Genomic DNA, 66,450 nt, shown 5'->3' with positions numbered 1-66,450 from the left:
ACTAGCTAAAATCCTATGCCTGCTTGTCTTGATGCTCTAGGAATTCTCACTCTCTAAAGAACTCTCTAAAGATGCACCCATCCCACCCCCTCCGTCTAGGAAGCTGGATACAGATTGCCTGGCCTGAGCTTGCCTGGCCTCCATAGGCTCACAGGGAGTGATACTTTCAGGAAGTATGGCCTTCTTGGAGGAAGTACGTCACTGGGGGTTGAGCTCTGAGGGCTCAGATGTTCAAACCCGAGCGTGTCATTGCCTTTTCCTGCTGCCTGTAGATCCAGACACAGTGCTCTCAGCTACCTCTCCAGTTCCATGTCTGCCTGTGTGCCACCATGCTTCTCACCATGATGATGATGATGGACTAAAGCTCTGAACTGTAAGCCAGCCCAATGAAACCTCTTCCTTTTTAGGAAATGCTGAGGGCATGGTGTCTCTTCACAGCAATAGAAACCCTAACTAAGACATCCATCTTCTCCCAGAAGCTCACTTGTTTAGTCCTCAAACTCCAATAAAATTTCTTTTGAGTTTTCCTTTTAAGCCCATCTTTAAATTCTGGTCTCTATGAGACCAGAAGCCTGCCAAATGGGCCCTTTTAATCCTCTGGTAGGTGTTATAGAATAGAATGTTACTTTATGTAAAAGCATGTTGCATTTGTTTATGTTGCAGAATGTTACTTTAACTATGTAAAGATGTGATACATTTGTTTTTTACTGCATTTGTCTAATTATGTAGCAGATGTGTTGCTTGTGTTGCTTGTGTTGCTTGTGTTGCCTTGCCTACTTAAGGCACCCCATTGGTCTAATAAAAGCAGACCCACCAATAGCTAGGCAGTAGAGAGGTAAGTGGGGCTGGCCCGCAGGGAGAATAAGTAAGAGGAGGAATCTAGGCTCAAGAGAGACAAGAATGAGTGAGAAAGAAGAGGAGATGCCTGGGGCCAGCCAGGCAGCCACCAGCTAGCCAGATGCAGAGGGAGCAGGGAAACAGGACACACAAAATGAAAGAAAGGTAAAAAGTCTCCAAGGCAAAATGTAGGTGAAGAGAAACAGATTAAATTAAATTATAAGAATTAGTGGAACAAACATAAGATAATGCCAAGCATTCATAATTAATAGTAAGTCTCCACATCTTTATTTGGGAAGTGGTTATTGGCCCCAAAGAAAGCCTGTTACAGGTAGATACACTCTTTCCTGGAAACACTATCATGAGCATACGACAAAATCATGCTTTACCAAATCCCCCAGCATTGTGTGGCCTAGTGAGGTCAATACATGGTAACTAGAAGATATGGAGTTTTGTTTTTTTTTTTAATTAAAAGGTTAATAGGCAGTTATTGTCCTCATTGCTTCTCAGGAGACCCAGCAGCATTCACAGAGCCTATGAAAGAATCTGAGCTGGTATATAAGCAGGTATCCTTTCTTCCTTCTTTGTGGTCATGTGGGGCCTTCTCTGGCCCTATCACTGAACCTGAATTCTCCACTGCCTTTCTGCTCACTGAATTCTCTCCTTCCTGAGTGCAGTGGTCATCTTTGATGTCAGCTATCACTGTGTGTCCCATTTAAACCTCTCTAGAAAGGCTAATGTAATCTAACGTAGATCTAGTCTAACGTAGACACCAGTGAGTCAAGGTAGGAACTCCGTCCCTCACAGGTGGCATGGGACTCATTCTGAAAAATAACACTTGAACTGACAAAGCTAAGCTTGGAGGTGAAGTTCACATCTGAAGGTGGTTGCTTAGCACGGCCAAGGCCCTGGGTTTATCCCCAGGACTACAACACAGATGAAAACTAAACAACTGACATGAGCAGGCAACAATTACAATAGTGACTGGTGTGGATTTGGCGCCCTGCCAGCCTTGCTTTCAGCAACTGTTGCCCGAAGCAGCTAACATCAGCACCCGCCAACTCCCAGAGAAGCATATTTGCATCACTAGGAGTTTTGTGGACTGAACCACGCGAGCCCCCCACGCGAGCCCCCTGAAAGGCCCTGCCCCTTTTGTCCTCTCTGTCTCCTGGTCTTTCAGCCGTCTGTCTTTCTCATGTCCCCCTCTAAGAGGGTTGCTCTCCCCCTTCCCCATCTTGTATTAGACCTGTTGTACATAACATGGTGATCTCTTAATGACTCACCTTGGCGGGACTCACCAAATGTACCTTTTCAACTCTTTATCCTAACAGTAATCCCTTCAGTGGAAGTCCATTACACATGACATGGCAGGCACAGGCTCAATGCTACCCTTCAAACAAACAAGAAAACCTTATTTTTTTGAGATTATAATTACATGATTTCCCATTCCCTTTCCTCCCTCGAAACTCTTCCATGCCCCATTGCCCCCCACCCCCAACCATCCTTTTGTTCTTTTGCAAATTCATGGCTTTAAGTTTTACCAGTTTAGGAGACCAAACCCAGGCCTTCATGCTTGCTAGGTTATTATCACAGATCCGGGGCTACATTATAGTTTAAATGTGAAGTGTTCCCTGTAGATTAGTGTGTTTGAGCACTTGATCCCCATCTGGGATGGAGCCATGAGGCAGAGTCTAGTTGGAGGAAGTTAGTCACTGAAGGCGGGCTTTGCATTTTGATAGTTGAACCCTTTGTGCTCCCTGCTTCCTGAAAACTGGTGCAATGTGGCCCGTTGCCTTACGCTACTGCCAGCATGCCTTCCCAGCCACGATAGAGAATACCCTCAAACTAAGTTGCTTCTTTGCCGGGTGGTTAATCACAGCAATGAGGAAGTTAACTGAAATACTGTCTTCTGTCCCACAGACCCTGTGGTCTCTCATACTTTAGTTTTTTACCTTAACTTTCCTTGCATATGGATGGTGACTATTTTCCAAGGGCAAACATGGACAGCTCTTAAAGTGGAGATCAAATGGCATATTTTGAGTTGGTTATTCAAATAAACTATAAATACAGGAATGACTGTGGAAAACTATCTTTTATAAAAATTGCATATATAGCTGTGCTAGTATAATGGCTGAGGCTTTTCCCTCCAACAACCCCTTATCAGCTTAGGAAAGATCTCACTAGGCAAAGCTACTAAGGGTCTGATCCCTGGCTCAGAAAGAGGTGACCTCAGGGCATCTCCTCTATACTAGGACAAGCTTTGTTACCTTTTTTCAGGCATTTTTTCAGTTCCCTTGTAGCTTGCCACCCCCTTCCCCAAGCATCTAACAAACCGCTGATCCTATAGCCCAGAACATTCATTAGGAGTGGGCAATATGGTTCAGTGGTGCTTGCCTAGTATAAGTGAGACCCTGAGTTCAAATCCCTAGTACTGCCTGATATGTCTCATGCAGTCTGTGTGTCCAGAAATGACAGTCATGGCATATCTCAAGGTGGAGTACAGAGGGATTTCTGGCAGTTAGGTAATAGGCAGCATTTCCAAGGAACTTGTGAAATTAGTTCCCATTTGCCAAAAAAGATTAATTTCCCTTGCCTCTGGCAGAAGGGACATATGGCTTTCCAGTGACACACACCCATGGTTTCATATCAAAGCCCATGCTAGGCTCTTATAGATCCTCGGTTAAGAAATGGACAATGCTCCTCTTCAAGGATGGGCTCATGATGATCTTGCAGATGCTTCTCGTGTGAGAATGCATCTATACATGATTATCTGGTATAAAGTAGCTCCATTATGGGGTGAGGATGGAGTAATGACCCTTCTCACTGCTGTGTCAGAATGCCCAACAGAAACAAACTTATGGTCTGTCCATCATGGCAGCAAGGCCACCCCAGAAGGAACAGCACTGTCTGTGGGAACAGGAGAGAAAGGTGGTGGTTGATCACATGGCAGCAGGCAAGAAGCAGCTCAGATCAGAACCACGGTGTGTGTCACCTCCAAAGGACCTTCTGGCCTTGCTTCTTCTAGCTAGGTTCCACGTTTGAAACTCTCTGTTGATGGGAGATGTCATTCTGTAAATATGTTTCTCATACTGGTTAATGAATAAAGCACTGTTGGCCAATAGGAAAACAAGATAGGCGGGACTAGGAGACAAGGAGGAATCGAGGAAGTAGTAAGGAGGGTCAAGATGGAAGACGGGGAGAGCAGAACGCCGGCGGCCTCTCTCTCTAGGGTAAGATAAGACCACGTGGAAGTACTTAGAATAATAGAAATGGATTAATAATTTAGACAGAGCTAGCTTATAAGAAACTAGTACCTGGCCAACAGCATTATATCAAATGCAGAGTCTTGGTGTGTTAATTGGGGCTGGCACAGTGACGGGACAAGACCAGTGGCTGCCAGAAAAACTACTCCTTACACTCTGTAGCCTTTAAAACAGCACTACTAGTTGGGGGCTGAGTATTTAAGATTATGAGCCTGCCCTAGTATGGTGGTGTACTGCTATAATCTCAGCTACTGGGAGGTAGAGGCAGAAAGATCATGAGTTCAAGGCCAGTGTTTGTTACATAGAGAGTTCAAAGTCATCCTAGGCTGAGACCATTATCTCAGAAAGCAACATAAACATAGGCCACTGGAAGCCATTTCAGATTCAGATCACAACAGGTAGTTATAGGTCAGAGAAAACTATCACAAAGATGTATGATGTAAGCCCCGGGAAAGCTCTGTGAACCAATGTCACTCAGGATAGGGATGTTTATGGCTCTAAATGACCGACTTCCTCATCTCTACTCACTTGAATATGTTTGCTGCTGAGCATTTTATTTCATTTCTTCCTGGGCTGATTTGATGAACTAGCCACAAAGTCATGACTTCCTCATTTTTGTGGGATGCAGACCGTATATTGAGAAATAATCTGGAAAGCTAACTTCATGGAATTGCACAGCAGTATTTGCCCCCGGACCTTCGATTCTTCTGCTAAACTAAACGTTTAGCTTTAAGCATTTCACTTCTTGTTTAGAATAGCATACAACATGCCTTAATTTAATATTTTTACTTATGTAACTATAATTAAGTGTGTTGACCTTCTCTTCATGAGAGAAGGAATGTTTTGACTTTTGGTTTGTATACACTGCGATAATCTTATGAATGTCATTTTCCAAGGCAGCTATGGAAAAACCAAGTACCTTAGCCCAAAATGGAGCCAGGAAATACTCAGTTGGGTAGGACATCTGACATCTTTCCCTTTTCTGATAAAACTGAAGTCAAGTAAACTAAAAGTCACTCAGCAAGAGGATGGGAAGCTAATTTTTAATTACTATTCCTGAGAATTCTGTTTCATGTGGCTCTTCGAAAGGAAGTAAGTGATTATTGTGGGTTGGGTCTACATCAGTGGCTTCCCTGGACTTCCTAAAAGGAAGGCTTTGGACAATGGGGTCATGAACTGTTATTTCAGTATGATTGTAAGTGGGTGGGTCCAGACACATCCCCAATGGACTTCCATACCAGTTGAGCAGAACATCTCTCTTACACTTCCCCATCAGGCTCTCAATAAACTCACAAGAAGAAGGTCTACATACTTAACTATAAAAGCAGTACTAGGGCTGGCTGATGTTTGCACTTGGCTGCATAAAGCTTAACTTTGAAGAAGATGATTAATCATTTTTATTTAAAAATAAGTATTCATATTGACTCTTATAGTCAAGTATGAGCTACAGAAGAAATACTGGACATGCACGTTCCAACTTCAACACATACTCAGGAAAGGTTGGCTAACTAATAATGTTCTGTACTTCCCAAAGCTGAGGATTCTTTCTACAGCTAATAAATAAACAGCTTGTAGTATAGGTGTTCTGCTGCATCAGAATCTGTAGCTGACTTAGCTTTCCCCTGTATTGGCCTTTCACACTCTTTATTGACTGATTTTTCAAGCCTAGAACATTCCAGGAGCTAGAGTGCTGTAAACCAGAACCCTAGAAACATAGTGATACAGACCTTCCCCTCTAGAGATAGCTATCTTGGAGTAGTTTGTAGTAATGTGCCCGGTGCAGTATTGTGAGTATGACTTGGCAGGAGCTGCAGAAGCCAGGGAAGGGTTTTGGAGGAAGGAATACTTAATGCTGACTCTCTGAGAAAGAGCTGAATCCCTCAAGAGCAAAGTGGAGGTGGGGATCAGACAAAGGCATTGAAGAAGGGATAACCAGTGAATGGTTAAAGGGACACAGCTTGTTAGAGAAGCTGCAAACAGATGCTTCAAGATGGAGGCTGGCTTTCTTTCAAGCCAGAGTGAAAGTCAGGTAGAAAATTGATCAGGGGTGTATGACAGGGCCCCTGGGTGTCCAGACAGGGAATTGGGTGGATTCCACAGAGTTCTGGTGGGTTTCAGCATCCGTGACTCACATGGTAATGGTTGTGGTGGGTGAAGAAGAGACTGAGGGGCCTGAAACAGAGTCACAGAAACAGATATGGTACTGGGTGAAAGCTGGGCACCAGAGACAAGCCCCTTAAGTTATCGGCATATCCATTTCTTTATCTTACCACAGTGATAGCAGCATGGCCCATCATATAACACCATGGGTGCTTCAATAATTGAATGATATACAACAGTGTTCAGCCCATACAAAAAAGCCTTATTATAGAAAGCAGCTACGTGAACAAATGTGAACTCCGAGAGTGTTCTAATGGCCCAGGTGAGAACGGTTTAGGGGACAGGCCAGTGAGGTCACCAGATGAGGAGCCAGGCTTGTTCTTAATTGTTGACACCAATAGGTCCTTATGAGTCCTTTGTAGATCCCAAAGGACACAAGTCACCTGTGTTAGCTTCCTGTGTCCTTTCTGTGACAAAAGCAACTTAAGGGAGGAAGGGCTGATTTTGGCTCAGTTTGAGGGTATGGTCAGCCAAGCAAGGATGTGGCAGGCGCATCAGGCAGCTGGCTATATTTATTTACAACCAGGAACCCGAGAGAGGAATTTGGGCATTCAGCTTGTTTTCTCCTTTTTTATTCAATCCAGGACCCCAGCTCCAAGACTGGTGCCATCCAAATTTAGGGTACAGCCTCTCATTTAACTTAGATGATCGCTCACAAATTTCAGAGGGCTTGTTTCCACGGTCCTTCTAAATCCCTCCAAGTTGAAAATCATCTATCACAGGACCTTAAGCCTTATTTTCCATGGAAGAGGTCCTACTCCAAATACAGCCACACTGGGCCTTAGAGCTTTGGAGTATCAACTTTGAGAGCAGACAAACAGACATGCAGCCCTCTGCACCCATCAAACTGGCTTGCATGCTGGACCCCCACCAAGCTTGGCAGAGCCCGAGATTGCTGGTAGAATTCACATAGTGTATCTTGATTGTTTTCTGCACACCCCATTAGGACAGGGCCTAATTGTTTTCCAGGAAAATCCCAAGCCTGTGTCTCCTGCCATATTCCAGGGATACTCTCTCTGGTTTCCACTTTACTTCAGTCTGAAATGGGTTTGAGTCAGGCCCATGAGGGCTCCTCCCAAGAAGTGTGTTGTAAACAAAGGTGCGACCTCCTGGCTGCAGTGCTCTTGCGTCAGGAATGACCTGGAAGCATGGATACCCACAGACAGCTCTGTCCTACATCTCCTGCATATTTTCTCCTCCACTGTTTTTGGGAAAAGTTTTAGAATTAAGCTCTGATTTCTTGAGATTTCAGTGGGAAAAAAACCTAGAGGAGTTAAGTCAGTTTAAAGTCCCTTACCTGTGAAAGGCTTTGAACATTGACCTGTGATGATCTTTGAACAGATACCTGTGCTGCAGCTGGTCCCATGGTGCTTCAGGAATTTGGGGCACAAGTTAAAGAGATGAAAGGACCTAGTGTCAAAGACCTAGAAAATCTAGTGTGTGGCTTGAAAACAGGATTTCAAGCTCTGTGAATTCCACCTTCACAGCTGAGTGTCCTGTCAGATCCACCACCACCAGGGTAAACACCTTCGAGAGATAAGCACTGGCATTTAAGAAACAAAGTTTAAACCAGAGAACAAGAGCATGCTTGAAGTGCTAAGGGGATGGTAAGTTTTCAAGAAGGTAGTTGTTTTTTATTAATGTTTTGAAGCAGAGGCTTATGCCTAGAGCCCAGACCAACCTCAACTCACTATGTAGTCAAGGCTGGCCTTGAACTCTTGATCCCCCTGATTTCACCTCTTAAGTGCTGGGATTCCAGCATGTGCCAAGCTTGGTTTACATGGATCTGGGTTTTATGCCACTCCAGCTGAGCTATAAACCCCCCCCTCCCGGTGGTCTCATCCATCTGTGTCTTAATTCTTAATTTAAAAATTCTGTTAGCTGAACACAGGGAAGAATCAGTCCCAGACCTTGTTATGGTGAAGTATAGGTAACAACAGGTAAACAGTATGTGTTGTGTGTGTGTGTGCAGTGTGTGTGTACTGTGTGTGTGTGTGTGTGTATGGCATGTACATATAGTATATGTATGTTGTATTGTGAATATATGATGTGCATGATATGTGCATGTCGTGTGTGGGTGAAGTATGTGGGAATATAATATGTGAATGTGTATAGTATGTATGTATAATATGTGCTTGATATGAATATGTGCTGTCTGTAAAATGCGTGTGTGCTTGATGTAAAGTATGCATGCAGTGTGTATGTGTGTATTGTGAGACTACTGTTGTTTGATGTGTATGCTTGTAGTGTGTGCTGTGCATGTGTACATACACTTGGTATATATGGTCTGAATATATGTGGCATGTGTGTGCTGTGTGATTATGTGTGGTGCATATGTTTCCTGTGAGTATATGTATATGCTGTGTATATGGTATATTTTTTTAGTGTGAATGTATTGTTTCATATGTGTATGTTGTGTGCATGTCTGTGAGTATGTTCTGTGTGCATGCATATATGTGTTTGGTGTGAGTGTGTCTGATCTGTGGTATTAATCTTTGGTCTATGTTTTTTTTTTGTGTGTGGTATATGTGTTTAATATGAGTGATGTGTTTTGTGTGTATGTGTGTGGTATGTACATGTATGCATGTGTGTGAGTCTGTTGTATATGTCTGGTATGAGTATGTGTGATGTGCACATGCCGAGAGCATGTGTGAGTGTGTGGTGTGAGCATGTGTGTATGTGTGGGCACAGACAGGGAGCACTATTACAGCTCATCATAACTGGTAGAGCAGGTAGGCCTGTGTGTCCTCAGAGGTCGGAAGTTTCTTTTCAGTTCTGAGAGCCTCTGTGTGACTAATCAGGAGTCCTGTATCTCCTGGCTGAAGCTTGGCCCAAGGTGCCTGTCTCTAAAATCAGTTGCTCGAGGGCTTGAACTGCCCATGTAGGTGGCATCAGGAGTGATCCGGCTTGCCTTTGCAGACGTGCCTGGGTGTTCACTAACTGCCAAACAAGTGGACTATTATTTCTAAGACTTTTCACTTTTTTTCTAATAATGGTTGCTGGTACTGTGACTGGACCATGTGTAGGAATTCTGAGGGTCTCTGTAAAAACAAAGATAAAGGGTGGCAGGAAGTAAATCCTTTCAGTGAGAATGTGGTGCTAAGGAGGGCGTGAGACCCCAGACCAGAAAAACAACCCCATCAATGACATATAGACCCCCCTGCCCCACCCACACTGGCACCAGCTACCCCACACTGAAGGCTATTTGTCATAAGAGCAATTGGGCTAATGGCAGAAGATCCCCAAGCTTGCCTCCTGGCTCCCATCCTGGTGACAGGTCCCATCCTGGTGACAGGTTGTCATGACAATCCTGCAGTGTGAAGGCTTTTTAGTTCACAGAGAATCTAACACAAGCCTCATGAATCAGCCCTGCCTTTACCTTGTAAATGCCAAGTGTCACAGCTGTCTTTAAATGGACACAAAGAGGGAGGGAGTGCTGGCACTCTGAGAAACTGCAGGAAACCCAGGCAGTACCTGTAGCAAAAGCGTGGCTGCCTAAGAGCCAGTGGCTCCAGCCCTGGGTGTGGCTCAGCTCTCACCACTTTGCAAGCACTCATAAAGTACTTACGATAAACTCAGGTACAAACCAGGTCTGACCATCTGACCATCCGCCATCTGCCAGCCACCTGGGGTCAAACCTGAAGTTTATCACCTTAGTATTCTTTGGCCTGTATGTGTATGTTTGTGTGTGGGTGGTGGTGGTGGTAAATTTGGAGGCCAGAGGTCAGATGTCTTTAGTGCTTTCTACTTTCTTTTTGTGATAGAGTCTCTCACTGAACCTGGATAGCCTGGCTGGCCACTGAGCCTCAGGGCCCTCCTGTCTCCACCTTCCCAGTGCTGGAATTATAGACACATGTCACCACACTTGACCCAGACATTGCCATATCTGGTCCTTGGACATCAAACCAGACTCAGGTTGCTGGCTTGACCCCGGGCTTCTTCATGGCACTGGGTGGTACCTGGAGCCACATATGTCAATATGGACCCTGGTCACTATGGGGCCACCGACCCAAACATGGCCCTCGGCATCAGCCTAAGCCTGCATGACAACATGGTCCCGGGTAGTAGCACAGGCCACCCATATCTGTATGGACCCTGCTGTGGTGTACACCTCTGTCCCCCAATTCTACCCAAGCCTCAGGCTCTGGCCCAGATCCTGTATGGGCCCTAGTGGAAACCTGTGCCACAGAGTTCAACACAGACCCCAGCTGGCCTCCAACATCTGCCTGCCTAACCCTCTACATCTACCTTTCTTCCTTTATGTGTCTTTCCATGGTTTATGAACTATTCTCCTTCTCTAACTCTCCAAATTGTCTACCCATTGTTTACTTAAAATGAGGGGACCCCTGGCTGTCTTTCCCGCAGCCTGGGCCCAGGGACCTGAGCTGCTTCCCGTCTGCTTGCTGGGAAGATTCCAGCTTGGCCCCCATCCCATTATTTATTTATTTATTTATTTATTTTACACTCTGGTCCCAGTTTCCCCTCCCTCCTCTCAGACCCCTCCCTCCTCCTCTGTTCCCATCCCCTAATCCACTCCTCCTCTGTCTCTGTTTAGGAAAGGACAGGTCTCCTGTGAGTATTAATAGAACATACTATATCAAGTTACAGTAAGACCAAACACCTCCCCTTGTGTTAAGGCTGGGCAAGGTGACCCAGTATGAGGGATAGGGTCCCAAAAGCCAGTGAAAGAGCTCCAGTAGCACAGACACTGAGATTGGCAATTAATAAATGGGACCTCCTCAAACTTAGAAGCTTCTGTAAGGCAAAGGACACAATGGACAAGACCAAATGGCAGCCCATAGACTGGGGTAGGAGACAACCCCTGTTCATACAGTTAGGGGTCCCAGAGGAGGACCAAGCTACACAACTGTAACATATATGCAGAGGGTTTAGTCTGTCTCATGCAGGCTTCCTGGTTGTAGGTTTGGTCTCTGAGCTCAGGTTAGTTGTTTCTGTGTTTGCCTGCGGTGTCCTTGACCCCTCTGGTTCCTACAATCCTCCTTCCCCCTCTTTTGCAGAATCCCCCATACTCCCCCTAATGTTTGGCTGCAGTTCTGCATCCCTGTTTCCATCAGTTGCTGGATGAAGCCTCTCTGATGACAATTGGGCTGGGCACCCAGCCCAGCGCAGGGCAGTGTGTAGATCAAAGCTTAGGAGGCTGGCTTGGTGTCCTCCTCCTTCCGCTTGAAGTCTTGCCTGGTCCCAGGAGATGACCAGTTCGGGTTATGTGTCTGCCATTGCTACTGGTCTTAGCTGGGGTCATCCTTTTGATTTCCTGGGAGATTCTCTTCAGCCAGGTTTTTAGCTACTTGAAATGCCCCTCTCACTTTCCAGTAGTCTCTTTCAGGACTCTCCCCCCTCCATCAGCTCTGCTTGGTTTAAAAAAAAGAGAGAGCAAGTAGAGTTATACAATAGTACTGAAAGAAAATTGAAAATTCAACACACACATGTTGCCTGCACTAAAGAAAGAAATTTGATCCTGTACTCTCTGTTCTCAGGAATCAGGGACAATGGGATCAGGAATTCAAGGTCATCTTTAGCTATATAGTGAAAGGCCAGCCTGGGCTACTTGAGACTCCCATCTGAATAACGTCAACCAATCAGTCAATCGATGAATAATAAAAGAACTGAGGTGTTTTGCCTAGGCCCATTGCCAGGAACTTGTCGATCCATGCTTGCACTAACAACACAGTGACACAGGAGAAAGTTGGATGGTGGCCCACTTGGGGACACGGAAGCACCTTGATCTTGTATACAACACAGCAGGGATTCCAACTCAGGTCCTCTTTTATGTTGACGATCTTCCCAGTGTTCAAAAATCAACTTTCAAAATTGTGTATTTGAGCAATAGTATTGTTTGTATTTACACCGGGTCCCTTGCGATCTGTCTCCACTTTTCTCGTTCGTGATCCTAAGGGATTGATAGATTTAGAAAGCTTTTGAAGCTGATGCATATTTAAAGAAAGGCTCAGCATGCCAAGCAGCCACAGAAACCACAGCTTCAATTCGTGTCTTATAAAAGTTCGTTTATGAAAGTCAGTAGAGCAAGATTCCTGCTTGTACTTTTTTTTTTAATGTAGTGGTGTGAATGTGTAGGGTTATTTCCCCCTTTCTTCTTTCTGTTTTTGCCATGTGGTTGGCACAGCCCTGGCCTTTTGAAGCAGCTGGGATATAAATATAAAATAGAAATGGAGGCTTATTAGCAAAGAACAGCTGGCTGAGCACGCTGCAGCTCTGGGCTCTGCAGGGCCAACCAACTAGCCCAGGCATGCTGGTTTCGGTCCGACTGACTCTGGCTTTTCTGCTGAGCAGGCTTTAATGATTTAAAGGTTGGCAGAGCAAGCCAGGTCTCTTGTCATGCACCCATCCATCTCTATTTGTAACCTACACAGTAATTAAAGCCAGACTTTTTGTTGGAACCTCAACGTTGGCAGCATTTGAAATGTGGTATTCTATTATCTGCCTATTTCTAGACTTTTTAAAAGGTGCACATTATACGCTAGTAAAATCTTTGAATTTTTTTTTCATGGTTCAAAGTTAGTTAGCATCATCCCAACCAGTATAGATGTGTTATTTTGTGAATGCAAGCCCTTACATTGGAAAGATTTTTTTTTTTTTTTTTTTTTTTTTTTTTTTTTTTTGCCTAAAAGTAGGGTGAGTTCTCTAGCATTGGCTAGAGAGTCTGGAAGAACGTTTGTTTGGTATGTTTTTGGAGGAGTTGTTCCTTACATTTCTAATGAAGGAAAATTGGTTTTCTCTCTCTCTCTCTCTCTCTCTCTCTCTCTCTCTGTGTGTGTGATAGTTCATGTATAACTCAAACTTGACAAATAGCACTAAAAAATCAGGAAGTTAAAACTCATATGTAAGTATAAAGTAAAAGCCTTTCCATATATATTCAGCTGATTGCATCCTGTCACATACGTTTGAAGTGCCCGCTAGACGCTATGTTTTGTGGTTGTGATCTTGGCTCCTGAAGAAGTGATAGCTATTTTCTTCAGTTCCTGCACCTCCAATCTTTCTGTAGAATATATGTATGCATTTCTATGACATTGCCTAAATATCATTATCATTTTGGCTTTAAATACACAGACATCATATGACTAAAATCTCAGTGCCTCCATTTTCCCCTTCTGTTCCTCAGTTTTCTCATCTGTAAAGTGGGGATGATGAGAGCACCTACATCAGAAGGTTGTTACAAGGATTAATGTGAATCAGTGTTTAAAGCAGCTCTTATCTTTGAGCTAGTAATTGTCTAGATTTGCTAGTGATTTCTGAGTCATGCAATTTTCCCAGAGGCTTGTTCACCAAAAGCCTTCCCATCACACCCCAGCCAAGAGTGCTCTTCATGTAGAATTTCCCATGTGCTGGGTGTGGTGGTGGTACATGCCATTAATCCCAGCACTTGGGAGGCAGAGGCAGAGATAGAGGCAGGTGGGTGCCTGTGAGTTCACAGCTAGCCTGGGCTACATACTGAGCTCCAGGACAGCCAGGACTACATAAAACAGTGGTTTTCAACATGTAGGTCACGACCCCTAGGAAATCGAATGACCGTGTCACAGGGATCGAATATCAGATATCCTGCATAGCAGATGTTTACATTACAATTCATAACAGTAGCAAAATTGTAGTTATGAAGTAGGAACGAGAATAGCTTTATGGTTGGGGGTCACCACAACAGGAGGAACTGTATTGAATGTTGGAGCATTTGGAAGGTTGAAAATCACTGACATAAAGAGACCCCACTAAAAACAAACCAACAAATCTCTGTTTGTCTCTGTTTCTGTCTCTCTCTGTGTGTGTACACAGAGAGGAGGCATCTTACTGTGTAGCCCTGAAACTTGCTATGTGGCTCAAAGAGATCCATCTGCCTGTCTCTGTCTCCTGAGTGCTAGGATTAAAGGCATGCACTCCCACACTGGCTGCTACTTTATATTTAATTGTGTGAGTGATTAATATTTGCCTCTCCCATCACAGTATAAGCTCTTGAGACCAGGGCAGTTCCTTTTTCAAACAATTCATCATGATATTCCTGTTATCTAGTTCTGTTGTTAAATTACAGTGTAGATATGTAAAGGACACATGCTGAAGGAATAGATTTGAAAGTCTGTATTCATGTGTTGCTTGAATTAATCCATGTATCACTTATCATTTAATTATAAGAGTCATATATAGTGTTTGCAATAAGTATCAAGAATCCAGAGATACATAGTAAACAAATCTGCCCCTGTATGCCCATCTCATCTTCCAGAGATATCCACTACTTATTTTTTTTTGGGGGGGGTTATGCCCTGGCAAATATTTTCTCCTCTATGTTTAGTAATAATGTACACATACACATTCACATATGTAGTTTCTGTCAGAAACCTAAATTGTATGATAAATATATGTATATATGTATGACATATATATATATGACATATGTTAAATATTTAACTGTACTAGAATTATATTTCTAGGTCTATAGAAAGTAGACCTTAGTCTTTAAAGTAATTATAAAATACTTTGTGAAAGTCTAAAATGATAACCTGAGGACCTGAGAGCTTCATATCCAGTTTGGTAAAGATTTTCAGTATGATGGTCACACTCTACACTCCTGAGCTAACCTCCATCTTGAATTTGGGGTTTCCCTTTCTCATAATTGTAATATTTTACATTGTCTTATGCATCCACTCTACTACTGAGCTGTATCTCCAGCCCTCTTTATTTTTAAGTACTGAAATTCATATCTATAATCATTAGAAAGTCTTGGCATACTTCCAAAATGTTATGCTAATGGTAGAATTCTGAGTTGGTGCATGTGGAGAAATACTGGGAGCAGAATGGACATGGCCAGGGCCGGGGAAGCAGGAAGAGAACTAATGGGTGTGTGGGAAGCCTGTGAACTGTAGCAACCTGGAGCCAGCATGGTGGAGGAGTGGGAAGGGCCAGGATGCTATCACCGGCTCTGAGATATTTAACAAGTGTGAGCCTGGAGGCTGGCAAGGAGTCTGATATGTTGGTGGGTACCACAGGTATAAGCCAATATAGAGCGGTGAGTCCCTTCTTCCTGAGGCAAGGAAAATGGCTCCTTTTGGCTGGTGGGAACCCATCTCACAAGTTCTTGAGGAATGCTGGCTGTTATCTAACCACCAGAAATCCTTCCATAGTCCAGCTTGAGGCATGTCTAGACTCAAGTTTGGACCAAGTCAGTGGACCTGCCCTTTTGTGGGGGACAAATGGAGTACTCTTTGGACCCGACACTAGTCAAAACCTCCATACCCAAGCACAGGAACCTCCGCAGATTATAAATAGAAGAGCTAGAAAGTGTGATGGAAGGAGGAGCCCTGAGAGAGTGGGAGGGATGTGGGGGAGGAATGTGACAAAAACAAAAGGAGCGTGTATGAAATTGTCAAGCAATAAAAACTGGAGCAGACAGCCCTGTTTCATTCATTGCTCTCAACATGCAGTCTTCGCGATCTGAGACCACACCGGTCCCTGTGTTGCTGTGTGGTCTGTTTCCTCCTCTTTTTGTAGCAATCAGTGAAGTTACAAGCAGCTTTGATCTTACCGTCCTTTATGCACATGTGGGGCGCTTTCTCCAGAACTCCTCTTTAGGAGGTCAAAGGTTAGAATGTTGCTCATTTCCAGCCTTACTACGTGTCAATGACTTCTACATTATTCCATATTTTTTTTAATGTTGGCCCGCATAGTCACGCATAGCAAGATTGTACACTAACTTATTCACAGTATGCCACAAAAATAATTGTACCAATTGATTCACCCATTCCCCACTGTGCTTAAACAGATTTTATTCGGAGTCAACACAGGCTGAGATACCCTAAGGCTCCAAAGCTTCTGGGTTATTTGACCTCATTAGATCCTCTCCCTTGAGTCAGGTCAATTATTACCACTGTTACTTTTCCATGGATGACGAAACCAGCCTGCGGGGTTAGGAACGGCAGTGCCTTGTGGGAGGGGCCAGGCCTCTGGCTTCCTGGTTTATAGCTGAGAACTACAACTGGCTGCTGGGACCGGGGAAGTGAAGTCACAGATGCTGGGCACAACAAAGGAAACACATTGTCTTTGTTTGCACCGGTGAAAACCAGGCATCAGCTCACTGCGTGGTTCAGGGAAGTGGGAAACAGATGGCAATTTACTAGGAGCCAGATAGCATTGTTTGGGGTTGGGCAGGAAGTATTCCTTCGGGGAACTGGGAGGGAGGCTTTCAGTGGAGAGCCAAGAGCTTAGGTGCTTATGGTGGCTGTTCACATTTCTCTTGTAGTACAGCCCTGAAGCGCTGGGCATGGCCCAGTCTTCATGTCTTTGTGCTGCTGTTCCCGCCCTGGAGCTGAGATACTTGAGTGTGTGTGTGTGTGTGTGTGTGTGTGTGTGTGTGTGTGCGCGCGCGCGCGCGCGTGTGTGTTAGGGAAGCATACTGGACATTTTCAAATCTAAAATTAATCCTTATTACTATATCTTCTTTCCCCTTTTTAATGTGTCCTGAAGTCTGAAGATTTCCGTGAGTAGCCACAGCTGCTGTGTATAGTTGCTCTAGGATGTGGTAGAAAAGCATGGCCTGATACCAGAACTCCAGGCTCTGTCAATGCCAGCTCTGTGGTGACAATAACTCCCGCTGCCCCCCCCCCACGGGGGGGGCTGTCTTACCTTCTAGAAGATGCAAGAGCCCTGCATTCATAACAGAGCCATGCCCACTCCACGGTAGAGAGTTAGAGGCTATGAGTGTTGTAATTTAAGAAAAGCAGCGCGCTAGAGAAAGATGCCATGCAACAGGGTTCAAGTAGAGGGCTTTTTGTTTGTTTGTTTTTTATTAGAGAAAGGGGCATAAAATGGGGAGGGAGAAGACCAGCCTCTGGGGACAGGAGCAGCAGGAGAGAGGAAAGAGAGGAGAAAGAAGGGGGAGGGGGGAGAAAGGTGGAGGGAGAGAGAGAGGTACAGACAGACAAAGAGAGGGAGAGAACGAGAAAGAGAGGAGGATGGGAGGTGGGCAGGGCCCTTTTAAAAGGCAACATAGTGACTGTGCACAAGTGGTGCTCTTAGTGGCTGCAGCTGAGAGCTTATCCTGTCAGAACCCCAGTACAGATGCCTGGAATGAACAACTAGCAGGGGGTGACCATGTGAGGGATGTGGCCTCTCTCTACCACTTTTCCTTCAGATGCTGCAGGGTGGGGTGGGGGCTGGGGCTGGGGCTCCCTCCCAGAGAGCCAGTGCAGAAGCTAAGGTGCAGAGTTTAAGTTCTAGAAACAAAGGAATGGAAATTTACCTGGGCCTGAAGCCTGCCGTGAGACAGCTGCTGCTCTTCAGTTCTCCTAATTGAGGAGGAGGAATGACTCACACATGTGACAATGTCTAAGTGACAGTATTTGCCAGCCAAAGCCATGTCCTGGAATCTTATGACCAAAGACTCAACATCCACACAGTTAGGATGGCACATCTCATTCACTATTTGTCCCTAGGTACCTATAAATGAGTACCTAGGGACATGAGTGTCCCTTAGATCCAGTATGTTCATGGCCTATCTTCCTCTCTGTGCCATCCCTATCAATTATTCTCCCTATAGGTGATCACATGAAGACTGGAGTTTATTCAGCATGTATTGTCTGGTTTGTTGCTCCACTCTGAGGTGGTATAGGAAATCTCTACTTTGAGTCCCAGAGACATCTTCTCAACATGTTCATGCCATGACCTTATCGTCATACTTGATCGCTCTTTTTCTACATTAGCCCTTATTCAGTACCGACAGCCTCACCCAGACACCCATGGACACCACTATGTGAAGCCTGATTGGATGATACTCCACTAGCTCACAGGCCTACTCACTGGGTTCCATGTAGAGTTTGGGTCTATGATTCCTCTTGATATTCCTGTGACAACTCTTTGGCCAGGTGTGGGTCACACACACCTGTAACCCTAGCACTTGGAGGGGGGGGAGGGCTGAGTCAGAAGGACTGTAAATTTGAGGCCACCTTAGGCTACACAGTGAGATCCTGTATGTAAATCCTTCCTGCCCAAGACACCCTTCCATGGTTCTGTCCATGTCAGACATAAAGCCCAAACAGCTGCTTAAAGGCCCTTGGCTTCCTTCCAGCTGTAGTGAGATGTGTGCACTTCTAGTTGGCCACAGCTCTGAGAAACCTCTTCCCATAGGCTCCTTTCCCCTCAGTCCAAAACCAATCTCCCTTCCTGCCTGTCTCCTTCCCTCTCTCTTATCAAGGCTTAAGTAGCATCTTCCTCCTCCAGACCTCACAGCTCCTCCCACGGATCTCCCAGACAACTTGCAGTGTCCTTAATCATGACACCAATGGCTTAAGGCACTTCTCCAAAGTGGGACCTGGGTGACCATGCCCTCTACTCTGTGGGAAGAGCGAATTTTCCAATGGGTGATGAATATAAACATAGTTGACAGATTAAAGATGGAAAGAAATGTTCTTAAAGTTGTCCTGGGTGTAGGGGTGAGAATCTCAGGGGTTTAGGGTATCACACGATATTTATGAGACTTACAGAAGGGACAAATCCAGGAAGTCCCACGCATCCCAACAAATTCTCCTAAGTAGCCAATTTCTTGTTATTTCCTCTAACCACACTTTCACCTTGCTGTAAGGAGTGGACCAGCTAGCTAGCTGTTATTCAGGCACGGATATCTGACAGAAACCTGGACAAGGGTTGTATTTTAGGGAAAATACAGTAGAAAGCTCAGCATCAGCAAGTTAAAGCTGAGGATGTCCCTGAAAGCTTTCCTCTGTGCTTTCATGGGGGAGGAGGAACGGAAGGACAGGGACAAAGCTTACCATGGAGCTAAGCTAAGAAGCTTCCATTTGTGGTGAATGGAAGGGAGGACTGTGAGTGAAGGCAATGACCAGGTGGATCAGGGTGTCACATTGCTCCAGGAGAAGGACTGCAAAGATGGAGTGCCAGCTGATCCCTTTCCCTGCTCTTGACTGCAGTTGCTTGGCACTTTAGCTGCCAACAGATTAAAGAGATCTTTTTATATAAAAACACAAATGACAACTCCAAGAGGGATAAAGGACATTGGATGGAAGGCTAAACAACCTGTTCTTGCATAAGACTTTTAACATCTGTGTTAGACAAAATGCTGTGAGTTAATGAGTTAATATTTTTGACTCAGGAGTAGGGTTTTTCTCTTCAAACATGTGGAGTTATTTGTGCTATTTTAAGAATTTCAAAAGCTCTTTCAAAAACCAGGGTTTGGTCTAAGTGACTCAGAAGAGGGGCTCTGTAAGAAAAAGGTTGTGGGAGAGGAAAGGGCCTTATCCTGAGGAGTTATTGCTTTCAAATGTCAGCATGTGACATGAATTAAGAGGTGATTTTTTTTTTTTTAAGTTTGAGAGCTGTAATTCTTTTTAAACCCTTGAACAATTCCCAGGAAGTTAAAGTAAAATGAATCTGATTACTAAGTTGTACATGGAAATTCAAAAAACAATTTTTCAGTTACAAATTGTACCTCTATAATTTTCTAATACAGAAATCTTAAGATTATAAAATTCAATTGACTAAAACTGTGGTCAGATCCCATTGGAGATGATTCCTTTCTACAGAATGAAGTTTTGACTTTAAATTTGATTATTCAACTGTTAGCAAGTGGTCAAGTCCATAACTTCCCCCTCAGATTACCTGTAGTCCAAATAAATAAGTAAGTAAATAAATAAATAGGAAACGGAATTTAGAAAGGGATAGTTTGTTCAACTCAGGGAGAGAATGGATCTGTTTCATCTTCCATATAGCTGTGAGAACTTTACAATATACAGAGAACTAGGAATGGACCCAGAAAGATATGTAGATTCAGCTGTGAGACTTCTTACTGGTCCTCTCCAAGGGGTATCTTCACTGCTCCAATCTTAGTTATGGAGAGTCAAAGTGTCTCTTTAGAATTAGAGTACCCAGCCTATGATCAAAGCATGTGATTATAGCTTTCACACTATTGAAGGAAACTAAGACATAAAATTAGGGAAGCTATCACTTTTGTTAAATTGGTTTTTTGGATTAAAAAGTTGCCACACACTTTAATTCATTGTAGCATTATAAACCTTCCGCTTAAACATAGTTACATTTAGAACATGGTGCATCTCCAGACCTGCTGGCAGAAGAACTATCATAATAGCTATCTTTTTGTTTGTTTGTTTGTTTTTAAGGTGGAGGTTTGCTATATTGCCTAGACTGGCTTCTACTGAGCCCAATGGGCCTTGAACTCACAGTAATCCCCCTGTAGCCATCTCCTGAATTCTGGGATTACTAGTATTTGCTTCTATGCCTGACTACTAAAGGAACAGATTAGGTGATCATGTCAACTGTGTGATATTTTGTTTAAGATTTAACAGCCTGTATCCACAGATAAGTGTGTCAATTAGAAGTTGACATGGCAACCCTTCCTCACCTCAAGAAAACAAACAAACAAAACAACCAACTGTGGCTGGCTTCCCAGCTCTAGAGAGGGGGTGTGGACTGTGGGCCCTGTGGATCGTTCAAATCTTTCCCCACCATTTCACTGTGTTAGTCTGAACAATTTACCTGATTTAGTTTCTATGCCTCAGTTTCTTGTCAGCAACTGGGGGATAATAAATCTCTTCTTTGTAAGCTTGTTGGGTGATTAAATCAATTTATCTAAAGTTTTAGGATACTTTATCAACAGATCCTCAGTAGGAAGACACAATAATTACCCCAACGGGAAAGCTCACTGTCTACAAATTTACACGAACCAAAGGTGACTTAGTCTCTTAATGTCGTTTTTTAGTACATCCAGACTATTAGTCCAGCCAGACAAACAGTTTTCAATGAGGCCAACACTATGTAGACAAAATATCCCTTCTTTTGTGACCTAGAGTAAAATGGTCAAAAATGAAATAAAAGCAACGGTGTCTGAAGGCTCTGGCAAGCGGACAAGCCTGGGAGTGATTTTAAAGAAGGCGTCCTATTCAGGTGGCCTGGCAGGCCACTGTAAACATCAGGATATTTAAGTAGGAAGTCAGAGCCCATTGTGGTCCACCAAATGGGTGTCTCTTCAGTGTAACAGAGCTACAGATGGCTATCAGTGCAGCTGAGTCGCCTCCTGTTCCTCTCAGCCTGCTCATTTCCTCTACTGAGTTGAATGTAAGAACCACCCACTGGCGTGGTTCTCAGCATTATAGGTTTTCAGGTCAAACAGAAACCCTAGGGAATGCCTGAAAAAACCAAGCAAATAGTTATGTCTGCCCAGAACGGATGACATGGAGCTACTGCTGCTGTGTGTGTAGCAAAGTCCACACTCGAGTGACATTCTCTGCTGGAGCATCGGTGGAAGCCAGAAGCACGTGTGCTCTGGTTAAGAGCTTAGTTCAGAAGTTGCTGAAGTTTTTCTAGAGAGTTGTGTGTGAGGCCTAGATTCATCTTAGAAGGCTGAGCAGTGGGCCCTGCTGGGTAATCATCATCATCATCTTCACCTGGGCCTGCCATGGATGAGACACAGGAGTCTCCAGCCTTGACTGTGCATCTTCTCGCTGACACTGGGAATGGCTCGCTTCTGCAGCAGGCTCTGGACCAACTCCTGGACTGCATCTGCCCAGAGGTGCGTCTCTTCCTGGTGTCTGAACGGGCCAGACCAGTGAATTACCATGAAAAGTACCACCCCCGGAGGGCCCGCTTCCCAGGGATGTCTGTTTTGCTCTTTCTTCAGGAAAGCCTGGGACAGGAGCGGCTGTTTCGAGTCTTGGACTTCCTACAGCATTCACCCTGGCAGGGTTTCCCTACTCAGCATGCACAGGATAGGCCTTGTCCCTATCTCCCTGCCAATCAGGAATTCTACAGCCTGCACAACCAGATGCCAGTGTGGGGCATGAGGCCGGTGCACTGTGGCACTGATATCCTCAGAGTGACTCTGTATTGCAGTTTTGATAACTATGAGGATGCCATCAGGCTGTATGAGATGATCCTACAGAGAGACACCACCGTGCAGAAGAGCAACTTCTGTTTCTTTGTTCTCTATGCCACCGAGGGCTTCAGCCTGCAGCTCTCTCTGAAGCAGCTGCCCCTGGGAATGCCAGTGGACCCCAAAGAGTCTTCTGTGCTGCAATTCAAGGTTCAAGAGATCGGCCAGCTGGTGCCTCTTCTACCCAATCCGTGTGTTCCCATCAGCAGCACCAGGTGGCAGACTCAGGACTATGATGGCAACAAGATTCTGCTTCAGGTATTTCGTTTCTTATGTTTCTGGTGTGTTCCAGGGTTACCAGAATCAGTAGGGTCAGAGACAGGGCCCTGGAAACTCAAACAAGTTACACTTGGCCATCCATCCTCAGTAGGCTAGTTAAACAGATGAATAATAGTGAAAGACAGAGAAAGCAGATTTATTTAGAGCGGATACGCTGGGAGAAGAACACACGAAGAGGTCCAATGGCCCCTCCCCGGAAATGAAGTTTAAGTTGAAGTCAAGATGTGTGGTATCTAGCTATGCAGTCCTGGTCTGGGTGTGGTCCCAGTTATCATCTATCCATCATTGTCTTAGCTCCAACCTCTCCCGCTGAACAGCCAGGCAGGTTGTGAAATCTTTCTGGGAGTTAAGCTTCCCCTCTGGCTGCCATCAGGGCCCCAGCTGTCCTCCCTCTGCAGCATGAGATTCCTAGGGAAATTTGAGTTTCTTGGAATCCATTGTTTCATTTGTCTGATAGCCAAAGGGAGACACACAAGCACCTTTTCAAAACAGCCTCATCCCTGTCAGGACATGGGAGGGCGTGATGCTATATCTAAGTGGTCCCCAGAGGTGCTGTAGTCAGTGCTCTTCAACCTGATGGTATAGTAAGAGACCAGGGAGGTTTTAGACTTGTTCATGCCAAGCTGCACCACAGTCCCATTAGACCAGCAAGTCTGGGGAGACCCGGAGCATTTCTTACAAAAGAATAAAAGAGCTCATTGTGTGAGTCTCATATACACTGCGGTTGACAGTCACAGACTTCAAATTACACAGGCTTCGCATGTGACAGTCAAGAAATACCTGGCTTGTGTGAACTTGTAGCTGAAAAGTCCGAGAGTCAGATGATGCTCCCTCCCCAGAATGCCTTCACCGTGCCCGTCACCCATCCATACACACTTTGCCCACTCAGATTCAATAACAATATTACTGGAAATTTTAGAGCGTCGAGCCAGATTTGCGCATGTTACTAGGGTGATGGAGCTCTCCCCTTTCAGTTCTTAGTCTCATTAATGAAGGAATTTAAGGACAGAATCAGGTGGAAAGTCAAGGACAAGTTTCTTGGGGTTCGAAAGAAGAGGTAGAGGGAAAGGAGGGAAAGGAGGAGGAAGAAGGGGAGGAAGGGGGGAGGAGGAAGAGGAGGACGAGAAGGAAAGGGAGAAAGAGAAGAAGAAACAATTCAGTGCAGACAAGCTGTAAATCTCAGCATCTGCCAGAGGAGGGAGATAAGGGAGAGAGAGAAAAAACTGCTGTCGGCCATGTAGCAGAGAGGGAGCCATGGAGAAGGGAAGCTCAAAGTGTTAGGAAGAGCACACTGAGAAAAGGGACAGAAAGAAGACTAGGAAATGTTACAGAGGAAGAGCAGGTGGGCTTATGAAGTAGCAATGGGTCCTTCCAGGTTGCTGATCAAGGCTACAGCAAAAAACGTCATGTGCTCTTCCCACAGACCTAAGGAATGGCAGGGTGTAACGGTGTTTGGGAATGTCAGGTTGGCAATACTATTAGTTTCACCTTGTAGCATTTTCTACCACTGTCAAATTAAGTAAAAATCAGGTTCAACAGCCAGAATACCATCTAAAGAAAATCTGAAAGCCACCCTTTTCAGCCATCCTACTGAAGCTAAACACAGCCAGGTGTTTACCTCATCATGATGGCTGCCATGTGCTGTCCCTTATGGCATATGATGTGGCAGCTAAGCTTTAACACTTAGCAGCTGTCGTGATGTTAGCTCAATGAAGGTGATACTGGCATCTTCCTGCATTAAGGCTGTTAATCTGCATGAAATGATGTAACATTAATGAACACACATCATTACATTTTAGCTACTGTTGTACACATTATATACTGTACTAAAATGTTCTAATCACTAATTTTATTTAATTCTTATAACAATCTATGAAGTCAGTATCATTCCTGTTATAAATGAGAAGACTGTGGCACATTTGTCCAAAGGATGCCTTCCTATCAGGTCTCAAAGTTTGTCTGACTAATGGTGGCACCACAAAGGTGGGGCATGGGGAATGGGCAAGGTGGTGGCAGTCCCCTTGCTTATATATGTTCAGGAGGTACATGACAGTTAAAGCAAATATCCCATGGTGTCTGTCCTTGGAAAATGAACAGAACTCCCCTTAAGGCCTAGTGTATGAAATAATAACGCTAGGTAGAAATTGGTGCCCTTCCCCCTGGGCTAGCTTTCTTACCATCCATTTGCCTTAGTTAATAAAACATGAGTTCCACAGGTTCTATCATAAATAAATCCTTTTCATTTTCCCTTGAGTAAAACACAGGCGATATTTATCAAACAATAGGAAAGCTCCAGACAGCCAGAAGGGGCCCCCTGAAACATGTTGTTAGATATATATTACTGGGGAAATGAGGGTTCATTTTTGTGAGTTTTGTCTTACCGAGAAAGAATTTAAAAACAGACCCAGTGTGAGAGAGATGTCTGGGCTGGTAAAAGTGCTTGCAGCCAAGCTCCAGGACCTGAGTTCAATTTCTTGGACTCACATGGTAGAAGGTGAGAAGCGTCTCCCACAAAGTTGTCACCTGACTCTACTCACACTGGGGTCATCAAGCAAGTGCCTTATTTACTACCTTCTTGCTTATATGTCTGGTGTACAGTTCCCCAATTTCCCTGGATATCTGAACGTCCACATTTAGTTCTGTCTAATCCCTGGGACTATAGCATCCCTGGCATACAGCAGGGACCATCCATGTCCTTATTTACTTCTTTTCTGAAGGCCAAGTGATGTTTACTTGGGAGACACAGCTATATAATTAGTCAGTTCGAAAAGTTGAATCGTATTTGGGAAGACTAGAGAAGTTTTTCATGAAGGGAAACCCAGTAAGAAACATGAAAATAACTCCATTGTCCCTACACCTGTTAAGTAGGGTCCCAGCATGTGTCTCATCCTTGTGGCCTCCCTTGGGCTCTTGGCCTTGTGCACACCTTCACTTCTCCAAAATACTGGTCTTGGTCACCTTTTGATCTCTTTGTTTACAGGACTCCACATTTTTGCAAGCAGAATGAGGAATTGTTTTCTAGAAAATTTTGTGATTTCTTATCATAAAAAAATGTTTGAGTAAAGAATACAAAATGCTAGACTACACTGTGCTATTAAAATTAGTATGTGGTAGCTACAGTATAGCCATTTTGCACTTAGAATGAAATGAGATGTTTAGGGTGAAAAACCCAGTGTAAACTTCCTTGGGATCGGTGTTAGGGCAATAGGGACAATGAATACTCTTGCTTTTGTAACTAATGGGTCTAGGCCTTAAATTAGCATACCTAGGACCCAATTTGTTCTTAGCTCTGTAATCAATTCACAATGGCTCAATAAAGTTTCTGGATTAGACTCCAGTTAGACCAATATAGACACTATTTTCTCCTCTGAATTGGTGGTTGTACTTAAAGACTGGAGTTTTATGATGGACATTAGCCCTGAAGCAAAGATCTGACCTTTACTATAGATGCTGTGTGGGGTCACACAGATGCATGGAACTGTCACAGAAGGTTAAAGGCCTTAATGAAGATCAGAGTGGAGGAGAAAATTGCTGTATGTTTGTCAATGAACAAAATTCACTGAGGAACATAATGCCTGTTACAGGGAGAATCAAAATTGCAAATCAAGCTCTCTACAGATAACCCTCCACAGGGCCAGGATAGAGGCAAAGAGGCCCGAGTGTGTCTGATGCTAAACCCAAGGAGCCAGGGAGAAACTTCCTGGAGAAGTCCCGAGGAAAAGTGTGTTACCTGCACGAGCTAGGTGACACAGAAGGGGGCCAGCCATCAAAGGGAGAAAAAGTGTTCTGAATGGAGGAGACAGTGTGTAATACAGTACTTTCTTAGCAGGGCACCTTTAGCACATTGCCTGAAGTGGCGTGGAACAGCAGTAAAGAGAGTGATATCATGGCAGGTAGATGGACAGGTGGCCAGAAATATAATCTGTCATGGGATATGAGCATCAAGAAAGAAGATGTCTTTTCTAGCTCACTCCTATGAAGGCAGCATTCAAACTAGTGGTTAGTATATGGGAGATGTGGACATTCATATATGGGTGCATACTTGATAAATAGCTTCGATTCTAACCTTAGTATAATGTACAGTTGCTGATAGACCGGTGAACAGCACTGACATGTATCATTTGTGTTATGAGAATCAAATGAAAGAATACACGTGCTTGGGCTTTGTCATGTAGAAACTTGTGGAGGCCAAGCTAAAACAGAGCAATCGCTGCCTTCGTGTGTCAGTGGCCATTAACTCTATTGCCAAATGACACTTTTCACAACACTTCTTGTCATTACCCCAAAACAAAACTCCATAGCCACTAAACTGAATTCAGCATTCCTTCTTCCTGGGCAGCCTAAGCTCTATTCTGTCTTCAAGAATTCAACTGTTTAAGGCATTTCCTATAAGTGGAATTAGGTAATATTGTATCTCCAGAAATAACCAATTTATTCGAGGACTTCTTTTTTTGCATGTCCAAGCCGTCCTCACTCAGACTTCGTCCACCCCCCCTTTTTTTTTTGGTTCTTGCCTTGCCATTCTCCATTGCTACACCTGACTTACCTCAGGCAGTGACACACTCCCACAGCATTCACTAAGTACCTGAGCTGGGCTGGGCTTAGAAGTGAGGGGCAGGGGCATTGGCTGCTGTAAAATAGCAGGTTAGCACTGGTGGCTTGTCAGTGGATCAAGGAGTTTCAATTGGAAAAGATTTTCCACTCTTCAGTAAGTCTGATGCCTTTTGAGAGTCTTCCTATCAACCTAGTCTGTTTCTAAACCATCATTTCTCCCATCTCAGAGAAATTCTTTGGTCACCTTTGTGAAAAACCACCAGTGAGACACGATATTGTTTCCCTTCACAGGTACAAGCCTGCTCACTCTTTGCTAATGCATTTTCTCATGTTTTTCAAGTCACGTAGAGGGATGAATGTTTTCTCTGTTTATCACAGCTGCTAATGTTCTCTGAACTTGGGAAAACCATATACTCCATTTTGTAACATTTTAGTTCTTAGAAAGATGAGCTCCCAGCAATCATAATTCCAATAAATGCATTTTCTGGCAAGAAAAGATTTACCCCCCTCCAGGAATTTGTCCCAATCACTCAGAATCATGTTTCTTTTGGAAATTTCTCATTTGACCACCCACACTACATTTCTAGATTGACAAAGTTTTTCTTCCATATGGTCTAAAGATCTCTTCTCTCTCTTTTTTTCCTCCTCTCTACCTGGGAAGATTGCAGAAACATCCAGTTGCATGAAAAAAAAAAAAAAAAAAAAAAAAAAAAAGAAAGAAAGAAAGAAAAAAAAAAGAAAAGAAACAAAAGAAAAAAACTATTCACTTCAAATTCTTTTTATTTTCTTTTTTGTTTTTTTTCTTTTTGTTTAGAGTTTTGAACACTCTGTTTCTGCTTTACCATTAAGTTACATGCCTCAGGTGGACCTTTCTTATAACAACTTCATGAGGTAACTAAATGATAGCCAGGAGCTTGATTTATGGATGTTAATTTCCATTCATTTCTCTGTGCAAAAAGATGCATTTTGTTAAGTGTTAAGTTTTACCTGTTTAACAGGTACTGAGTCCTTGTTGTACAGGAACTTACATGTTGTAGGCAATGTACTAAATTTGAAAAAGGCTCTATGTCTATCGTGAAGCTATTTATGATGTCTTGGCAGTTTCCAGGAGTAGATGCAGAGGAGATAGACACACAACCCAGCACACATCAGAATGGCGAGTACTAAGGTCTGTGAGAAGAAAAGCAGTAGCAGTGACAGTGACCACAGCTGTGGCATGCGCAGCATTCCCATACACCAGACACCCTGATCACCTCACTTTCATGATAATCCTGAGATTTTGGCACTTCTCTCACAGGCAAGGGAATCAGAGGTGTAGAAACACTAAGTAACTTGTCTAAGGTCCCACAGATGATCAGTGGCAAAGTTGCCTTGGGGTACCTAATACAAATGCAGTGACATTGTGAAGACTCATGAAGAGATGATGTATAAACTGGCAGTTGACAGAGATTAGAGTTTCCAGGGAAAGGGCTCCAAGGAAGCTCTTCTAGGTGGAATAGATGAACTGGAGCAATGGGAGAGAGCATGCGATACTTAAGGGGTTAAAAGAAATTCAAAGGCAGACAGTGATGAGTTCTTAGCTGTCATGACCTTGCTGCAGAGGGTGAAGGGCAAAGTAGGCTAATCAGAGGGTTTGACTTCACCTTGAGGCAGGCAGGAGGCCATTGCAGGATGGTTAAATCTCTGCCCCCAAGTGGAGAGTTGAGAGTGGTGGACAAGTTGGGAGGTAAGAGAACCACGGGGAGTTAGATGGCTGTTGCAGGGATTCAGATAGGACATATAAGCTTTAAGGCTAATGACAGTGAGTGGAGAGAGAAAGATCTGCCAGAGTGCAAAGAGGCACAGTCCATGGGAATAGGTGACTGCTATGCTTGGGGCATGTACAGTGGCAGAGGAAGCTCTTGCTGGGTGTAACATAGTGGTCACCAGGGAAACAAAGGAGAACAGAGCTTCTGCGGAAGCAGATGGATTCAGTAGTACAGAAGATTTGGAGAGTGCTGTATTTGAGAGGCTGGTACCTGGCAGGGAGCTGAATAGGTAGATGTGAAGTTTAGGAGACAGATGAGGACTGGGTGGTGGCAGTGCCTGCCTTTAATCCCAGCAGAGCAGAGGCAGGCTGATCTTTGTGAGTTAAAGGCCAGCCTGGGCTACAGAGTGAGTTCCAGGACAGCCAGGGCTACAAGGAGAAACCCTGTCTTGAAAATCTAAAAGAGAGACAGAGAGAGACAGAGAGGGAGATATAAGAGTGGTAGCTGTGTATTTGGGAGCCTAGTTACTCTGATGACTAAAGGTATAGTTATCCAAGTTTGGGCTAGACATGTATATGGAGTAATAGTTCTCAACCTGTGGGTCTGGACCCCTGATGGGAGAGGTCATTCTGTATGTTTTTCATACTGGCTAATAATAAAGCACTGTTGGCCAATAGGAAAGGAAGATAGGAGGGACTAGGAGACAAGGAGGAAATAGGAAGTAGTAAGGAGGAGTCAAGATGGAGAGTCTGAAGAAAGCAGTATGCCGCCGGCTCCCCGGTAAGAGAAATACATAGATCAGCAGAAATGGGTTAATAATTAAGGCAGAGCTAGCCGATAAGAAACTAGTAACTGGCCAACAGTATAATATCGAATACAGAATCTCTGTGTATTATTTGGGGCTATTTAGCATTCCCTGTGGCAAAACCTTCCATTGATATCTCTTCACCGGTTGAGAATTGTTATAATTAGGTACCGTGAAGGCAAATTTCTCTTTGTCTTGTTCTTGTAAAGGTATAGTGAAGAAGCAATCCTTTAAATCAATAACTATAATAGGCCATTCTTTGGGTATCAAAGAAGGCAAGGGCATTCCAGGCTGTAGAGAGCCCATTGGCTGGATAACTTTATTGATGGCTCTCAGGTCTGTAAGCATTCTCCATTTACCAGATTTCTTTTTGATCACAAATACAGGAGAATTCCAAGGGCTGGTTGATTCCTCAATATGTCCAGCATTTAGCTGTTCCTGAACCAGGCTTTCTAACCCTAACCCTTTGGCAAACTTCTATCTGCAAAAATATTTACATCATGATTTATAACGATAGCAAAATTACAGTTATGAAGCAGCAACATAAATAACTGTATGATGGTCACCACAACATGAGGAACTTCATTAAATGGTCACAGCATTAGAAATGTTGATAACCACTGTTTAGATAAAGAAGGCTTAGGGGAGTTGGAGAGATGGCTCAGTTGATAAGAGCAATGGCTGCTCTTTCAGAGGCAGGTTCAATTCCCAGCACCCACACAGCAGCTCATACTATCCATAACTCCAGTTCCAGGGGATCTGTCAACCTCTTCTCATCTTCGTAGGCAAGAGACATACACACGGCACACAGGCATGCATGTAGGCAGGCAGAACACTCAAACACATGAAATACTGTGACATATATGAATCATCTGAGAAAAAAGACACCTTTATGGAAACCTAGAAAGGCAGAGGGGGAAGGGAGAGATGCAGAGAAATATGTTGGTCTGGAAACTTAAAGAGAAGACTACAGAAGTGAAGGATACAGATTGCAGAGGACAACCCTTCCAGGAGCTAACAACGATGATTGCAGATGACTTCCATACCAGGCGGTTTGAAGAATAGTCAGTGGAGGTGGAGGTTATGGGCATGGGGTTAGCAGGAAAACCAAAGATATATTTTAGAATCAAATGTTTGGCTGAAGAACAGCAGGAAAAAAAAACTAGAAGGACAGAGAGAAGATAGGAGACTTGAGAAACCCATTATCTGAAAAGAGCAAGGAGAGGGAGTGAGGCGGGGCTTCTCTCTCATACAACATTTTCTAAGAGTACATTCACTGCGCGCATTGATGAATTTCATAAAGACACCTTCATACAAGTGCATTACATACGTCAATCATGTTCATTCCTCCCCTTTCTCCATATGCTGTAAGTTCATCATACAATCTCACTCTGTTGTCTTGTCATGCATACATCTACAATGCGGTGGGGTTGTCTTGATTGTTAATTGGTGTAGGAGGACTTAACCCATTGTGTGTGGTGCCATTCCCTAGGTGGAGTCTAAACAATATAAGAAAACTAGGGGAGAACATAGCATACAATTAAGAAAATAGGGTTGCTGGTGCGGCTGGGACAATATATGAGGCCACTGGCAGTGGGTCCAAGATCTAACTCTAATGCACACACTGACTTAATGGAGTGCATTCTATATGGCAAGATACCTTGCTCATCTTAGACACGGGCGTATGGGGAGTGGAGAGATGCCTTGGTCCTGCCTCAAGGAGATGATGGGACAGACTTAGACTTCTTATGGGAGGCCTTACCCTCTCTGAAGAGCACATGGGAGGCAGTGTGTGTGTGTGTGTGTGTGTGTGTGTGTGTGTGTGTGTGTAGCAGGAGGAGAGGAGGGAGGGGGGACTGGGATTGGAATGTAATAAATAATTTAATAACCCTCACAAATAAATATAATATAAAAGGGAACCACTGTTGACATTGATCTTCTAAATAATTTAAATATTGCCTAAATTACTTTCTTCATGTTAATCCCTTTAAAATGATTTTTAAGACCAACTTCACTAGTGCCATGCAAAGCTTTCTATCATATTTTTTCAGTTCACATGACTTTATACATATACTAAATAGCAAATGAACCAATGTGAAATTGTGGAAAGAGCTATTAAGGTCTATTTCAAAAGATAAAAATAACTCTAAAGCCTTGCCTTTAGTAACCTTTATTTTATTATTTTTAGCATATCCCACAAGTCATAACACACTAGTATGTTGAATGTCTGCTACTGAAAAGCACTAGTTAAGGTGACATGTCCTTCACTCTTAAAAAGTGATCTCACTCACCTTTTTACCACCAGTGTCTACGGTCTAGAAGGATAAATCAATAAATGTGTGTTGAACTGAAAATAAAAGAAAATAGGGTTGTATACATTTATTTCTTTCTGCTTTTGACTACGGATGTGATGTAACTAGCTGCTCAAATTCCTGCCTTGACTTCCCTCGATGGGTTGCAGCCTGGAATTTTAAGCCAGGTAAATCCTTTCTCCCATAAGCTGCTTTTTGTCAAGGTATTTGATCACAGAACAGAAATGAAGCTAGTACATATGATATTATATGTATATTATAACATAGTATAATATTTGTATAAAATGTAAGATTCACAAATGAAAGAATGCACGATTTATGTCTTTGCGAGTCTGACTTATTTAGCTTACTATGATAATCTCCAGTTGTGTTCATTTTCTACAAATGGTTGACTAGAACTCCATTGTGTGCATGGGTGTCACCTTTTCTGTATTCCTTCATCTCTTAATGGGCATAGGCTAATCCTGTAAATTGGCTGTTATGGATAGCACTGCAATAGACATGGATTCCCTAGTGTGCTTGTGGGACTACCGCTCTGAGATGTATATCTGAAGAATCCTAAGCCAACACACCACAGGCTTCTCTTTCTGACAACAGTTGCTAGAAAATGAAATGGTACCCAGAGAATCAAACCTAAGATTTTTTTTTTTCCTGCAGATTGGGTAATCTAATATTACCCCAGATTGATTTTGGATAAGGAATATCTAACCTGTAATAAGATATTTTTATTAAAAACAAGCAGATGGAAAAAGAAAGACAGGAAGGGCAGAGTAGGAGAAGGGAGAGAAGAGAAAAGGAAAAGAGGGAGAGAAGAAACCAAATGAACAAAGACAGTGAACGGAATCAGGTGATGGTGACCGAAAGTGTGGTAGGGGTCAGTTGTCCACAAGGCAACTCTTCAGTGTCCATGGAAGTGACCTCCAGATTTGCTATGCATTTGAAACACTAGGGGAATGTGAACATTTTCAGTACCCATGCTACATCCTTATTGGATACACTTGAGTTTTAAGGGTGGGTCACTAGGGACTTTTAAATGATCCTCAGGTGATTGCAGTATGAAGCAATGCTTGGGGACAGCTTTGTCTCCCATGGGCTTGTTGAAGTTCACACATTAAGGTGCAGCAGACATTCATCCAACCAAGGCTCCTCAATGCTGACAGGAACTGGTTCAGACAAGCGCGCCATGCTCAGATGGGCTCCATTTTGGAATCCCATTGGTGGATTAGGGGTGGGCATCTAGATATGTATAGCATTTTAGGAAACTGGCTTGGACCATGGATGGAATATAGGGATCCTAGGGTGGTGTTTTTCAATCTATATTTTAAAAAGCCTACAGACCCGGAAGAGAGAGTTGGAACCGAGAAAGTTCTATCTGTCAGGGTTGCCTCTAAGCTACAGCTCCAAGTTTCGTTAGTATGAGTACTTCATGTTTTGGGCTTTCAAGTAAAGAATTTTAGAAAAGAGACTTAGAGAGAGAGAGAGAGAGAGAATTACTGACTCACTGATCTAGAGAGAAGAGAGTGGACAATTACAGGACAGAAACCAAGAATAGATTTCCATTTTTAAATGACTGGAAAAGAAATATGAAACATGAAAATGACACAAAATTTAAGTTTCAGGTTCCACAAATAGAAATGTATTGAATCGCAGCCACACCATTCATTTTTGGCTTGTCTGTGGCAGCTCCATTGAGCCAAGTAGCTGGGCTGATAGCTCCATGGCGAGACAGTTACTACATGACCCTTTCACAGGACATATTTGAAACTTCTAAAAGAAGAAATAAATGTCTCTGCTATTTTTGGGGAGACATGATTTTGCAGTGTCTCTATTTCTATCACAGAGAAAATTTAGAAGAAAGTACGTATACCTGTCATTTGCAATATATATACATATATACACATATGTGTATATATATTTATATTCTGCATATACATTTAGTAATCGACTCACTGTAGACCTGCTCCCCACTTCCTGCCTCCCCATCCTGACTTCTTGCTTTGGGAGACAAATGTACAGTTCTCTCTTTTTTTCAAATTTCCTCTTCAAAGACTGTTTTTTAGGGTAAGGGTAGTTCACATCGAAGCCAGTGCATAAAGCATAGAGACCTCCTCTCTGACCTCATAAACGAATAACCTCCTCTGCTCTCAAACTCTTTGGAAGCTCTTCAGCTAGGTGTGGGGTCTTGTGTGCCACTCCCCGATCCATGCTGGGATTTTGGCAGTCCTGATTTGTGTAGGCAATCATAGCTGCTGTGAGTTTGTGAGTACAACAGCCACATCCTGTCTGTGAGACAGCATTTCTCAATACTCTTCCTCCTCCAGCTCTCACATTTTTTCCACTCCCATCTTCCGTATTACCTGAGCCTTGCTGTATGTGTGAGGAGGGGGGCTTGACATAAATGAGTTTATTCTCAGCATGATCATTTGTGAGTCTCTCTGCATTAACCACAGTCCACTGAGAAGAAGCTTTGGTTGACGAAGGTTGAGAGCAGCATTAATCTACAGGTATAGACATAAATACTTGAAGACAGTTTGGCAATGTGACCATTTAGCAACAACAAAATAAGTCCTTTCCAAGGGCCTGTGAACTCCCGCTGAAATCTAATTGTAAAGCCATTGGTTTCCTCTGTAACAGTCATGCTACTGTTGAGCCAGTGGGCATGTTTTGCCTAGAATTGGAATTATAGCACGAAGGGTCTAGTGCTACAAAAGACCATTGCTATCTTTTCTTCCCTACTGGCCTGTGTAGTGGTGTGCCATGCTAGCCAGCAGGCAACAATTTTCCTACTCACTTGATTTGTTTGTGTACTGCAGCCAACATATATGGTTTCTTACCAACTAGTTCTGGTGGGAAATCAAGAGCAATGGCAGCGCCTATATTATTGATGGTGCCTGTGGGGACTTCTTGAACAAGAACTCATAGAGAGGCACTAGGTCCCAAATTCTATGGTGAAAATTGTCACTTCCAGAAATTGTCTTGGAAGAACACTGTGAAAGACATATCATGCCAGCTTCCCAGGAACCCAAGGATGGAAGGAGTTCCAGTGAACTCCATCACATGGGAAGAGAGGGCAGCTACCTGTAGAATGGGGTTTTATTGACCAATGTTTTAAGATTGGAGCCGAGCATGCATACAAGTAGTCTTTTTTTTTCTGTTTTCCCAAATAATACTATACTCTACTGTGTATAAATGGCACCCTAAGAAAATAAAGAATATTGTTTTAAAAGGTACTAGCCTATTAGCCTGTCTGGAGTGTCCACATGTCTTAGACACAGAGGGATACCTTTATTAGCATGATCTGGAAGAATTATAGCGTTGGAAGATTGAATTCCCATTCCAGTCCTTATCATGACCTTGACGGTGGCCACAAGCTTTGACTACTGTCTGTTGTAACACAGCACATCGGGTGAGGTCACTGAGCAACATCTGTGCATGTCTTTGAGTGTTTAAACTACTAGATCTACAAGACATGTGGTGGTATCAAGTGATCCTTTCATTCTTGAAGCCTTGTCATTGTCAAAACCTTGGTAAGTTCAAGAAGGAGAGTGAGTTGTTTGGAGCCAGTGTTGATTATCTTACTCTGATTTATGTGTCACAGCAGCTCTACTGAAAGTCTGCTGTGGTGTGGCATAATAGAAGATGGACAAGGTACACGGTGCTTCTGGCCGTTAGTCAGTGGAAACCATGTTTTATTGGTTCTTCCTTTCCTTGTCTCATAGGTCCAACCGAAGTCAGGGCTTGGTGTTAGAAATGGTGAGTGTTCCTTCCTGAATGGCAGCTTGAGAGCTGACATGCATCGACAGGGCTCCAGGCTGAACTCTGTTTCCACACAGAGAACCTTAGAGCCAAGGAGCCGGAGGAGCAGGAGCCGGAGGTTCAAAGTACATTCTCTGGAGCTTCCACAGCCCAGTGGGACATCGGAAAACTGGACTGACCCTTTGTGGAGAAGCTCTGGCTGGTCCTCACTGACTGACAGCTCAGCCACAGGTATGCAGCAGTACCGCCTGTCTATCCCCATCGAACCTGAGGTGAGAAGAAATGCCCAGAAGCTCGAGGCAGAGACAAACGTTGACACTGGCTTCACCATCATCAATTCCAAACCCAGGCAATCTTTTCTGAGCAGATTTCCCAGGGATTTTCAGAGCAGCCAGCCACCATGCTGCTTGTCAGGATCTTCCTTTGAGGTGACAGCTTCCCCAAGCCAAAGAGTCTTTCAGGGTAGACTCCATCCTCTGCCACTTCCAGGTCAAAGGGACTATGGTGTAAAGGAGAGAATCTCAACATGTTCCCATTATCGTCCTGTCCAGGGTGAAGAGAAAGAAGAATTCTTTATATAACATAAAACAAATGTTTCTCTGTAAGATACAAGATCAGATAGAATGTTCTAGAAATGAAGCATTGTGTTAGTTGCCCTTCTCATTGAAGAATCTGACAAAAGCAACATAAGGGTTTGTTTGACTCATGTAGGTGGGAAGGTCCATTCATGGCTGGGAAGTCATGGAAGCGAGAGTGTACCTTTATAGTCACATAGCAGGGGGTGGGGTGGGGGTGGGGTGCCGGGATGCTGGGGCTCAGCTTGCCTTTTCTTTGTGCCATCTAGGACTCTCGCCCATGGGAAGGTACTGCCCACTCTCAGGGTGGGTCTTCCTTCTTCAGGTAAATCCTTCTGGAAGCACCCTTACAGATACACCCAGAGGTGCATTTCCATGGAGACTCTAAATCCAGTTAGGCTGACAATGAAGATTAGATTTACAAACACTGATCCAGGGTCATCCAGTTTCTTGCTCATCTGAGAGGCTCTCAGTGCACAGGTTCCTTTGCTTCCCCTTCCAGCATTAGAAGTCCATGGGGAGCGGATAACCTGCTGGCTCTCTAAAGAGAATACAGTCAGGCAGAGGAAGAATGCCCAATGCCTGACCGTCTCAGTGGCACACTAACCCAGATGCATTTGTTGGTTCAGTGCCTTTCAGAACATTGACATAGTATGCAAATGTATTAGATGTGTTATGCAGATCTGATTAGTGTGTGTAATATGGTTTTAATTTTTACTTGAGGTTGCATAGAGCTTATCCCCCTAGACAGTGTGAACTATTTATTCTTTAGTGCTTTTTTAATTTTTATGTGACCTCCTTTGGTAAGTAGGCCCTGTTTACCACATATTCTCTTGTGGTTTTGCTTTTAAAGTTCTTTGCATCTGAAATGAGTAAAAATGCAAAGCATTTTGAAAATTATAGCCCTCCCTAGTTTAATTAGTAAAAATAGCAGAAGTCAGAAAGCTACGTTAAAATGAATGCTAGACTCTGAGATGTTCCCACTCTTATATTTCTCATTTGTTTATTCCTTATTCTAAAGAGGCCAGCACTTCCTGCTAAAAAACCAAGGAAGACATGGTATGATTAGAAAATTCCAGATCTCCACTGGACATGGCAGAGAGGTTGTGCTGACTGAGTTACCGGAATAGGAATTGTGAATTAGATGAGCTTTGGGGGTTCCCATTGCTTTCTGCAATTCTTATTTATTCATTTATATGTTCTCTCAATAAATAATTTTGCATGCCTTAAGTGTTTTATGGATATGATACTTAGTCATGTTTGTGGCCATCAAACCCAAAAGGTAGTAATGGTTTTGCAACTGTGATAATCTACAGAACCAACTCTTTGGAAAGGTGTTGAGGTTCAAACTTACTCGACAACCTAGGCCTACATTTGCCACACAAAGATGCACTTTTTAGTTATTTGTCTCATTGCTTTGGTAAAGTACCACAGCAAAAAACAAGTTAAGGGAGGGGGGATTTCTTTGGCTGACAGTTCTAGCTTGCAATCCATCAAGATGGGATGTTCCTGGGGCAGAAGTTTGAGGTCTCTGGACACACTGCATCTTCAGTCAGGAAGCAGAGTGACAGGCAGGGCTGCAAAGCTGCCTTTCTCTTTGCCAGTGCAGGGATTACCCATCCACTTTTAGGCTGATATCTCCCATCTCAATTAACCTGGTCAAGATAATCCCTCACAGACACACCCAGAGGCTAGATTCCTAGGCATTCTAACCCTGCCATATTACCAATGCTAACCATCCCATGAGCATAAGTAGCCTGCAAGAGGAGACTGCGAATATTATGAATTGCAGTTTACAGTCTTGAAATCATAGTTGCAAGGGACACATTCTCTGTTGCCTAAATGCTGGAGTTTGGAGATTAGGTGTATACTCATGATTAAAAATAAATGGAGGCTGTTAGTGCCTATGCTACTGGTTGTCTGTTCAGGAACTGTGTCAATGCGTTCAAGATTACTTTTCATTTTCTCTTCCATCAGGTTCAGTGTATCAGGATTTATGCTGAGCTATTTGATCCACTTGGACTTGTTTTGTGCATGGTGTTAGGCATGAATCGATTTGCATTCTTCTATATGCAGGCATGCAGTTAGACCAGCACCATTTGTTGAAGATGCTTTCCTCCTTCTCCCCCCCCCATTGTATAATTTTGACTTTTTTTTTTTTTGTCAAAAATCAGATGTTCATAGGTGTGGTATGTGGATTTATCTGCTTCCATTAACCCACCTGTCTGCTTTTATGCCAGCATCCTGTGGTTTTATTACTACATCTCTGTGACAGAACTTGAAATCAGGAATGGTGATACCTCTGCAAGTTCTTTTATTGTACACGATTGTTTTGGCTATCCTGTTTTTGTTTGTTTGTTTGTTTGTTTTGTTTTTCTATATGAAGTTGAATGTTGTTTTTTCCAGGTCTGTAAAGAATTGTGTTGGGATTTTAATGGAGATTGCATTGCATCTGTAGGTAAGATTGCATTGCTGTAGGTAAGATGGCCATTTTTACTATGCTAATCCCACCAATCAATGAACATAGGAGATCTTTCCATCTTCTGATATTTTTCAATTTCTTTCCTTGAAGACTTGAAGTTCTTGACATGCAGGTCTGAAACTGGAGGTTTCTCTCCTTCCTGCCAGTTCCCAAATAACCATTCTGAGGCAATGTTAATTATGAATGTTTGGCTCATGGCTCAGGCTTATTGCTAGTTAGCTCTTACATTTAAATTAACCCATTTCTATTAATCTAAGTATTTTTATGTGGCCATGGCATTACTAGTCTGCTGACATGTTGTTCTTTGGGCAGCTGGATGGCCTCTCTCAGACTCTACCCTTCTTCATTTGTATCTCTGCTTGGATTTCCCACCTGGCTCTATCCTCTACCTTGCTGTAGGCTGTACTTATCCAAGGAGAACACCACATATTCATAGCATACAAAAGGACATCCCACATCACAGATCTTTTACTTGCTTAGTTAGAATTACACAAAGAAAGGATTAGAGGAGACAGAGGGGTCAAGGACACCATGAGAAAACTCACAGAATCAACTAACCTGGGCTCATAGGGACTCGCAGAGACTGAATCAACAGCCAGGGAGCCTGCATGGGACTGACCTAAGTACTCTGCATACATGTTACAGTTGTGTTGCTTGGTCTTCTTGTGGGACTACTAACAGTGGGCACAGAGGCTATCTCTGCCTCTTACAGGCTTCTGGGACCCTACTTCTCATACTGCATCACCTTGCCAAGCCTTAATACATGGGAGGCGCTTAGTTTTACTGCAACTTGATATGGTATGTTTTGTTAATACTTTCCTAAATAGAAAGAGAGGAGGAGTAGATTATAGATGGGAACAGAGATGGTGGGTAGGGAGAGGGGCTGGGAGGAGGGGAGGGAGGGGAAACTTCTGGATATAAAATAAATAAATAAGTTCATTAAAAAAAAATGGAAACTGGAGAGATGTCTCAAGGGAGCTTGTTGCTCTTCCAGAGGGCACACATTTGGTACCCAGCACCCACATTGGGCAGCTTTACAGCTCCTTGTAGTTCTGGCTTCGTGGGATCTGATTCCCTCTCCTAGTCTCCACAGGAACATGCATGCATATGGTATACATTCATTCACACAGACACACATACGCATAAAATAAATATTTTAAAAAGTATTTTTTGATTCTGTGACCTTAATTTTTTTCTTTTCATCTTCTCTCCCTCCCCCCATCCTTCCCTTCTTCCCTTCCTTCCTGGGATGGAGCTCAGGGCCTCGAGGATGCTTATGAGGCAAGTGGTACACTTCCAGCTCACACCTACATTTGTCAAGACCTGGAATGCTTACACCCAACTTGAGAGAGAGCCTAACTGAGGCACAGAAGGGTCTTGAGGAAATGTGTGCAGTCTGGGTCTGTGAGCTCTGCTGAGAAGATGAAGGGAATGATGGGAATCCTGAACTGATCTTTTTCTGTCCATTAAACATCAAAATAGTCTCATTATATTTTCTCCCTACCTCACAGATTAAACTTTGATCTTAGGAAATAGTGTGAGGGAGTTAATGCTGGTACGACTTTCTATAACAAAGCCCTTTTCAAAACCTAATTTCAGTTGAACAATTGAGTTCCCCATAAAAGCGCAGCAGGGAGAAGTTTTAAATTTTCCTTCTGCTTTTTGATGTTATCTCAATTTCTTTAACATAAAATATGGGTGAGGATATGAGTCCATGGAAATCATAAAGAATATTGAGAAGTTCACATAAGCACCTTACAAAATTGGCTTATAAAATAGTGTACTCTTAAAATGTCACCCACTCTCTCCTATCCAGTGTAAGAATCCAGTTTACATTATGGGATGGAAATGTCAGTGCAGCAGGTTGGGATTTAAAATTCTCTATATATGTGACCTTGAACACAGTGGATTTCAATCCTCTGAGTCTTCTCTACTGTAACAGAGGTTGTTAGAAAGAACCCAGATAATATATATGAACATATTAGGATGTTATTAAGTACTATAAATGCACAAGAGGTTTTATTATTGTATTATATTTTATAGTTTTCTATATATTTTAGTATTAATGGAATTGTTCCTTTGGGCCCGCAGTTTAAAAATGTTACAAGACAAAAATTATTTTATGAGACAAAGTTTAAGTAAAATCACTAAGATTGTTAAAACAAAATGACAATTTTACATGATTATTTTTTCAAACTATCTATGCTACTTGTTTTACCTAACAGGAAGATGACGCATCGTAAGTAACAAAATACATCATGAAGTTCAGTAGATTATATCCAAAAGAGTAAGTTATGATCTGAGCATCGTAGTGTTTGGCTATTATCCTAGTACTTTGGAAGGGAACAGAGCCATGGCTCACACCAAATTTTCTGCTGATTAGAAGTCTGTAAATTTCATTACCTTGTCACAGACCTTCTTTCCATGTTCCAGAAACAACTCAAGGCTGTCTGCCTTTCTGGAACCTTCCTCTCCTCTTCTTCCTGGTCTTCCTTCTCTCCAGTCATTACTCCTCTCCGTCTCCTCCTTTCCTTCCCTCTCCTTCTGTGTTAACTCAGTACTATGTTTTGTTCACTTAATTTTCTGACTTATTTGATTTCGAGAATCCTTGAGGGTGGGAGGTTGGGGGAGATGTGAGTTAGTCTTATGATGCAGCTCAGATTGTCCTCAAACACGGTGAAGAAAGAGACAGAATTGCCTTGTTTCTTCTTTAAGGCTACTAGTTACAATATCAGGGTCTCTCCCCAAGACCTATTAACCTCCAAAGGTTTTTCCAGATCCCATTCCACCAGAACTCTTCCAAGGGGCTTGTTAGAATCCCTGTGTGAATTGAACTTATCCTCATCATCCTCATATGTCACGATATTCTCTCTCTCTCTCTGTCTCTCTCCTTCTCTCTCTCCCTTCCCTTTCTTTTCTCTCTGTGACACTGACCCTTCGTATTCTCCCTTGCTTTACAGAATAATCCAAGAAATCAATCAATCAAATTAAGCATGATGATTTCAGAAGATTTTTATGAGTTTATTTTATTTTAGTCAAAGCTTGTCGCCAGAAGGTACTATGGTGACAGTCTAAATTTTTGGGCTGACGTGAAGGAATGTGGTAGGAATGTGGGCAATGTTAGATACATTAAAAACTGGTTCATGCTTAGGAGGTCATGAGAAGGAGGCCCCACTGGGAAGACACGGCTACGACGTAGATCTCTTTGGATCACATGGCTTAACACTTTCTCCACAAATGTACTGTTGGGGGTGAGAGTCTCCCCGATTTTCATATGAGCTCCCAGATGCTGCCTTCCATAATACCAGATAGTCATTTCTGCCTTGTAATTAAGAGCAGTAAAATGTATGCACCAAATATATTGCTGGATGCTACCCTAGGAATTAGCAATGAGGACAAGCATAACTGCATGCTGTGGTTTGGTTTTAATTGTCCATCTAGATAGAAATAATTGGATTTCTTCCCTGCTCCCAATCTCCCTCATAGAGATTACAGCAAGCATGGAATCACGACATGTGGCCAGAAATTTTCTTCTGTCTAGCTCTACCCCCCCCTTTTTTCTTCATTTTATTTTATTTTTTACATTCCAGTCCCACTTTCCCCGCCCTCCTCTTTTCCAGCTCCCCCAACCAAGCCCCTCCCATCTGCTCCACAGAGAGGGTAAGGCCTCCCCTAGGAAGTCTACTAAGTCTGCCCCATCATTCTATTGTGGCTTTCCCTTTTCAAACCAGCTAATTCCCAATTTTTATTTTCTCAATTTGGCCACAGACAGCTGAGGTATGTAAGGGAGCCTTCAGATGGCCCAGAAGCGGGTTTCATAGCTCTTTCTAGCTGCCCTTGGTTGGTGTTTAAAGAAATACCAACTGTGCAATATCACCTTAGCTGTGGCGTTCCCAGTCCCAACACCTGTTGGGAAGAAGGGTCAGTGAAGTGATTTCTAGCAGGACACTTTGCAGTCACAAGTACCACCAGGAGACATCACCGAACTCCTGCTCTGAGGCTCTGTGAGGGTCCACACCACAGATGGTCCACACCAGCCACTGGCAAGGATTTTCTGAAGCCTTCTACTAAGCAGCAGCCCTGGGCACTTGGGAGGGGTTGCCTAGTTCTGGCCTAGAGGATTTGAAATGATTCTTGCAGTTTCTCGCCAGACATTTCTCATGTATGTATGAAAAGAAGGGCAGTGCCCGCTGAGTAAATGTAAAGTAACCTTCACAGGAGCCCTCTGCAGAAGTGCAAAATGCAAATATGTCTTGTCAACTTTGCCCTACAAAACCAACCAACCAACCAACCAAACAAACAAACAAACAAACCCCCCCAAAACAACCTACCATAGGAAGGACAGCCCGAGGAATGGAAACAGGGTTGGGAATCTATTTCCCAAGAGACACAGTGAACAAGTCACCTCTGTAGGTGACTCAGCTTGTCAGGAGAGCATCAATTCTGCTCCCAGGCACACCCATGTAGCTCAGGTGAGTCAGGTCACTCAGTGTTGTGTTTCTCTTTGTGAGGATGTTTGCTTCACAGAAGAAGAGGGAGTGAGGCAGTTAAGTCTGCATCCTAGACGCCCACCCCCGACTGTGTTTTGTTGTGAACATTATTTAGGATTGAAGTAGAAGTCCAACTGAGTCCTGGGCAGCCATTACTTGGTGTGAAAAGTGCCTTGGTGAGCACTGACATCCCCTCATGCTGTGGGTGGAGCACCATCGTCCTATATTGTGCTCAAGTAAAGATGGCAAGCTCTGTGGTTGTGGGCGGTACCATAGGGACACTTCTGCAGGGAACTCTGGGAGTGGATAAAAACTGAGAGGTGTATACTGAGGTCTGGGGGCAGCTTAACCAGCGCAGTTGATAGAGTGCTCACCTAGCTTGTACAAAGCACTGGATTCCCTCTCCGTGGCTGCATAAACTGGGTATGATGGGACATGCCTGTACTGGTACCTGGGAGGAGGAAGAGGAGGCAGTGAGATCTGAAATTCAAGGTTACACTTGACTGCATTGTGAATTAGAGAGGCCAATACTGGATATACGAGACCCTGGCTGAGAAAAGAGACAAAGGCAATAGTGGAATTAACTGCTTTGTCCTCAGTTGTCACACAATGCTGTGACTAGTTCTCTCACTTCAGATGAATGGAAGAAAACCCAGAAAAAGTCTCTAGCGATGGATTAAAGTCCATTGAGAAAGTTGTCCCAAGCCCTTGGTGTTGCGCAAACAAAGCAATGCCACTTTCACTCCACAGCAGTCCTTGCTTGCTTTGTTTGTTTGCGACAGACTTTCTCTGTATAGCAGCTCTGGGAACTGAACTCAGAACCTCTGGAAGAGCAGCCAGTGCTCTTAACCGCTGGGCCATCTCTCCAGCCCTCCCAGCATTCCTTCTTGAACTCTGAGCAGCTGCAGCAATTTGCACAAGACTGAGTCCATCACCTCCCCTCTCATGGAGTGTGGAGGGACTCGGAGGACCCGCTCTACACAGTCACAAGGAGGCCAGTGAGACCGACGATCATCTGCCATAGGACGAGTAGCCCCAGAGATGGGAGAGACGGTACCATTCTGTCTTGAGAGAGAAAAAGTATGCACATTTCTAGTTGGTGATTTTACCCTGTGGACAATGGAAAGCCTGCGTGAGAAGGGGCGAGCCTGCAGCACAGAATCAAGTAACCGGGGAAAGAGTGGGAAAAGGAGTCACTCAAACTCTCCGTCTAGGTTGCCAATGGCCATGCAATAAAACCTTTGTTTAGCATGACAGGAGCTGAATCAGGGGTTGCCATGGGGAAGCATGCAGGGCTTTGAGCATCTTAGACATTGGGCTTAGCAATCACTGGCAGAGCCAGAGTTTATAGGCAACGGGCATGGCACTAAAATAAGAGGAGTCTATTGCAGTGAGATGCACAGTTCCTTGGTTCTGTGTTGGTTGTACACTGGAGTTATATGCCATGGAAGGTGAAAGAGATACCCAGAAACCTGGTGTCTGGTCAGTGGCCTATAGCTGTGAGGAGATGCCATGACCAAGGTCACTCTTACAAGAGAAATCGTTTAACTGGGTGCTTGCTTATAGCTTCAGAGCTCTAGTCCAATGTCATCATGGCAGGAAGCATGGCAGCATTCAGGCAGACGCTGGAGCTGTAGCTGAGAACTAGAGAGAGAGAGAGAGAGAGAGAGAGAGAGAGAGAGAGAGAGAGAGAGAGAGAAAGACAGAGACAGAGACAGAGACAGAGACAGAGAGCGAGGTGCTAATCCTGGCTTGGACCCTTGAAACCTCAGAGCCCACCAGTGACACATTTTTTCCAACAAGGTCACACCTACTCCAAACAGGTCACACCTCCCAACCCCTCTCAAGTAGTGCCACCCCCTGATGACTTAAGTGTTCATACACATGAGCCTATGGGGGCCATTCTTATTCCAACCATCACACCTTGAAAGGTATTAGTTTGGGTGTAGATGTGTTTCTGGAGGAAGTTAACAACATTGGTTAGCCAAGTAGTGGCCAGCTTTGAAATGGATGGCATACATGCCAAGCCTCTGTAGGTCACATTGTTCCCCAAGTTCACATGTGAGAAATGAGATGTAAAGTACAAGACATGATTCCTGCTGAAGTTCGGTTAGTACGACCTTTGGCATGTCACATGTTACTTCATGTTCGTTCACCTTCCAAAAAGCCCTTCACCCGAGAACAGGCAGGATTCAACAAGCTCCAAGTCTTTAAGAACCTATGCTATTTGTTCCAATGTTCCAAATGCACTTAATGCTCCACCGTTTCTGATTGGTTGATTGACTGCTAAAGGAAATACCTTAGTACGCAGAAAAACCAGCACCCCTGTATTTCAGCACCCCTGTGTTTCATAACGGACAGCTCTTTCAAAACTCTACCCATTGTTGTTTTCAATGCCCTGTTAGAACCAGAAATTCTAGAACTTACAACGTATTAGTAACTTAATGCAAAGCAGCTCGAGAGTGGGGAGACTTGCCAGTCTGTGAAGTGTCTGCTGTGCAAACATGAGGTTCCGAGGTCCCCAGAGCCCAAGGTAGGCACGATGGTGTGCACTTGTCATCTCAGTACTGAGGAGACGGAGACAGGAGGATCCCTGGAGCTTGCTGGCTTGTTAGTGTTGTTGTTTGCTGCAGCTTCAGGTGATGAAACACGAACCACAAGACTCAACAAACCCACAAGGAGATTATTGGGAAAGGGAACAAAGGAGGGGTAGGTGTTGGCTGACCGGAAGGGGAGATGGAAGAGAGCTAGGGGTGGGAGGCACTCACTTAAAAGGAGAAGCTTGTACATGCATACAAAGTCCTACATATATACAGAGTCCTAACTCGGCCACATAATACATGATGTAGCCATGCAACAGAGGGCCCTTTGAGCTGTCTAAATATCTGCCTGAATGCCAGAGTGTGTACCCTGCCAGTTGCCAGGAGGATGGGGTCAGCATTATGCCAGTTAGTGTATCGAAAATGGTGAGCTCCAGGTTCTGTGAGAGATCTTGCCTCAAAAAGTAAGGTGGAGAACGACAGTAAGATGTCCAGTGTCAAACTCTAGCCAGCACCCATGCACGTATACCTGCACTGTAGTTGCACATACATGTAGCACATGTAAATAAATGGCAGAGAAGCAGTTTGTGAATGCTTCCTTGGTTTGGTCAAGTGAACAAAGTTTCACTTGAATCTCTAAACAATAAAGACAAATTTGGAATTGGTATATTTAAGGCTTCTAGAAGTAAAATTTGAGGTAAATGCAAGCAAGCTTTATGTTTTTTTTCACTCACCCCAATGTGTTTGGAAGAGAGTTTAGGTGAGCAGTGATGGAAACAGGTTTAAAAGTGTGTCACTTGTCTGCAATGACAGCCCTTCCCCAGATGCAATTCCAAGGCACTTGGTGTGCTAAAGTTGCATTTACCCAAAGAAACTAGTGAACTTACTGCCTTGTTTGATAATAATTACAGGCATGTGGGGTGCAAAGGTCTTTGCTTATTGTGTTGCCTTCACAATCAACATTGTTTCTATCACGTGGGATGAACTCTTATCTGCCTGAAACAAACCAGAAGGAAAGCCCAGAAGCTGGGAAATTGAACAAGAACACGCCCATCAGTGCACATCAGACCACTGGGGAATTCTGGCAAGATCTGTATCTGGTAGAAAATTAATGTTAATACATTCCTTTTATTCATCACAAATTCACTCTTAAGTAGGGGAAATGGTAACCCACAGAGGCAATCAGATTACATAATAGAAGGATAAGGAAATCTTGGAGTACTTTGGTTAATTTCTACTGTGAGCTGAACTGCCTGTTCAGGAAACATTACGCTATCACAAGGCCCGACTTGTCAGCAAACAGACACAAGCGGCCCATAGATGCGATTGTGTTTTACAAATGCAAACACCATCATTGCTCTCTTAGGAGGCTGTGTGCAGCCAACACTCACCATTCGATTGCAGCAGAGATTTAGTTCTCCAGTGGCTAACGGCTTACCCAAGTTAATGAAGAAAGCATTAGGTACTTTAAAGATAACAATTTTTAAGTCTTTGTAAATACTGAGATTAGTATTGGGAGGCTTGGTTGTATATTGTAAAGAAACAAAAAAACATGAGGGAAAATAACCGTGTTGGACTCCATCAGCTGTGGGGAAACTCTTCCTTGAGGTGACTCTTCTCAGACTGTCTGCACAGGCCAGTCTCTTCTGTGACTCACATATATTCAGTGCTTCTAAGGGTGACGAGACCATAAAGGCCAAAGATTATAATTTTAATACCATGATATTATTGCTATGGTCTTAATATGGTAGGCCCCCAGAGACTCTTGTGTTGGTTACTTTGTCCCCAGTTCCGCTGAGGGGGAGCAAGGTCCCTGCGGCAGGTCTTCACAGCCCCTCTTATAAGAAGCCACTTGTTACAAAGAAGCCAATGCCAGACTTGTCACATGTGGGGAAATCCCAAGATCGTGACTTTTTGGGACTGTCCTAGCCAATATAGCCTGAGATCAGAACTGTGACCCACCCAAGAGTTGGCTCAGTTCTAGATGTCTAAACTAAGGACCAAGATTATTCGAAAGAGCTATATAAAATAGTCCAGTCAAGTGGCAGTAGTACATTGTCCTCCAAGATCCATGGCCTTCCTATCACCAAATAGTTGGCTAGGTTTCTAGTACCAGGCACAATTTCCTCCATATTGGCCTTAAGTCCAGTAAGACAGATGCTGGTTGCCACAACTGAACTGTTAGGTATATCTTGCCATACCAGACATTGTTGTGGTTCATGGGCAGCACAGCTGAGTGGATCTATTGATGACGGTTGTATAATGCCTTCTGGTACTGTGAGAGGCAAACTGCAGGAAGGAGGCTTTCAGGTTAGATCCAGCTGGAGCCTTCAGAGCCCTATATCTGAAGTGTGGGGTGTCTTCAGAGATAGGGATGGACCCTGAACCTCTGAGAGGCAGCCAAGGGCAACAGCAATAGCCTATGTTGTTTTGGGAGTCATTAGGACTATGCTAACCAATAATTCAAATGGAAGTTCCTCACATCTGGTACTGTGATTTTTGTATGTTTCTGACCCTTATAGGGAGCATGAATATATTAACAAATGCTTTATCTATTAAGGCATACTTTAATAAATACTTTAACTTCAATTTAACCTTATATACAACACAACATTTACATGCAATCCATTTATATGTATTATATGTAACTTTATTTTACCAGACCAACATAATTTGTACTCTAAAACTTACTTTTATGCCCACAGAAGTGCGGCTCCCCTTAACCCCACCTCATCCCCCCCCTCTGCCCCCACCTCCGCCCCTGCCTCCTTAAGGAGTGCTTCTTTACCACAGATGGAAACCATTAAAGGAGAGCGCAATGCAGGGATCAACCAATTGTGGGGTACATAGCCCAGATAGACATATCTATAGCACAACTCCTGCACCTAAGGCTCAAGGAACATAACTCCAAAGAAGGACAGAAAGGATGTAAGGGCCGGAGATAAGGAAGTCTGCGGAGAGTCTGTGTCTGGACAATGACATCTCCAGACAGACATGATAGACAGACATGATAGCATGGAAGAGGAAATCTCAGGGGGGTTAAAAAAAAAAAAACTAGAGGAAGCTAGTGACTGATGAGAGAAGGGTGGCTGGTCTTCAACAGGGCGACTTCCCTAATTGGTTATCCAATACTAAATGATCATTGCAATCATATATACACAAGCTACACTAAAGGGACTCAGCAGGTGGTATTGATATATTCGCATGTAACAGTAATAAAGAAAAAGAGGCCATCCATTTGTGGGAGCCATGGGAAGTGTAGGAGGGAAGAAAGGGGAGAGGGAATTGATGTCATATTTTAATTAATACATTAGGAAAAAGAATCCACAGACTTCCTGTAGATCAGTGTTCAGAAAATACTCATTCAACAGATTCAATCTCACTGAAAAAAAAAAAAAAAAAAAAAAAGGTCGACCTTTACAGGAAAAGGGTTGTTAAGAGCCCACACATTCTTGCTTTTTATTGCGTAGTCGCAGGTTCCCAGGGCAGTGCGAGCAGCGTTTGCAGTAAATGAGCGGGATCCTATCGCCACTTAGTGGGCAGAAATGGAACTGTTTTCATTCTGAGATTTGATGTCATTCTTTTAACTATGGGTTACTTTCTGTCGTTTGCAGTCTGTAAGTTCTTTCACAGAGTGATTTTTCTGTTCTTCGTACATTTGCAATTGTTTTTAGTAAATTGAAAAATACAACTTTAATTTCCAAAGGGCAAAAATGTAACTACCCAAAGCTATTAAAGGTCAGGCTTCCTTCAGCCCACATCTATCAGCTGGTGGACTGATAGATAGCTTTGGTATCTATCGCTAAAATTAGCCAGACACTTGCTAGATGGACCGGGAGAGACTCAGACATTTTAAGATTTTTTTTTCCACAGATAAATATTTTAAGTGTCTCCACGATTAACTGTTAGGAAGACAGCATAGGTATTTCTGATTTTGATTCAGCCTATTTGGGACAGGGCAGAAGATGGGCATTATAACATCAGGCTACACATTTTGAAAACTTAATCTAGGGAGAACATTCCCAGCTACTGGAAATAAACACACACACACACACACACACACACAAACCACACAAACACACCCCAAATATTCATTGATCAAAATTAATGTAAACATTTTTAAAGTTTTTATTTTTAAATATTTTTTTATACTTTGCCACATAAATCCATTTTAATGGAAACATGTAGTATACTTTGAGTACATTCTCACTTTTAATGCTTCACAAAGTAGCTTTTATTTCCAAAACTTGAAAGTTATGGGTTGTAAAGTTTACTTACCCTTATGTAGTTCTCACCGAAATTTTCTGTGATTTATTTTAATTGATGTGTATATGTCTGCGTGTTGGTACATGCATATGGAAGAGGGCGACAGACTCCCTGGAGCTGGAGTCACAGACCAGTGTGAGGCATTGGTCAGGGTCTCTGAGAAAGAACCTGGTCCTCTCTGAGAGCATCAGGGGCTCTTAATCAGTGACCCTTCTCTCCAGCTTCCTCTGTGGTTTCTGTCATCAGTTAACACATTGCCTATGTAATGACAATGTGCCTTTAAGAGCTGCCTGTGCCCATGACATTTTGCTAAGAGGTTGTCCTTATGATAGTCTTGATCTTTTGTCATTCCTAGTTTGACCCTTTTTGTCACCATCATGACCTTTCATCTCTAACACTCATAAACAGAATCGTGGCTTTTACTTCCAGATACCACCACATGTGTATAAGATGCTTTGGACATTCTTGTTAGTTTATGCTCTTGTCACCTGCCCCATCACTTGAATGAGTTCCCTTCTACTTTCTCATACTTTGTAAGGAGTTTAGATTTGAGTTGATGTAGGAGGTATCTTAGTGTCTTAGTTAGGGTTTCTATAGCTGTGAAGAGACACCATGACCACGGCAACTCTTATAAAGGAAGAACATTTAATTGGAGTGGCTTACGATTCAGAGGTTTAGTCCATTATTGTCATGGTGTGACATGATCGCCCGCAGGCAGACATAGTGCTGGAGAAGTAGCTGAGAGTCCTGCATCTTGACTCGGAGGCAGCAGGAAATGGTCTGAGTCACTGTGTATAGCTCGAGCATAGAGGACCTAAAAGCCCACCCCCACAGTGACACACTTCCTCCAACAATGCCACACCTACTCCAACAAGCCACACCTCCTAATAGTGCCACTTCCTATGAGCTTATGGGTGCTACTTACATTAAACTACCACAGGAGATAAAGTTGATTTTTTTTTTCTTTTTGAATTTGTCTTAATTTAGTCAACATGAGATTCTCTGGTCCCATTCCTTCTCTACTATTACAGTGTGTGTGTGTGTGTGTGTGTGTGTGTGTGTGTTCATGTGTGTGTGTGTGCATATGTGCATGTGTGATGGGAGATGCTATTCTGTATATGTTTCCCTTACTGGTTGATCAATAAAACACTGATTGGCCAGGCAAGAAGGTAGGAAGGGCTAGGAGACGAAGAATTCTGGGAAGTGTAAGCAGAGAGGAGTCGACACATGAGCCTGGGAAGAGAAGACACAAGGGAAGAGCGGATGTGAGTCAGGCATTCTCCGGCAAGATAAGATCATGTAGAAATACATAGATTAGTAGTTATGGGTTAATAATTAGGACAGAGCTAGGCAATAAGAAGCCCTAATCTCTGCCCAATAGTCTTATAATGAATATAAATTTCCAAGTGTTCATTTGGGGCAAGGCAGTCCACAACTGAGTGGGAAGACCCATAATAGATGTGTGCCAATTTTTCTTTTATCTATTCATCTACTAATGCACACCTCAGCTGATTCTATAATTCGGCTTCTGTGAATAGTGCCGAGGTAAACATGGACTTTTCACAGAAGGTGGCTGCACCATCTTTTCAGGATACATTGCAATATTGAATTATACTAGCCGATCTCATAAATGCTGAGACTTCCCTCTGTGATACCTGGTCACCTGGTCACCATGTACTGTCAAAATACAGATAACATCATCTACCTGGTACTTTATTGTATTTGTAATTAAAACTGTAGTTCTTTCCTCATGGGTGCTCTTTGTTGGGATTTGGTATTATATGTGATTTCCTCCTCTGTCCTAGAATAATGTGAACAGCACTGGGATGGTCTCTTTCCTAAACTGTTCACATAATTGTCTGTCTTTCATCTCCTCTCTGTATTGCTTGTTCTGTCTTTCTTTGTATTCTCTGATAATCTGTTCTGAGGTTTCATCTCTGCTATCCCTTTCAGTAATTCCTACTTCTTGGGAGCACCATTCATTATGAACCAGCTTTAAAAATTATTTTGCTTAGATTTGAATAAAGCAGACTATAATCTCAAAGTGTATTTGCATCCAGTTGTTTCTTCATTTTGTATACTTTCTACCCTTCTTTCTTGGTTACATTAAGTTAGCGTTTATTTACTTTGGAATTACTGAAATTTGGGACCCAACACTATAATTCTGTATTGGGGCAGGGGGTCTGTGTTGGCACTGTAGTGTGTTTAGCAGCATTCTTAGCCTCCATCCACCAGGTGGCAACTGCAACCCTTTTCTCCAACTTTTGACAAAATTCCTCCAGATGTTTGAAATGTCCCCCCCCCCGTAGTATAAAGGGGTAAACAAAACCCCACAGATCAGGCAATCGTTTATTTTTACTTGAAAAACAAGTGCACTTTGTAGTTTTTCAAGAGGAAGCTCTTGTGTGCATATTTGTATCTGTTTTTATTCATGATCAACTGTGTTCCTTTTCCGGCTTTCCCTGGCTCCTTTCCATGTGCTCTGAATGCCTGGGTGGCACACTCTGTGTGTCCCTCCATTACTGGCTCAGCAACTCGTGGGATTCACAGGCTTCTGCACCCTGATGTCATGCACACACCCAGAAATTCCTGTGCACACAGGGTCCTGGCTTGACCTGTACTCATCAACTCATGCTGTATTCTGCCAGCTCTTCTAGAGGTACCCATCTCTCTCCATGATTCGGGTTTTACTATCTCCTCTTTTCCTCAAAGATGGAGTTAGCATTTCCCTGAATTTTCTTAGTTTACTCAACCTATTTCATGGTTGAGAAAGAGCCAAGGCACTCGAATCTATCTGATCTATCTAAAATTTCCATGCCATACTAATTGCTGGGTTGGGTCAGATCTGCTCCTGCTTTATTGTTGGCTGGCAGTTTTCTATACGTGTGAATTCAGTTTTGGAACAGTGGCCTTCAATGTCACTTGCTTAAGTTCAGTCTTTCTTAACTGCATCTGCATTTGTATTTTGACCAATTCAAATGTGTATCCATCATTATGAGAAAAAAAAATGAACGCGTCCTGGCATGCTCTGCTTTATAATAACACCTTTCTTTCCACTGGGACATTTCATAAGCAACGAGGAGTACTGTGAGCCTGGTGGCCCTGCCTTCCTAGGGATTGGATGGCATTGCTACCAACAGAGCATGATGGGCCAGGAGCATTTCCTGGGAGAACTCCCCTGAGCATTTGGGGCCCACTGCTCTGCTCATAGGACATGGATTTCTAGAGATACAGCTGGGTGTATTTGTTACTTTTCTCACCATTGGGACAAGCTACCCGATAATAATCAATTTAAGGAGCAAAGAATTTCTGCTGGCTTGTACTTTGAGAGGGATGCAGGTCATTGTGGTAGGGAAGGGGTGATAGCTCTGGGACAGGGTGGGGGTGTGTGGAGCCAGAGATGTCTGGCTTCATCACACTCACGGTGAGGAATCATATGACAGCTGAATGCTGCTGTTTAGCTGCCTTCTCTTTTCCTCTTTTATCCTGTCAGGGATGTCCGACCTATTGTATCGAGAGTGTTTTTCCTTCTCTGTTAGTCTCCTCTGGAAGCATTCTCACAGATACATTCCAAGATCATCCTAACACCCTAGGTGTTTCTTAATACAATCAAGTTGTCAGTCAAAATTAGCCGTGACCCTGGCCACCCGTGACACTGATGAGGTTTTAGACATTCTCCAAGTAAGACGTGTCTTCACATTCTTCAGCTACAGTCTTAGGGTTAAAACTGAAACTTACAGCAACTTGTACCCTCTGTTGGAAATCTCCCATAAAGCTGAACAGAATTGAAATGAAGGAAATTTAAAGTCTGGGAATAACCCACCACTCGGAGGCAGCAGTGACTATTCTATTAAAGGCAGTCTGTCATGGTGACCCTGTCCTGTCAACTTTTGCAGTGGCAATATGAGAAAAGAAGAAAGAAATTAATTTGTTTTGGGAGATTTTCCTCTTCCCTCATGCTGTTATTACATATTGTATGATGGGAAATCTTGATTAAAAAAAACCCTTATATTTATAATTAGAATGACTATATGAAATCAGACAAGTGAATTATAAAGTGCTCCTGGAAATGGTAAAGATATCAAAATGTTATTCAAAGTCTTTTAATCTCATTTTCATGAGAGATATGCATTGTTTCAGTGCCAAAGATTTGGTTAATGCCAATGAAATGTCTCTCCATTATGAGCCATAATTCTTGGTACTGTTTAACAGCAAGGAACCACTAATAATGCAAGCTAATAATACAAGTCCTTCTCTAGCTTTAAAAAGGGTGTGATTCTGGAACCGGAAGTCACTAACTCTAACAATGTGGTGACAGCCCAGTGTTTTCACCAGCTCAATTGCTCCTTCTCAGAAATGGTGATCAGCTCCTGGGTGTCGCTGAGATCTTGATATTCTACACACGATTGAGGAGTAGATTGCTGTATTGTTTTTGAACAAGCTGTGCCGAGCAAATTGACATGGACTGATGAGTTCTGAGTTGAGGACTGTGATGACTGGATGTAAAATGTCCCATGCACTCCTGCCTTTAAACACCTGGTGCCCAGATGGATTCCCTGTTTGGGGAGACTTTGGAAGGTGGGGTCCTGCTGTAAGAAGTAGATCTCTGGGGAATGGGTGAGCCTTGAGGGTCACTATTGAGCCTCCCCTACTGTCCTACATTGATGTGTTGCTGGTAACCAACCATCCTTCTGCATATCTTCATTAAGATACTCACAGAGGAAAGGAGTCTTAACATGCTCTAACAGCTGCCTCTGGGCTTCTGAGTCAAGCCTGTGTGAAGTGGCAGGCCACCTGCTCATCCGTTGTCACACAGTGTGTGCTTATCTTATCCCAAAGGGTAGAGACCCAAGGACTTGAAGACCGTGACATCCACAGAGACAACAGAGCTCACTGACAACACATGGGCCATGCTGTTGGCTCTTAAGTGGGGTTCCTTGTAGTGTGGTTGAAAACAAAACATGCCTTATCTGTTTCCTGAAAGTGTGCACAGCAATGCACCAATCCTAGCTGAAGCTGACTTTTCTGACCTGAGATGTAAAACAGTATTTCTATAATGGACGAACACCAAGAAGCCTGGGCTCCTCCCAGGCTCACTCAACCGCACCAGGTGATAATAGCTCCATGAGAGACAGCTCAGCCACACTCAGCTAATAACTGTTCCTTCACTAACTTTGTTGGCTTACATTATGCTTTCAGTATAGCTATGTAGACTCATTTCTAAAAGCAACAAATTGAGTAGCCTTTCAGAGGAGTTATCTCCATTGTGACATGAGTATTGAAATCGTTCACAATTTAGAATTTCCAAATCAGTGAAAAAAAGCCTTTTAATTACCATATATGTAATCTACAGTTATTAGCTATGTTATGGCTAGCTATGCATAGTGAATGTATCAGAATTTCAGAGTATATGTGACATTTGTGACAAGACTTTAGTCATTCACATTTTTACTGGGATAGCCATACAACTTTGAGTCAGATGGCTATTTCAGGTGTGGTAATTTCTGATGTACATTATATTTCCATGTTTTGAATGTATGTGACATAGTGTTGCATTTCTGGTGCCCAAAGCTTTGCAATATGCTTGTTTTTATCTCAGTCTGTAAAGCCTCTGGATCTCTGGTCTCTTTCACCAAGCAGAGATGTGTTCCAGTTGACAAATTCCTCAGGATTTCCAGAGTATGTCTGTACTTATGGTGGTTTAAATGAAAATGGCCCCCATAGGCTCATAAGGAGTGGCACTTTTAGGAGGTGTGGCCTTGTTGGAGGAAATGCATCATTGGGGGTGGGCTTGAGGTTTTAGAAGCTCAAGCCAGGCCCAATGTGACTCTCTTCCTGCTGCCTGGGGATCCAGATGTAGGACTCTCAACTACCTCTCCAGCACCACATCTGCCTGTATCTTGCTATACTTCCCTCTTTGACGATTAATGGACTAACCCTCTGAGCTGTAAGCCAGTCCCAGTTAAATGTTTTCCTTTATAAGAGTTGCTGTGATCATGGTGTGTCTATTCAGCAATGAAACCCCAAGACGGTACATCTCTTCTCTTATACTGATGTTTTGTTCCCCTCTGACAAAATCATTTAAGTTTTTCACTTCTAGTCCTCTCTGTGAAGAAGGAAGTAAGAGAGAACCGAGATGACTGACAGCGTTCTGATGTTTGCATGATCACAAGTCTTGCTAAACAACCTTGCTTGGTTTCTCTTGTATGCCAATCTATCTTGTATTCATTTAGTATTCTCTGGCTCTACACAGTGATGGATGCCAGAAACAATGGGCCAAGCTTCTGATGAGGTGGAAATGCCGAAGGGCCTGAAAACCATGACTGGAAGTCAGTTAGGCTGCTCAGATGGCTGAGCAGACTGCAAGTCCCAAAGGAAAGGGTATGGGCTTGATTCTCCATCCTCCCTTCAGCTCAGACCCATTGCTTGGAGCCAGGCAAAAATGAGAGTTTTGCTAGCCATGGAGGGACCAGAAGCACAGACTGCTCATGTCCAGAATCTTTGCCAACCATCCCTCACCATTTACCCCTCCCCCCTTCTTGATTTTACAAGGGTTTATTTGCTAACAAAATTTGCCGGTGTAGCAGTGGATATGGGAGGGAACAGTGGGAGAAACCATTTCCTGAAATTATCCTTTCTGTATGCCAAAAAGTCAGCTGGAAACACACAGCCAGCCAATGCTGAGCCAGCAGCAATAGGGTAAGCTCTTCATAGAATTTATGGGGAGGAAAAATTCTTTGTGGAATCATCAGCAGATCTCTCTCTCTCTCTCTCTCTCTCTCTCTCTCTCGTGTGTGTGTGTGTGTGTGTGTGTGTGTGTGTGTGATCTCGAGTCCCAATGGCTCATTCTTGTAAGCTATAGTGAATCGGTACCCCTGTCTCTTCTGCTTCAACTCAGGTGATCTCAAGGATCTTGTCTAGTTCAAAAGTAAGGAAGGCATATTTGGTAGATGGCTGTTTAGCATGCGAGATCTTATTTCACTGTGCTGAAAGTGCTTCCTTCACTGTGTTGAGGACCTTGTGCTAAGATTAATGTTGTTTCACATGCTTCTGGGCCAAACCTGAGGGTGACTAATTCATTGGAGCTTTTGAAGTCATTATGGGAGGATACACGGTTTTAAAAATGCTTGTCCTGACTCCCAGGAGGAAAGATATTTTGGGGAGGTCTGGGATCTCCTGGGGTACCACATCTAAAAGTGGATAGGGGGCTGGAGCAGTTACGAGTGAGCACCGAATTCTCTTTCAGAGGACTTGGGCTTGATCCTCACATGGTGGCTCACGATGACTTACAATTGTATGTAACTGCAGACTTGTGACACAGGATGCCCTTTTTGGCTTTCACAGGCACCAGGTGTGCACATGATGCACACACATAAATTCAAGCAAAATAGCTATACACAAAAAAATAATAAACAAGCAAGTCTTTAAAACTTAATAAAACAAACCCTCACTGAATGGACTCCCACTGAGACAGGAAGAGGAGTAGCATCAAGCAGTTTGCACTTTATTTTTAACACGTTTACTTCCGTGTGTGTGTGTGTGTGTGTGTGTGTGTGTGTGTGTGTGTGTGTACAACAGTGTGAATGTATGTGGAGGTCGGGAGACAACTTGTGGAACTCATAGGTCCCAATGACAGAACTCAGGTAATCAGGCTTGACATCAAGCACATTTACTTGCTGAGCAGACATGCCGGCTGGCTCTGGTTCATGTTATTGAGTTAGTTCAGGCTGTGGAGGTCCAGAGAAATTTTGGTCTCTCTCATTCTGTCACTGATGACTGAAGTCACAGTCTGACTTCCTGTGGTGTGTTAGGGCTGGTGGGCCTGAAGATCCACAGAGCTAACAGCAAATGTGAGTGTGGCAGCTGTGTCTCTAGTGCTAGGAGTCAGGTAGCTTGAGGGTTAGGACTAGGATAGGTGACATCCCTTCTGCACGTCTCAGCCTGTGAGGTGATGGCTGCCTAGGCCAGCTGGAAGCAACCAGCAGAGTGGCCCAGGAGATCCCTAAGTGGACCAATAGAATCTCAGAAAACGCCAATAGCGATGGAGAATAAATGGAAACGACATTTTTCAGCTTTTAGTTTTGTGCCTGAGACCTAGCAGGTGGTAGGCACATGATCGATGGCTTTTATTTTAGTTATATGATTATTATTTTTCTTGGCTAAGGTTTTGCAAAGTCTGAGATAATCCAAGGAGGCAGCATTCAAGGCTATCATTTCTGTTTACTCTCCTAAAGTGAGAAGAAAACGAACCTGCTTGGAAAGCAGCAAGCTGAGTGCCTTTGGGATGGTGGAGGGTGGGAGTGAGGGGAGTGGGGGGGGGGAGCAGGATGGGCATTAGGGAAGCCGTGCCTGTGTGGTCTCCAGCTGTGGCCCAGGGTGTGATGTGGTCACCTCTCCCTTAGACTGCAGATGTCTGCGAAGGCCTGGTAACCTCATGTGTCTGGAGACTCTAGATGTGTATTGGAAGAGTGTCACATTCATGCTTCATGGACAGTTTTACTGAGTGCTGGTTACATAGCTAGCTAGCTTTTCCAACATCAATAAGAGTTTGTCTTCAGACAGTTTTAATTACCTCGTAATGGATTAAGAGCTTTTGTGCACAGGCACGCTCCTCTCTTTCCCTGTCGAACTTCAAACACCGATTAGAGCAATTTGAACCTGCATCTCCTGAACTACAACTCTTAGACTCCAAATAAAATTCTTGTTAGAGTTTCTGAACTTGAATTCATTGGCACTGCTTTACACATGTGGATGGGAAGGGATTGGCTCACCCAGGCTGTGACTCTCTTTAAAGTTGTTCGGTTTGTTCTGTAAAATCCCTTATCCCATATCCACAGGCACCTGAAGCTTTTGGAAGCCCCTGAAACAGTGTGCAAGGTTGAGTGCTCATAGACACACTTCTCTGCAGAGATGGGTCTGAGGTGTTGTCAGATTTTGGGCTCACGAACTAGTAAAGTTTTAGGGAAGGTTTAGGTGTGAGAGTGATTATTCACAAACTGACCGGCTGGGAGGATTTTTCTAGAATCTACTGGCAGCAGGTTTCAAGAGGGAACCTGGACTGTTTACAAGCTTCACCTCTGCCTTTGTCTTAGCATGGGGTGGACTGCCCATACATACTACAGTAGATCTGAAGATTTTGAAGGTCCACCCCCAAAATCTTAGGGAATCATCTTTATGATCCTTTCTTAATCTAAAACAGCCAATACCACTCCTGCTTTTGAGGCGAGAACTGGAGAAGGATCAAAGGTGGTGAAAATTAGGAATTGACAGGCCAGAGAACCACAGATACAACTGAGCAGCGGTCAAAGGTCACACCCTTTACTGAAATTCCACATTTCACTCATCTTTTTAAGTACTCAAACGACACTTTACCAGGTGACATACATTACTATAGTATGTCACCATGTAGGTAGTTTTTTTTTTATATAATTTTTGACTTAAAATGCATTCCAGAAAGTGAAAACACAGATTCAATCTGTTATTATTATTATTAGTACGAGTAGTATTGTTATTAAGTCATAAGCTTTTCCCTTATTATATATTTTGAATAACCTCCAGGTGGGGATTCATCTCAGAGAGAAGTGGACAGGGATAAGCAGAGTGGATATAATCAACAGAAAAACATTTGCCACCCTGCTGCTGATTCTGGGCAGCTGACTCTCCAACAACCTCACAAACAACTCATGTTTCAAAATGCATGGACTGCATGGAGCCAACCTCACCTATTTTCACTGCTGTCAAAATGAACCCGGATAATTTTGTGTGACTGATGAAGCTTACAGCTCTCTTTCCTTCTTGTTGGAAGTACCCCTCAATGTAATTCAAAGATAGGTCTGGCAAATGCTGTGCCGTTTGCATATTCGTCACTTAGCTTGCATGCTTGGCATAAATCTTTCTATCACTTTAAGTAACTGAACCGACTAAATATGTATCTTATGGATCACATGTGAGATCCATATTTTACCAGACATGACTTCTGTGTAGTTTATGCAGGAAGGTGTTTGTGGGTTCTGTCATCCACGAGTCACTCACTCCATCTTCTGATAAGGGAAGGCCATTGCTTGTCCCTCGGGCATTGGGTCTCAAAAATTGGAGAAAACCCTTCTGATGTCATTTTCCAAAGCTGAAGCAATTATTCTTACAGTTGTTGATCAACCCAGGAGTCACCGGGCCAGAGTTCAGATTCGATGTCTCTGTTGGGAGTTTTCCTCATGTTTTCTTCCCAAACTGAATGTTTGTCTATGGTGGGTGTGGGGTGGGGTGGAGTGGGCATGTTGGTTGCCTGCATATGGATTGCATACCAGGTGTACTGCTGGATAGTTCCCTCACACATTATCTTATTTAGCTAGAATAGCATCTCTGGAGCAGTGGTTCTCAACCCTCCTAATGCTGTGACCCTTTAATACAGTTCCTCATGTTGCGGTGACCACCAACCATAACACGTTCTCGCTACTTCATAACTGTAATTTTCATTCTTGCTATGAATCCTTATGAAAATATCTGTGTTTTTGGTACTAGGTGACTCCTGTGAAAGGGTTGGGGTCATGACCCAGAGGTTGAAAACCACTGCTCTGAAGGAAACATTTTTATCCCTGTGACTCTGGCTAAGGACACTGTTGTGCAGGGGCCAAGCCATCTGTAGCCACACACTTGACACTGCAGGCCAGAAGTGCTGATGTCACAGTCAGGTGTTCCTGGAGCTTTGGGGACACTGATGAGAGCAATCACTTCCTAACACTCACTCTTGACACTTGACAGTCAACCTGTGTCTATTTTTCTGCACACCTTGGCTTATTACTATTATTACTAGTTTTATGCAGCCATACTGATTGAAGTTTTATGAAAAGTGACCAAAAGGGACATAAAAGGACAAAACATTTCTTTTTGATGCCTGGCTTTGGAAAATCGCTCCCTATACTTTTGTGGTTTTGTTTGTCATTATTTTTCCTTTTCCTTTTTCAAAAGGCTGTGCATTTTCCTTAGGCCAGAAAAAAAAATCTCAGTCTTAGATGTGTGAATCAGTAACTGTAAATTTTGATTTCTCCTGCATGACATTTAAAAAAATAAAAATAGGGCTGGCAAGATGGCTCTGTGGGTGAAGGTGCTTCCTGCTAAACTGGCAAACTGAATTTGATTGCCAGGATTTACATGGTGGAAAGAGAAAGGATATCAAATCCTGCAACGTGGGCTTTGGTATCTCTGTGCACACACACATAGACTCTGATGGCTGTTTTTGGTTGTCAGCTTGACTGTATCTGGAATTAACTAAAACCCCAAATGCTTGGGCACAAGCTTGGGAGTTTTAGGTAACTGGATCTATTAAGGTAGAAAGATTCATCTTAAATCCAGATAACTTGAGGTGGGAAGACCCACTTTATATCTAGATAACTTGAGGTGGGAAGACACACCATTCATCTGGGCCACACCTCTTGTGGTAGCTTATATAAAGGGCAAGGAGGAGAGGAGATTTTGCCTTTGCCTGTTTGCACTCACTCTCTGTTTGCTGGCATTGGAGCCTGCTTCTTTGGGATTGCGATCATATACTGAAGACCACTTGAGAGACATCCAGCCTCGAGGACTGAAAAACTACTAGATTTTTGAACTTTCAGCTAGGAGACAGCTGTTGATAGACTAGGTGGACCACTAGTAAATTTTATATTTATATTCATTTTATCAGTTCCGTTCCTCTAGAGAACCCTGAATAATATACACATGTAGACATAAATGTAAAAAGAAATTTAAGTGTCTGTCCCTCATAATCCTAAAACACACTAAAAGTAAACATGGAGGCTTCTTTTGCACTGAGGAATAGGAACTATTTTTAAAAGCTTCATGGCTTTCTTTATCCTCATCTGAATGTGTATTTATGGAAAAATTAACATTTGTCCCTAGAGAGCCCAGGGAAAGCCATTTATTTTGCAAGTGTAATACAGTGCCATTACACATTGCACATTCAGCAAATGTGCTATTGCAGCCACCTAAGCTATGAATTAATGATCTAGTGCAAAGCAGTACAGCAATGTATGAGCCATAGCCATGGGGTACAGGTTGCCGGGGCATGTGGTGTTTGACAACAAAATGCTCCTAAATATAAAGGCTCCTGATCAGGCTTTAGGGCTGGTCAGGCTCATCAAAGTCCATACTTATCAAATATCAGAACATATATATCTCAGGTTCCAAGACAAAGAATAACTTGAGTGTCTGATCATGTCTGTTTGCTTCTTTATGCTCTCCTAAGTCACTCGCAATGATTACAACCAGAAAGTCCCTCTTCTGGCCTCTCCCCAGCCTTCCATGTTTAGATCAGTCTCTGCTTCCTCTTAAAAGCCTTATGAAATTGCTCCCAGCCGAGTTGATCTGCACCAAGAGCTGACTTTAATGTTGCTTGTTGCTCTGTGATCTATTTTTTCACTGACTTTGGCTTTCCCAGGGACATACATTCCACTTTACACTTCCATTCTGTGCACATCCCAAGAATAGCAAATATGCATTCAGTGTGTTATAAGAGGAGAACGTCTTGAAAATGTAGCATTTACTCACAGGCCCCAAACTCCAGGCATCCTGAGTCATTGCTAAAGCAGATTAACAGTTACAAGAAATGAGTCTCATGCAAAGGGATTCTCAACTTTGAAGAATTACAGTTACTTATTTGTTTTTGTGTGTATGTATGTGCAGGTGCACATAGCAGCCAGAGGATAACCTGTGGCAGTTGCTTCTCTCTTCACACCATGTGAGTCCCGGAGATGGAACTGAGGTCATCAGGCTTGGTGGCAACTGTGTTTACATGCTGAGCCATCTTGTTGACCCTCAAAACAATTCTACAACATACTCAGATCAGTTGAGACCACCCCCCCCATATACTATGAAAAAAACACTGAACAGGCAGCACCCAGTCTTGTAGAATCCTTTCCCAGACCACTGACTTGTAATCCCATTCTATAGGTTATCAGTATATTTCTTGAATAAAGCCATCAATCCATCATTTTACCATTCGAAGTAAGTTTCGGCGACTGGGGAGATGGGTCAGTTGGAAGAGTGCTTGCTACCTGGTTGTGGGCACTTGAGCTGGATCCTAAGCAGTCATGTGAAAAACACTGGTTATACTATAATCTCAGCATTGGAGAAGTGGGCACAGAAAGATTCCTTGGGTTCACTGGCTAGCCAGTGTGGCTGAATCAGTGAGCTTCAGGCTCAGTGACAGATCCTGCCTCAAAGGCAAACGTGGAGAGCGACAGAGAGAAAGACATTCAATGTCAACCGTACAGATAGGTTCGCATAACTCTCCTCAGAAACACCCACCCACCAACAAAAATTAAGTTAGAATTTTGCATAAGCTTGAAATTTAGTTTCACTGATATTCTTTAATTTTTTTTTTTTTTAAATAGAGGTGTAATTGACATTCAGTCATTTTGGTGCTGTTTCAGGTATTGACAGACCCACACAGTCAAGTGTACACCTCCCAACTACTGAGCAGCATCACCACTTCTCATGGCTATTAGTTGTTAACTTGACACACCTGGGAAGATGGAACCTTGCTTGAGGAGTTGCCTCCATCAGATTGATCCATAGGCATGTCTATAGGGCTGTTTCTTGGTTCCTCATTGATAGAGGAGGGCCCAGCCTACTTTGGACAGTGCCACCTCTGGCTTGTGGTCCTGGGTTAGATGAAGAAGCTATCTATCTGAGCAGCAGAAAGCAAGCAGAAAACAGCATTTCCTCATGGTCTCTACTTCAGTTCCTGCCTCAAACTGCCACCACCTCTGCTTCCCTTGATGATGGACTGTAACCTGTGAGTCAATAAAGGAAATACCCTTTCCTCCCCCAAGTTGGTTTTGTTCAGGGTTTTACCACAGCAACAGGAAGGAAACTAGTATGCCAGTCCACCAAAAATTGTGGACTCTTTAGAGTCAACCCCTAGGCAATGGCTGAGCAGTATTCTCTCTCTATTTTTTTTTCTTTTTCTCAGAATGTTCTAATTGGAACCATATAACATTGAATTGGTCTTCTCTCACTTAACAGAAAACAGGTGAGAAATCCACAATGTCACAGCATGGTGGCTTATTGTTGAATATGTACATCCTCTTGTAGCATCTTGGAATCTTGATGTAACAGTGAGTGTTGGGATCTGAAATCACTACTGATGGCCTGTGGATGTAGATCTTGATCCATGTCTGTCTTTTTCTACCCTGTGATGCATATGGAGTGGCTTGAGCTTCACCCTGCTCCACACCAGGTTATCACTGAGTAGAAATAGTGGTGGGGCAGGCTGATGTTTCTTAGGATGAACAAAGTGAGGAACGGGTAAGGTGTTGTTCAGAGATACATCGAATTTGCATTTGAGGGTTGATAAATATGAACATGGATGATGAGATCCACTTTAAATGTTTTCTGTTGGAGATTTAGGCACACTTAAGCATAAAAAGGAATTACCAAAGACCACTCCAACAGGTGATGGAGTGTTAAAAACATGTCAAATAAATCTCTCTATATAGAAACCACAAAGTAGGCTACTATTTTTACCACCAGAAAGGAGAGTCATCAATGGTAAGAAAATACTCTCTCTGAAGGTTCTTGTAGGGATTCTCCCTCTTAGCTAGACTCAAGCATTGCCTAGAGATCTTGCTAACGTGCCACATGTCCAGGTACTGTGCCTAATGTTGGCTGTCATTAATTTCAAATGCACCAAAGAGGAGCTATTTGTTTTTGTACACAGGGTTAATTTTTTCTCAATGCTCTCCTAGGGGTAAGCCTTAGCCTAAACAGTATAGAGGTTCACACATTTCCTGAGAATGAAGGAACCCCTGCAGAAAAAGGATAGGCTAGATCTTTTGCCAGCAGGGTTTTCTATTGTTTAATTCACTTCTGGGGGCAGCATGAGGCCAGATCCAGGGATGAGGAGGAAGGGGGCAGGATGCAACTGTTTGCAGAATCAATAGGCTTCAATACACACACACACACACACACACACACACACACACACACACACACACACATACACACTAGAGAGAGGGGGGGAAGAGAGAGAGGGTCTGTGTAGGCAGTTTGTATCCCTATTAGACTGTAATCTAAAGCTACAGCTGGCTTGCTCATCTTTGCATCTCTAGTATTTGGGAATCAAGTCTGGTACAAATGGGAGCTTAGAGAGGCTGGGTAGAGTTATGGACCGATTGCTAGCCCCGAGAAATGCATTGCCAATTGCAAATGGTTTTAATATCTCCTGTGTGATTCTTTTATTTGTCCTTTTATGTTTATCACCAGTTTTTCGATGTGAAGTGCAACTGAAAAATTCAAATGTAGAAGGTTGTATTAGCATATAACTCATATTTTCATGGAATTTGATAGGCCTGCAGGTGTATAATTATGTGTAATACATGCAGCTTATAGGATGGGTGAGTCTTTTTTAACCTGCAATATTACAGGGTAGCTTGATTGCACATCCCCATCAAATGTACAAATGTAACCATAAGGAGATAATTGTGAAGCATGAGGCTGACAAGAAAATAAGAGACATTTTAATGTTCCTTGTCTACTTGGCACACATCTAACTTCCAATAATCTTGCATAGGTCAGAGCTAGAATATTGCTTGAGAATATGTCTCAGAGACCAGAAATCCTAAACCTATTCCCGAGACTACACTTAATCCTTTGGAAATAGGTTTTTCACAACTTTGCTCCTTCTCTGTTTTGCCTCAGGGCTGCCATTCACTCTCTGCATCTCTGTTTTAGCTCAGCAGCTGCAGTGATCCTTAAGGAACATAGTGGATCTGTTCAGAATGCCATGCCATTCTTGCCCCTCAGAGAAAAAGCTGCAGTCCCATAATGGTGCCAGGGTACCCAGGCTGACCTGCCAATGCCCTGGACAGGCACACTGACTTCCATGCTCCAGGAAATGCTCCCCCCCCTCCTTTGCTTTCTCTCAGTCTTTTTTTTCAATCAATCAATCAATCAATCAATTTGACATACCAACCACTGTTTCCCCTCCCTCCTTTCCTTCTGTTCCTTCCTTCCACCCCCATTTAGTCCTGCCTCCTCACTTTTCCCTGGTCTCCATTCAGAAGGGGCAAGGCCTATCATGGAAGTCAGCAAAATATTACATATCAAGTTGAGGCAGGATCAAGCTCCTCCCCCACTCATCATGGCTGGGCAAGGTATCCCACCATAGAGAATAGGTTCCAAGGAGCCAGCTCAGGTTTCAGGGACAAGCCCTGGTCCCACTTCTAGGGGCCCCACAGAAACCCAAACTACACAGCTGTCACCCAGATACAGAGGGTCTAGGTCGGTCCTATGCAGGCTCCATAGATATCACCAGTCTGGAGTCTATGCTTTCCCCCACATCTTGACACCCCTTGCTCATATAAACCCTCTACCCTCTCTTCCACTGGATTACCAGAGCTCATCCCAGTGCTTGGCTGTGGATCTCTGCAGTATGAAGGCTCTACGATGACAACTAGGGTAGTCACCAATCTG

At 43.3% G+C, this 66,450-nt stretch overlaps 1 protein-coding gene across 1 annotated transcript; it reads left to right on the top strand.

Annotated features, from left to right (window-relative positions):
- Positions 1-21,199: 21,199 nt before the first annotated feature.
- On the top strand, positions 21,200-36,395 carry Fam124b (family with sequence similarity 124 member B). The gene is made up of 2 exons (XM_051190551.1): positions 21,200-22,434; positions 35,594-36,395. The coding sequence occupies exons 1-2, from the start codon at positions 21,703-21,705 to the stop codon at positions 36,209-36,211; spliced, it is 1,350 nt and encodes a 449-aa protein (XP_051046508.1). The 5' UTR covers positions 21,200-21,702; the 3' UTR covers positions 36,212-36,395.
- The last annotated feature ends 30,055 nt before the right edge of the window (positions 36,396-66,450 follow it).

The sequence above is a fragment of the Phodopus roborovskii genome, unplaced genomic scaffold, assembly GCF_943737965.1.
Source record: "Phodopus roborovskii unplaced genomic scaffold, PHOROB, whole genome shotgun sequence".
In the NCBI taxonomy this organism is placed as follows: Eukaryota; Metazoa; Chordata; class Mammalia; order Rodentia; family Cricetidae; genus Phodopus; species Phodopus roborovskii.
This window is presented reverse-complemented; position numbering and strand designations above follow the sequence as displayed.

Bases quoted from the DNA above. Each gene is read 5' to 3' on its own strand.
- Fam124b (XM_051190551.1), top strand. From the start codon at position 21,703: ATGGATGAGACACAGGAGTCTCCAGCCTTGACTGTGCATCTTCTCGCT. The intron at 22,435-35,593 runs GTATTTCGTTTC...CTTGTCTCATAG, and splicing joins GCAACAAGATTCTGCTTCAG to GTCCAACCGAAGTCAGGGCT.